We start from the raw sequence: 72,089 nt of genomic DNA, 5'->3' as shown, positions 1-72,089 counted from the left end.
TTTTCCATGATATGAGTTTCTTCATCTGTAAAAGGAAGATGATGATGTTGCTGGTAGAAATATGAAATGGTGCAGTCACTTTGGAAAACAGTGTGACCATTCCTAAAAAAAGTTAAAACATAGAGTTACCATTTGACCCAGCATTTCTACTTCCAGGTATATACCCAAGATAATTTTTTAAAATACATGTTAACACAAAAACTTGTATACAGTTATTCATAGCAACATGATTTATAACAGCCAAAGAGTGGAAACAAATGTCCATCAACAGATGATGGATAAACAAAGTGTGATGTATACACACAATGGAATATTAGTCATACAAAGAAATGAAGTGCTGAAACATACTACAGCATGAATAAACCTTGAAAACATGCTACAGCACATGAATGAAGCCAGTCACAAAAGACTACATTCTGTATGATTCTGTTTATATGAAATGTCTAGAGTTGGAAAATGTATAGTGATAGAAAGTGGATTACTAGTAGTCTAGTGACAGGGGAAATGATGAGGGATTAGGGATAATAGCTCTCTTAGTCCAATTATGCTGCTATAACAAAATACCACAGACTGGGTAATTTATAAAGAACAAAAATTTACTTCTTATGGTTCTGAAGCCACCAATTTTGGTGTCTGGCGAGGGCTGTTCTCTGCTTCCAAGATGGCACCTTGCTGCTGTGTCCTCATATAGCAGCAGGTGGAAGGCAAGAGGGGCAAACTCTCTCTGAAGCCTCTTTTATACAGGTAGTAATCCATTCATAAGGGTGGAGTCCTCATGACTTAATCACTTCCCAAAAGGCCCTCCTCTTATTACCACCTTAATGAGTATTAAGTTTCAACATACTCATAACTTTTTAAGAGACACCACATTCAAAGCAAAGCAATAGCTAAAGGTTACAGAGGGGGTTTTTTTGGCAGTGATTAAAAATATTCTAAAATAGTGTTGATAATTGCACAACTCTGTGAATGTGCAAAAAAACCACTGAATTGTACACTTTAAATGGATGAATTGTTTGGTATGTAAATTATATCTCAATAAAGCTGTTACAAAAACAAACAAGCAAAAAATGTTAAGAAAACAAAACACAAAGAGGAAGAGGATGATACAACTACCTCATCAAAGATTTGGGGCAGATTGATAAAATGAGGCATGAGCATCCCGCAGCACAGTAACTAGCTTATAAGGAGGGCTCAAAAACTGCTAGATATTGATATTGTTATTCCACTTTCTTTAGTTACATCTTATGTTCACAGCTCCTTTCATTGCAAGAAACAGAAAACTCCATAAACAGAGAGCAGAGTGTGATTCAAAGAACTCACAAAATGCAGGGGCTGGAAGCAAAGTTTCATGCATTCTTTTACAGGTATCTCATGCTAATTCATAATAAAAATACTTTCAAAGAGTCATTAATGGGTCTAGTTGAGCTTGGTTCTTATTAAATATTTATAGAGCTGGCAACCAGCTTATCCATACAGGGAATTAGACAATAGAAGCTGCTCCTTTTGTATCTGGGTGTTTATATTGTTTTGTTTGGCAGAGTACCAGGAAAGTTAGGTTTGAAATAGAATCTTTGGAGGAGAGGTGGTTAGGATTCCCAACGCTCCTTTTTGTCCCTTTTTTAGTAAGTTTTAAGTAACCTTCCTGTACTTGGTGCATACTGTCCCTAGGAGGATAGTGATGATATCTCATGATCTGAGTAGTAAACTTCCTTTAGGAATACTTAACTGTGGAGTCATTGAGATCATTGTCCCCTTAAATATGCATTTAAATACCAAATGCTAATCTTTTATTGAAACTAGAAAAACATAAAAGTTTACATAGTGAAGGTGTAGGCCCTACACCTAAGGGATACATTTTTCATGTATAAAATTACTATGATGTATCTCTTCCTTTTCATAAGTTTTATCAGTTATTTATGACTGCTTTATTTGTCTATAGGACTTAGTTGTTTTGTAAAATGTGATGACATAAGCTCTGGGTAGAGATCGTATTTGTCTTGTTCACTGTTTAATACCCAGCCAGAACTTAAATCATAGACGGTACTTTTAAAATATTTGTGAATGAACAAATGAATAGTGTATATACGTAAAATATATTAATAGTATGTATAAAATATATGATACTACAGAGACCTACACACATATGCGTCCACACATGTGCATCTACAGTCTGGGGCTCAAGTTCAGCTTGGGTGAAATCTGTGATGGTGAATTTTATGTGTCAACTTAACTGAAATGTGGGGTACCCAGATATTTGGCTAAATACTATTTCTGGGCATGTATGTGAGGGAGGATATTAGCACTTGAACTGGTAAACTCTAAAGCAGATTACCCTCCCCAAAGTGGGTGGCATCATCCAAGTCATGAGGGCCTGAATAGAACAAAAGGTGGGGAAGGGAAAATAGGTTCCTTTTTCCTGATTGACTGATCTGGAACATTGTTCTTTTCCTGCCCTTGGACTGAGATGTACACCATTGAGTCCCCTGGTTCTTAGGGCTTTGGACTTGGACTTAACTATACCACCATCTTTTCTGGGTCTCCAGCTTACAGATGGCAGACTATGGGTCTTCTTCCTCCTCCATAATCATGTGAGCTAATTTCTCATACTAAACCTATCTGTCTCTCTATCTATCTACCCATCAGTATGTATATATTTACCAACATCTATCTCTCTATCTATCCATCATTATCTATATATTTACCAATATCTATCTATCTATCTATCTATCTATCTATCTATCTATCTATCTATCTATCCATCCATCCACCCATCCTATTGGCTCTGTTTCTCTGGAGAACCTTGACTAGTATGAAACCCTTATAGCTGCTCCATGTAGTTGTGCCCAGACTTGGACTGTGATTCTTGAGCCTGCTCTTTCTATAATGTTCTTTTTTTTTTTTTTTTTTCAAAATACTCGAATCCATGTTGAAATACCAGAAAATGAGGATGCCGATAAGGGAAATGGGACTATGGTCATGTAGGAACCACCACCTGAACAGCTCGACCCCCTATCACTTTCTTTTCTCCTGTGAGAATTCACCCTCTTCACTAATTGGACCCATACCTCTCCCCAGCGATCGTACGATGTGCTTGTAATCTCAATATAGAGATGCATTAACTAATAAAAGGCTTCCACCATAACATCTCCAATGAATAAATGAGTTTCAGATTTTTTTTGGCAATTGTAATGATTCTTTTGTAAAGGAGGTTTCATTCTTTTCCATGGGCAGTGGCATTTTATCAATACAGTTAAACCTTTAATATGCCTTTAATATGGCTTTTAAGAGAGACATACAATGGTTTTAGCCAAGGATGATTTTGATGACTGTGAGCATCAAAGTTGTTGGTGGTCCTCAGCTGGATGCTCACCTGGGACTATCATCCAGGGGCTTTGGCTTTTCTTCACATGGCTTCTTGGACTTACATGGAACATGGCATCTGGGTTCCAAGAAAGAGCACTCCAAGTGGACAAACCCAGTATACAAGCACTGGTCCAGCGTCTGCTGTCTTCATCCTTGCCAATATTCCAGTGGCCAAAGCTAACATGGCCAAGACCAGAGGCAATGTTGGGAAGGCTGGCACAAGAGTTGGAACGCTAGGAGTCATGGTTTATTGAGGACCACCAAAGTAACAGTCTTCATGATGAGAGAAACCGTAAATATTGGGCAAGTTTTTAGAAGACCAATTTTTCCTCCTGTCAGTTTTTCTTTGGTAGCTCCTCTATAACACTTACAAGCCTTAGAAGGTAAATGTACTCACCAAACATCAGACTAAATGCCTAATCCTTTGCTAGGTGCTAGAAGTTTTTCATAGGATAAAACTACATGTGGCTTCAAGGAGATTATGGTCATGTTAGGGAGATGGGCACGTGAATATACAATTACAAAACAGTGTGATGATAAAACAAAAGTATATGCCTTTCAAGGTAAAATGAGAGCCCAGGGGAAGGAGTACCTAAATCTGCTTGAGGGAGGAGAAGGAGGCATTTTCCAACTGAATAAGAGTGGGGAAAGAATAGTCTAGCAGGGTGAAATAGGATATACCTTCTTTGTAGTCCTTGTATTGCTCTAGGGTATAAAGGATGTATGTGTGTGTATGTGAGACTGAGAAGAGGTGCTTACAAGATACAGTTGGACAGATATGTATAGACTAGATCAGGAAGTATCTGGTATTCTATGCTAAAATGTTTCAGGCCCCCACTCCCACTTATCGAGGATGGGAATCCATATGAGACTTTGTCAGAGGAGCAGGGATTGGATGTGTGCATTACACAGATTGGTCAACTCTGTATCCTCTCTTGGTGTTGGTTTGCTTCCCACCATTCTTGTAGCGTGACATGGTGCTTCCACTCATTTCCCCAAAAGAACAATCTCCTCAACAATACATTAGTGAAAAATGAAGATTTTTCTCTACATTTGTACAATGTAGAGATTTCTACGTCACTACAGAAACTGGAAGTTTCATGTGTCAGATTGGGGAGGAAGTCAGATTTCAGGGTGTACAGAATGACACTCCTCAAATCCTCGTTCCTCATTCCCTCCTTTGGCTCCTAGCTGAGTCCCCATCTTTCTCTGCATCCTCTCCCTTCCAAGCCTGTAATTTCCTCTGACTCTAGGTCTTTATTCAGGAATCATGCTTCCTCGCTCCCCATCCCTCTATCTCTTCCTCTTTCTCATGCAGAACAATTGAGCACTATTCTAGCACTTCCATTCCCATCACTTTACTCAGCAAAGAAAGACCTGCCAAAGAAAGATCTTCCTACACTTTAAGAGGCATCAGCGTTTATTAATTATATAAATAAAATATTAGTATGTATTTCTGATGTATCTGTAAAATGTCACTTTGTATGCAAGATGAAGAATGCATTGGGTTGAGGACAGCAGTGAGGCTAACCACAGAGAAGACTAATAAGGAAAAGATTGCATTAGCATAGAAAAAAAATCTGTGGAGAGCCTGAGATAGGAGCTAAGATGGTGATGGAAAGGGTAGATATGATAGTAATTAGGAGGCAGAATTAAGTGGACTTTGCCATGAACCCAGGCCATAACGGTGATTAAGAAATACAAGTGTTGCTCCTTCAAGAAGAATAAAATTAGTTAAGAATTGGGACCATTTGTTGAGCCAGTCCTAGGAAGATAAATAACAGAATGATAGAGAATTAAGCAATATGTTGCTATGGTGCTCCTAGGATTCAACTCCCCCATCAACCATATTGGAAGCATCAGGTACATCAATAAATAATGAAACTGATGTTTTAAAACACCAGATCTCACACATCCAAATAGGTGTTGGCCCCTAAGTCATCATGGCAACTGTCACTTATTCCAACAATACTGCCTGTGTTGAAATCTTTCCTGAACTCTTTGGCATCTGCATTTGCAGCCAGGATATGAGACACCCAATAGTCTGGTCTCATTACTCGATGGTGACTTATGTTTCCACTGGATAGCTTTAGCCACCATGAACATCCAAATTGCTTTCCAGACACCAAGACCAAGCCTCCAACTTAGGAAAATAAATTGACACCTGAGGATGGAAGATTCTCAGCTGAAGCTCATGGTTGGAAAAATGGCCACAGCAGCAGGCAACAGGCTTGTGAGGAAGTCATTCCGCCCTGCTCTTCATTTCCAGCTTTCTGAGCCCCACACATCATCAGAATGTAATCTGGGCAACTTCACCGGCTATGACACTTCATTCCTAGGATAGGAGAGGCAAAACTGGCTCAAAGAGAAGAGGAAAGGACACAGGAGCCTGGAAATAAGCTTTCCTCAAAAAGTGCTACTGTTGGATTACGACAGAATGAAGCTGAAAACACATTTTTCCCTTGGTAGCCTCATGGTTCAGCTGCAGGATGTGCTTGAACTAGGGAAGGATGGGCATTTTGGAGCAGTCCAGTTTCAGTGGGCAGTCCAGGTAGTTTCAGTATGGGCTGAATAGACATTCCCAGTTGTTAAAAAAGGAAAATAAATGAAAGTATCAGAAAATGGGAGCTTTGTGTGTATTTAACAAAATGCATTAAATACATGCAAAATGATTAGTACAATGTCAGACAAATAAAATTTTCTCACTCGGTAGTAAATAAATCTTCAGGAAAAATTTAAGCTGGGTGTGGTGTTATATGCCTGTAGGCCCAGCTACATGGGATGCTGAGGTAAAAGGACCACTTGAGCCTGGGAATTGAGGCCAGCCTGGACAACATAGCAAGACTCAATTTCAAAACAAATATTAAAGGCCAGGTGCGGTGGCTCACGCCTGTAATCCAGCACTTTGGGAGGCCAAGGTGGGCGGATCACAAGGTTAGGAGATCGAGACTACCTTGGCTAACACGGTGAAACCCTGTCTCTACTAAAAATACAAAAAAAAAAAATTAGCCGGAGTGGTGGTGGTGGGCGCCTGTAATCCCAGCTGCTCAGGAGGCTGAGGCAGGAGAATGGCGTGAACCTGGGAGGCGGAGCTTGCAGTCAACCGAGATCATGCCACTGCACTCCAGCCTGGGTGATAGAGCGAGACTCTGTCTCAAAAACAAACAAACAAAAAAATTTAAAAAAGAAAGTCATGGGGATTTGTCTGTGCTTTTTGTTTTTTTCTTAATGGAAATACAGATAGTACAATAACTACCATATTCTGGCCACAGACCCTACAGCTTCCACATAGACTGCTAATTTCAGATAATTACCTTTTGTTTATTCCACATTTTTATATATATATATATATAAAATATTATATTATAGTACTTTGCATGTCCCAAGAGACTGTTGTAACCATCATACATTGTATCATTTAATCCTGATAATGGATTAAATGTTATCATTTAACAAGATACTCTTGTTATTATCACCATTTTACAGATGAGAAAACTGAGGCCTAGAGGGGTTGAATAACTTGCCTAAGGTCACTCAGCTAATCAGTAGTAGAGACTGTGCTCTTAAGCATCACAATTTTCTGTCTTTTGAAAATCAATTTTGGCAGCCTTTTCATTCTTGTTCACATCCTGCTCACATCTTTTTGCTCACATCTTGCTCACATCCTTGCCCACATCTTTTTTCACCCAGGATTTTCAATTTTTTGTATTTATACAGTGGACCAAGGAATAAGTTGGGCCTCTGGGTTCCCTAGATGGAACAGTTAAAACAAAACCAAAAAAACCCTTAGTTTATTAGCGCTACAGACACCTTGATGATGAATAGCCCAGGTGCTGCAAAACATTTTTTTTCTTTGAAGAGATCTCATTTTTAGAACAGTTTTAGATTTACAGAAAAATTGTAAAGACAGTACAGAGAGTACCCATATACCCCACACCAATTCTCCCTATTTTTAACATCTTATATTATTATGGTGCATTTGTTACAATTAATCAATCACTGTTCATAAACTATTATTAACTTAGTTTATTCAGATTGTTATTCAGATTGCCTTAGTTTTTACCTAATGTATTTTTTCTGTTCCAGGATTCCATCTAGGATGTCACATTAATTTAATAGTCACATCTCCTTAGGTTCCTCTTGATAGAGATTCTTAGACTTTTCTTGTTTTTGGTGACTTTGACAGTTTTGAAGAGTACCGGGCAGGTATTGTGGAGGACATCCCTTAGTATGGTTATAGATGATGTTTTCCTCAGATTAGACTGGAGCGATCTGTTCTTGGGATAAGGACCACAGAGGTAAAGTATCATTTTCATCACATCATATCAAGGGTACCTACTATTGATACGGACAGGAAGCAGGGAAATACTGGATAGGAGAGAACGGTTCCTCAGCAAAGGCCCCACCCACGAGCCTCGGCCTGCCGTCCTAAATGAGAACTTCACACCCATGTTTTCCTGCCCAAATGTTGCTTTTTCCAAAACCACCCTGGCCCACCATGCCCCCATCCTGTACCCATAAAAAACCTAAACTCCACTGGCAGAGGAGCAGAGCAGCACAGTAGAGAAGGAGAGAAAATAAGTGCCTGAACATTGAAGAGACAGCTAAATGGTCAGAAAGGAGTTCGGCTAGGGATGGCCTAACTCCAGGGGAAGATTGACTTCCCACTCCATCCCTTTTCCAGTGCCCCATTCAGCTGAGAGCCACCTCCATCACTCAAAAAAACCTCCACATTCACCATCCTTCAAGTCTTTGTGACCTGATTCTTCCTGGACACCGGACAAGGAACTGGTACCAAAAGGGCAGAGTGTAAAAGGCTGTCACCCTGACTCTCCACTGAGCTGGTTAATACTTAGCTATCTGTGGACAGCAACTGCTAAAAGAGCATTAATTGTAACACACCCCTAGGTGCTACCATGGGGCCAGAGGCCAAAAGTTACTTGCCCCGGCCCCGGCCCCCACCACCTACTTGCTCCCGCTCCTGCAAGGAGTTTGAGCACAGTGGCCGAGTAAGAAAGCCCCACCCCTGTCACAAGTCCCACGAAGGGGTCCAGGGAACTCTCTGTCTCAACATCACTGTTGACGTTGGCCTTGATCATGTGGCTGATAGTTCCAAAATCTGTGTTATGGCTGAGTCTGGTGTTGCTGCTCAGATTGACTCTTCAGACTGTTTCCCCTTGACTTTTAGAATGCCTTGCAATTTTTTGTAGAAAGCTGAATATGTTGTATCCGGTAATAGGAACAAAGGTAAATAGGCCTCTAATGTGAGGATGTATGTTAACCTGGCTACATGTTGGACTGAGTTTAATGTTTGCTGTATCTGTGGGTGCCACAGGCTTCAAATTCATCTCTCTTGTCCTTGTTTTGGGTTTTCTATTGTCTTTGGGCTTCCTAAGAACCCTCCAGATTTCAGGGTGGTGGTTTCCTCTGTAATCTCAGATCTCTGATGGGTCTAAGAAAAATGATTGCTTTTCAGTTTTTTCATCTTTTTTCTCATTGTGAGGATGGGAGTGACAACTTCTAAGCTCTTTACATGTTGAAGCTGAAACCAGAATCTTCCTAAACACTTTTAAGATCAAAAATATTTTCTCAAATAAAATCTCTTGTATCTGAGGTGAGTCTCAACATTGTCCAACTCAATCCAGGTGCTACTGCTGGAGAATTTCTCATCTATATCTCCTGGTCCCACTGGGTATCAAGAGCACCACCTTCTCACCCATGCTGTTTCAGGGGATTTACAAGTGTCCTGAGTCATTAAAAAGCAGTGTGTCCAATTGGGTAGTGAGGATCAGAGCTGCAAAATTTTAAGAGCCTGAGCAGGAATCTTTTCAGCTGGAAAATCCAACAAAAATGGTAAGATAGGTGGTGGTAAAAGCTCATCAGACAGCAATGGGAAGAGCAGCTATGTGGTTCCTCCCAGGTGATGGTGGTATGTGTTGCTAATGCAATTGAAACAGATGAGTTGCAGGCTACAGCTTGGCTCCCACAAAGCTCCCTGGTGCCTGCCAGCCTCTGGATTCTGAGCTCCGGTTCCCTCTGTGTGCTTTTCTGTGTACCCTATCTTACCAGCAAGGTTTCCTCTTATTTAACACCCCAAAGGCATCAGATATGGTTTGGCTGTGTCCCCCGACAAATCTTATCTTGATTGTAGCTCCTATAATCCCCACGTGTCATGGACGGGACCCAGGTGGAGGTCATTGAATCACGGGGGCGGCTTTTTCCCATGCTGTTCTCGTGATAGCGAATAAGTCTCACGAGATCTGATGGTTTTATAAAGGGCAGTTCCCCCTACACACGCTCTCTTGCCTGCCGCTACGTAAGATGTGCCTTTGCTCCTCCTTTGCCTTCAGCCATGATTGTGAGGCCTTCTTAGTCATGCGGAATGGTGAGTCCGTTAAACCTTTTTCTTTATAAATTACCCAGTCTTATGTATGTCTTTATTAGCAGTGTGAGAGCAGACTAATACAGCATCCTTCAAGATCCCACCCTGACCTCTTCCTTCAGCCTACCCTAGCCCAGCTGCCTGTCATCTAGTCTCCTAAGGATAGTGGACCAGGTGGTCTGAAGGTCTGGAGGACTGAAACTTCCTCTCTCCTCTACAACTCACATTGAGGTAGAAAAGTCTCCATTCTTCTCTTGGTGTCCAGATTATTGAGGATCTATTTTCTTTTGATAAAACTTGGCCAGGCATGGTGTCTCACACCTGTAATCCTAGCACTTTGGGAGGCTGAGGCAGGCAGATTGCCTGAGCTCAGGAGTTCGAGACCAGCCTGGGCAACATGGTGAAACCCCGTCTCTATTAAAATACACACACACACACACACACACACACACACACACAAAATAGCCAAGTGTGGTGCCATGCACCTGTAGTCCCAGCTACTCAGGAGGCTGAGGCAGGAGAATCGCTCTAACCCAGAAGCGGAGGTTGCAGTGAGCCAAGATTTCGCCACTGGCTGGAGGGGACCAAGGAAGGGGTCAGAGCTCTGCACACTTAGCCTTCTTCACAACTTTCCAGTTCACTGAAATCACACTTAAAAGGCAATCAATGGCCCTCATGATACCAAATACAGTAGTCACTTCTCAGTCCTCCTCCGTCTTGCCCTGTTAGCAGCATTGGCTACGGCTCATCACATCCTCTTCTTTGAAGACTTGTCCCCTTAGTTTAGGATGCCCCTTTCTCAATCCTCTTTCTATCTTGCAGGTTGTTCCTCCTCAGCCTCTTTTACTGGGTTCTCCCTTCTTCCCTGTCATTAAATGCTGTTGTGCTCCATAGCCCAGTCTGCTATGCATACTTATTCCCTACTTAAGCTCAGTCAGTGTCACCACTTAAACACCATCCCTAATGCTGATGAGCCACTAATTTCTTTCTCCAGTTCAGACAGATTCTCAGCATGCTAGACTTATAAAGCAAATGTCTACTAGCTACACATGTCTACTAGCTTACATCACATGTCTACTAGCTACACATGTCTACTATTACATCACATGTCTACTAGCTATTGAACTTAAAGTGTTCAAAACCAAACTCCTTACCGCCCCCCAAACCTGCTCCTCCTCCCAGAATTTCGCATCTCTGTAAATGGCAATTAATTTTTCTAGCTTTGCAGGCCATAAGCCTTGCCTCCCTTTTCTCTCCACATTCCATTTATCAGCAAATCCTGCCAGTGTGACTCCACATTTGAGCATTTCTCTTTCACAGTTCTTATGCTGGTCAGGTCACCACCAGCTCTGATCTGGATTTTGCAAAATTTTCTAACTGATCTCCCTAATTCCCTCTTGATAATCTACATTCTATTGCTACATTCTTAAATGTTAAGTTGGGTCTTGTCATTCCTTTCCTTTGAACCCTCTGGTGAGTTCCAACAGTCCTACAGGGTTTCCAAGCTCTCTATGACCATGTGCCTCATCAAGTCTCTAACAGTATTCCCTGCCATGCTGTAAGTGACTCCACTTCCCTCACTGGTCCCTTTCTTGTTACTTTTTTTTTTTTTTTTTCTGAGACAGAGTTTTGCTCTTGTTGCCCAGGCTGGAGTGCAACGGCACAATCTTGGCTCACTGCAACCTCTGCCTCCGGCGTTCAAGTGATTCTCCTGCCTCAGCCTTCATGAGTAGCTGGGATTATAGGCATGCACCACTATGCCCGGCTAATTTTGTATTTTTAGTAGAGACAGGGTTTCTCCATGTTGGTCAGGCTCGTCTTGAACTCCTGACTTCAAGTGATCCACCTGCCTCGGCCTCCCAAAGAGCTGGGATTACAGGCGTGAGCCACCACGCCTGGCCCCTTTCTTGTTACTTACATATGCCATGCTCACACCCATGATGGCCTTTGCATAGGCTGTTCCTTCTACCTGGAGAATTCCACCCTACCCACCTGCATGACTCTGCCCCTCACCGCCTTCAGGCCCGGCTTTGTCACACCACCATAAGTCCTTCCCTGGCCAGCTAGTTAGCATAGCACCCTGTCTCCCTGTGTCCTTATCCAGTTTGTTATTCTTCTCAGCACTGACAATTACCTGAAATAGATTATGTGTTACTGTTGGTCTCCTTTATCTATCTATCTATCTATCTATCTATCATTCTGTCTATTTTTGAGACAGAATCTTACAATGTTACCCAGGCTGGAGGGCAGTGGCATGATCACGACTCACTGCAGCCTTGACCTCCTGGACTCAGGTGATCCTTCCATCTGAGCCTTCCAAGTAGCTGGGACCATGGGCATGCACCACTATACCTGGCTAATTTTTCTATTTTTGTACCAGCCAGACCAGGCTGGTCTCAGATTCCTGGTCTTAAGTGATCCATCTGCCTCAGCCTCCCCAAGTGCTGGGATTCCAGGTGTGAGCCACCACCCTGGCTGGTCTCCCTGATTAGAAAGTAAGTAAGCTTAGCAAAAGCAGGTGCTTTTTCTGTTTTTATTCACTGCTCAATCCCTGTTGCTAAGAACAATCCTTGGCACATATTGGGGGCTTAATGAATAATGAATGAATAAACCCTGTAAAGAGGCCCATAAAACACTCCCAGGAAATTCCAAACCCCTAAATCCCATTCTTCCATTTTACAGATGAAAACCTGAGGCCCCAAAAGAGAAGTGACTTGGTCAAAGTCACCCAGCAGTTAATGGCAGAGCAAGGCCAGATTCTGAGCCACTCATTTCCCAATCCTGTCCTCTCTCCCTATGTGTCCCAATGATAGCAGAGGGAATAGATGTCAGCTTCTGCCTATCAGGTGGCATTGCAGAGGTTATGGTTCAAAAGGTTATCCCAATAAACTGAAAGCAGAAAGGTCACCACGTGGTTGAGGCCATGACACTCCCAGAGGAGACGTGATGAGGACCCATCACCTGGTGACTCGGGAAGTCAAAAGGAAGGTCAAAGTCTGGATGACTTTGTGAAAGAAGCTTGTTGGATAATTGAATGTGGTGATAAAAGGCACAGAAAGAAAAAAATCAAAGTGATAATAAGGAAGGAGGGCCCATTTTTATTTATCTTTGTATCTTCCATGCTAGTACTTAACAGGGGGTACATTTACCCCCAAATGTCTATTGCCAGACCTGGTAATGAGGATCAGAAGGGTCACAATTCATGGTTTTCTAATGAGTCAGGCTTTCTAAGTGCCATGGATAAGAGCACAAACTTAGGGTAAGTTACACCTAGGTCAAACTTCATTTCTCTTTTTTACCCTCTTTTTGTGCAAGTGATCTTGGGCAAAAAAACTATTCCTTCTAAATCTCAATTTTCCCATCTCTAAACTTGGATAATATATGCAAAAGAGAAAGACAGAAGGAGAGAGAGAAAGAGAGAGAGAGCGAGTCAGAAAGAGAGAAAGGGAGAGAGACTAACTACAATCATGTATATGATGTGCTTACTTAGTGCAAGGCTCAGCACATGTGAGGCCCTCAATAAATGCTCACTTTTCTTTACTACCTCAATGGCTTCTGTCTTCTCTTGAAATCCATGCCCTTTCATTTCTAGTTCTGCAATGTTGAGATCCTGGCTCCTCCCTGCTCCTTCTCAAGGGGGTCTATTGAGAAGAGGAGGGCTGCTATGATTAAATCTCCTTCCCACCTCTGAATTTGAGATGAATTTGGTGCTTTCCATCTGCTCAGCTGGCAGACTTTTCACGAGGGCCTGGGCATCATGATAAACGCATGAATCACATCAGCTCTGCTGTATAGTCATGAGAGTAACGTGGGAGCCAGATGTGAATGACCCCAGGGTGGACCTGCTATTAGTGTTTCCAAGTGGTGACGACTTGCTCCCATTCCCGTACACATCTCCAACTCTGTGTTGATATCTCACCTTTGATAGTGGCGTTGATTCCAGAGAACTGTTTGAGCCTCATCTCTGGACTCAGAGCAGATGGGAGGGCCTTGGTGTTTCATTTTGAGAACAAGAGAAAAGCTGCATTTCTATCCTGTGCTTGCTCACAGGAGCAGCCCACATTTCGCCCTTCGCAGAATCCTGTGTTGTTCCCATCTGAGGCCTGCCAGCTTCGGAGGTTAAGTCTCTGAGACGAAAGGAAAGCGGGGGCTGGAAGAATTTTGGAGGGAGTCCAGGACTGCCTGGCCAAGCCAACCCAAATAACTCAAGCAAGCAAAAATCTGCTTGGGCCTGAACTGGCTGTCTAGACAGTTGTGATTATATGCAGGTAGCTATATGACCTTGCACTTCATTTGGCCCGTGTTGAACTTGTTTAGAGGCACATGCCAGTGAGTGTCTTGGTTTGGGTTCTCCCAGAAACAGACCCATAATGAAGGATTTCAGTGCAGTTATTTACTTAGGAGGTGATCCTAGAGTATACTAGTGGAGGAATGGGAGCCCAAGATAGAGAAGGGACAGAAGGTAATAAGGAGTGTGTTGTTCAGCTAGTTACCACTGTGGGCAACTGGAACTGAATCTTGCAGGGTGACTAGCAAGGTCATTGTAGAAATGCCTCAGAATCACACCCCAGCAAGAGGGCAAGGAAGCTGGGGTGCTCATCCATCAGCTTTCTTCTGTCATTGTGTCTAAGGGCACAATCAGCCTGCCGGGTGTGCAGACCAAGTTTGCATCCTCTTAGGCAGGGAGTCACAGGTGTGTCCAGTACAGAGCCTTCAGCCTATGGAGAAGAAAGTCTAGGGTACCTGAGTCAGGCATTGCCAATATCTGCAGCCAGTGAGTCAAAACACAAAGCCCCCTAAATCTAAAGTGTCGAACATTTGGACCCAATCCTAGATTGTTGAATGATAGTCATCCACATGTAGAGGATAGGAACCTTGTCGCATAATTTTTCCCTCTACCAGGAGTTCCTTCTAAATAATAATGACATCTACTGAGTGCTTACTGTGCACCAGGCACTTAAATTATCTCATTTCATTCTTATAACAATACCAAGAGGTGAGAACTATTAATATTATCCCTCACGCTGCATGGATGAAGTTACTGAAGCTCAAAGAGTTCAGGAACTTGCCCAAGGTCACATAATCAATAAGGAATAAAGCCAAGATTTGGATTGAAGCCATCTGAGTCCAGAGCCTGACTCCTTCTTGTCTGTGCCCTCCTGCTCATGTCCTCATGCAGCCTGTGCCAGGGCTCCCTCAGGCCTGGGTGATCCTCATATTGAGAAGTAGTTTTCTTAGCTGCATCTTGCATGGAAAATGGCATTTGCAGAGGTGCTGCTCAGTACTTTCCCACACCTGCTCTTCTGCAATGCTCAGAGCTGCCCTGTGAGTTTGGAGTGAGGATCCCCATGTCACAGGTGAAGAACCTGAGTGAGGTTCAGAGAAATGAAGTGACTTGCCCATGCCCCAGCACTGGGGATGCAATGGAGTGAAGTAGGCTGGAGGGTCAGCCGCCTGTCAAAATTCAGATCAAGAGTTCCCTCTTCCTGACCCTCCTCCCCTTCCTCCCAGGGCAGAAGGAGCCATTCTCTTGTTTCTGACCCACACGTATGTTCTCCCAAAGCACTTAGGATATTTTATTGTACACCATTGGTTTATAAATACTTGCTCTTCCACTGGGAATCCTCTGATAACCTTTGAAACTCCAACTCAAAAAAAAATATTGAACAAATCTATGAAAACGCTAAATGAATAAATGAATGAGTGCGACCTATGTTCAAATCTCAGCACTGCCACTTTTCTATTGAGGGCTTTGGACTCAGAGAAGCCTGGATTTGCCTGCTCTAGACTGTGCCTTGGCACTCAGGCAACCTGGAGCCCCAGGATGGTTCTTGCCTACCAGGAGATCCCAGGAACTGATCCCAGGGCTCATGTCAGTCAGCTCTTGCTCCTTCCCCAACCACCTTTAAAGCTTACTTTGCCTTTTGACTCATTCCTTCAAAGTCTAGCACAGTGATGAAGGCTTCTTGACAAATCTACTCCTCTTAAAGCTTTAATGGCCACTAAGAGCTTAATGCACTACCTTTGCATAGAAATTTCTATTTTAACAAGAGAACTAGTAAACACCCAATGCCTTAGCTCATCAGAATAATGAATATAATAACTAATAATTTCTTAGTTGCTGCTATATGCCAAACACTCTTTTAAGAGTTTTATAAGTTTAAGCCTCATACAAATTCTATGAAGTAAGTTGTTAGAATAAATTCTCAAACTTCCATCAAACATCTTCCCACCAGCCTGTCACTGGTGTCTGAAATCTCATCATCTGCTGTATCCTCAATCAGTGAATCCCTGGCACACAGTAGGTGTTTGGGTTCCCCAGGAGTAGACTCTGAGCGAGGATGCAAGTAGAAAGAGTGGACTCGGGAGGTGTAGAAAACACTGGGAGGGGATGGGGAGCTACACAGGGAAGGAAAGCAGATGGTAAAGGATGTGCCATCAGACCAGCTAATGTCACAGGCCACAGAAGCTCAGTCCCATGGGGACACTGGGATATGGTAGAGAAATGCACCTCAGCATTAGGAGTAAGGGAGCTGAGGTATTTATAAGGAAACTCTTGCCAATCATTGGTGGGGGACTGCTCCAGGTGGCACCAATTCCTCACCTCTTCATCTAGAAGTGGGTGTGGCAGAATGGCTTTGGAGAATCCCTCAAACAAAGAGATACAGATACTGGCAGAAGAAGTTGGCTGGAGTCCACACAAGTGGCAAGGCCCAAAGGAGATGGACAATAACCAACAGCATCTGCCACAGTGTTTTACTAAGTTTTTGTTGAATGAATGAATGAGATGGTAGTGGTGACAGGAGGCTAGGATACCCTGAGTTTCACTGGTTTGGTATGACTCTGAATCTTTCTTATCATCTTAGTGGCTTTCCATTATTTAGGACAACTCTACTATAGAACCTCCAGATTCTCTGATCTTGTTGGTGGCAAGGGGAAAATCCTTCACAAGAGTCCCAGAAACACAGACAGCCTTCTGGTTTCCAATTGTTCAACCCCCATGATTACATTTTCACCAGTCCTCTGAAGAGTTTATCACAAAATGCCAAGGCCTCTGAAGTAGCTATCAGGAAAGCAAAAAAGACCTAAGAGGACAGATGCCATCAATTTTTCGTGCTTCCTTCCTAGCGAACTCAACCACGACACTAACCTCGGTAACACAAGCCCAGTAGAAACTATGTGCAGTGCATGTTTGGATTAAATTATCTGTTGATTTTTCTTGATTTATAAGTTAAAACTCAGCCAATGCAAATCTTTCTCCCTACTCTACCAATTTCTGTCTTGAACTAAGTGTTCAATATTTTGTCAACCTATAATTTTTGTTATTTTTAACCTCATAAAATTATTATTATTTTTAAAAGAAGCCCTGTGCAAGATTGGAGGATAGTTTTCCTGGTTTTGTTTCCAGAATTATTTCACATTTCTGAATTAATATAGCACCAGGTCCCAAGAATCACATGATCTCATTGCTCTTCCATGTAGGTTTCTCATGTTAGTTTTTTCATGACACATCACACCAGAAAATAGAGCTTTAGATCCACAAACAACAATGGTGATGGTGCTAGGGCCAAGGACAAGGAACGACTGTGATATAATCCCCTCTGGAAGAACTCACCTTCCCTGAAAAGGAATGTTCTCCTCCTCCACCTCCCTCTTCTTACACGTTCTTTGTTTCCAAATGGAACTTGAGTGTGAAAGACTTAATATGCCTTGAATTCCAAGGTCATGTTTCAGAGGAAATTGGAAAGTTGCTCCAAAGGAGAGCCCAAGAAGACATCTGTAGCTTTGAGAAAACAGGAGCAGGTTTTGTGTGCTTTTCACAGGGGGTTGTCCACAGGGACAAACAACAGCTGTTAACTGTAAACTAACACTGCCACCTGACTACTTTGAGGTCTGCACGCTAGGAGATCGATAAGCAAAGAAAGGGGTTACTGTAGCACCTCGGGGGCAGTTGACCCTCTCAAGGGGTAACTGAGTTACTACCACATACTGAGGGTAGAGTATATGTATGTGGTTTTATATATATAATTATATATAACATATAAATGTATAATGATATATAAATATATAATGAATAATTATATATTATATAATAAAGTAAATATATAATATATAATTATTATATATTTCCTGCCCAGGAAATGGTGATCCTTCCAAGGTGGGTGAACAGCACACTCAAGAGAAAATCCTTTTGTTAGGAAGGGAGGGCAAAAAGAGGGCGAGAAGGGGGAAAGAAGGAAGCCTTAGCACATGAATGGATGTGATGGACTTTCAAGTACCCAGAGGTTTCAGCTCACAGGAGACAAATGTCAGTAGTGAGCCTGGAGTACTGAAAGATCTAAGAAAAGAAGGCCAGAAGTTCAGCCGTCAGCCTCCAGGCTGTTCCCTTGCCAATCCCCTTCTTTTTTCTCCCCTTCTTCATCACCTCTTCTCTTTCCTCTTCCAAAATAAAAATAGGAAGCATGAAGGTTTTCAGGCTGTTTTTTCTTGGAGTGGCTAAGACTGTTTTCTATTGGCTTGGCAGGATGTTTTGAGATTGTGTGGAGAGGACTCCTCTGTGTGTGTGCCCATGTGTGCATATGTGTGCCTGCCTGTGTGTGTGTGTGTGTGTGTTTTTCTGAGTACTAGGCTTTGGAATGCAAAGTAGCACATACATGCTTCCTTTTTGGTATTGCTATACATATTTATATGTTATATATTATTATATATTATATATTATGTATTATATACATTTTTATTATATATTATATAATATAATATTATATATTTTATATAATATATAATTATATATTTGTAATATTTAATATATAATTATTAATTATATATTCATATATCATATAATTTTTCTTTCTTTGCCCCCTCTCCTATTAATTTACTATGTAATACAAAATGTAATGAAAGTGGTAAGCCTTATATGTTGGTATTTAAGTTACAGGATATTAAAGGGGAGTGTAATTCAGCTAGTAGTGCAGGTAAACATAACCCAGCAATGAATAAAATGACACAGTGTCTACTATCTCGGAGAGCGCTAATCTGTTTTCATTTGTATGAAAGACAGTTGCATCATGTCAGGCAGGTGAAAGCATGATTTTGCTTTATTTGGACAATAAATGTAGGAAAAAAGATATATACCTAGTTGATAAGGGTTGTATTCTTCTGAATCATTCCGTTATCAACTTGACCAAGCTAAAATCTTTCTCACAATCCGCTTCTCTTTCTCTTCCTAATCTGCATGGTTCCAGGTTAGAGTTGGCCAAAAGAGGAGCTTGTTCAGGATTTTGAAGACAGAAGTAAAGCAGTGGCCATTACTCTCAGCAGGTCGTTTACTCTGCATCCAGCCCATACTCTTGAATGCTGACCTACTGCCCATGCAAATTCTCATCCATGGCCCCAGAGATTCAATAGCTACACAGAGGCATCCCAGAGCCCCCCTAGAGGAGCTCCTCCTTTGCTTCCCATTCAATCCCAGAGCTGTGGGATTCTCCTGCATTTCTTTTTTACTTCTCTAGTAAAATGTAATCAGCCTTTTCTGTAGCATATTCCACCAATCACTGTTAAAGAACATGAACTTCACATCAAAGACATAAAAAGTGCCCTCCTTTTTTTAGCAAAAAAGAACAGGTTTCCAGGCATTCCACTATTGTATTGATCAGTTACTGCAACTTTTCGGGATGTAAATATCATAATAGTGACATTAGGAATACATTTTGCTGTTCCGGTTTTTAACATAAGGAAAATAGAAATAGAAATTCCATGTTTAGCCAGAAATCATCTTGAGCATCCAGCTTATAAACTTACTGATTATACTTAAACCAGCCTTGTAATTAATGCCGCACTTGCAAATGGACATAGACATCAAGGGCCGTCCTCTGATAAAGCATTTCATCGCAGCTGGTGTCCAGCAGTCCTTGTTTTTAACATGCTGACTGCTGTGCTTGACATAAAATGGGAAGGCTATTATTGATTACTAATCAACTGCTTATTAGTAATTTTTCTGACATAGAGGCCTACATCATATCTCTGATTGCTCTAAATTCCTGGTGTTCCACACTCTGCTGTGTTCCACTGTGAACCACCATGGTTCACAGGACAGGCTCTCATCCTCCAAGGGGGCTTCTGATGCAAGTGGGTTGAAAGATGGACAGAAGCAGGCATATTCCAAGCACTTAAAAGTATGTTTATGATTTCACCTGTTCATCCTTTTGGGTTATTTGATTGCAGGCAACAGAAACAATCTTTGTCCAACCAGCAAAAGAGGGATTTGGAGAAAGAAAATGAAGCAGCTTATGGAACAGAAGGTAAAGCTGGAGAAGTAGGATTGGAGCATCTGGGGAGCAGACACTCATGGGTGTGGGCGGAGGGGAGCCTCTTCAGAGAACCACTGTCTGCTTGCTGGAATTTCAGCCATCTTCAGTCCCGTCAGGCACTCTGCTCAAGATTTCCATCCAGGGATAAGGGATGGGCCCTGTTTGAGTTTCAGGCTGCCCTTGGCCAGAGGCAAGGCGGACTTGGCTGCTAGACTATACACACTGGGGGAGGGATGGCTTCTCAAAGAGAAATCAAGATGTCCATAACAGAGGTCACTGTGTCGTGAAAAGATGAGCCTTATGGTGTCTTCCCAGTGACATTTTCTGCACGAGTCATGTGACTGTGTCCAGGACACGAGACAGGGTGGCCCAAGGACAAGCCCCTGGTCTCGGTATTATGTTTCCAGCTCCTCATTTCCTACTGAGTAGCCTAGGTTTCTGGGAATTATCCAGACCCAGATGGTATTTGTATTTCCAAGAGACCCAGCATTTCAAAGTCTGACATATGCCACACTCAGTTATGAAAGCAAAACCAAGCGACAATTGGGACCAGTTTTTTTCCAGACGTCTCTTTTTATCTAGATCTCAGTTACAGGGAGTCTGAAAAGTCCCATTATCTCAGCAGAGAAATCACGGCAGGCAAGTTTGCTATGGCTGTTTCATTTCTGTGTTGTCCAACAACTGCTCAAATCTCAATCCCTTCTCTCCAATTAAATGCATCTTTTGGCCCAAATCCGGGGCTCCACATACATAGCTCCTAATATCTGGAACAGCCTCCACAGCCAAGTGAATGAGTCAGTCTTCTGAGTTGATTCAAATCCCCAGAGACTTAGTTCCAGAAGCTTCCAACAATGCCCTTAGGATGTATTACTAGGTCTGAACATTCAGTAAAGTGTGAGCTTGTGGCAGTCTCTGTATATAGACTCAGTTATCTGCATTCATCTGTCTCTTTTCCTAGGTCAGGAGAGTCCCAAGGAGAAGGATCATATCTGGTTTCCTCTTCTGCCTCTCCCCATGGTGTCTAGGAGAGTGCACACTCAGTCAGCATTGATAACTAACTCTGGTAAATAAAGAAAAGGCAAACATTAGGAAACCGAAAACCAGATACTAATCTCACTTTTACAAATAAGGGCAAGCCATCCAACCTCGGTGAGCCTCAGTCCTCTCATCTTTGTGATGGTGACCATAATTCATTCCACTTTCATGCCACACAGTGGTTATAATGCTTAAATGAGGAAGGTGACGTGAAAGTGGCTTATCATCTCAGCTATAGACATGCCACATTGCTGTTAGGTCACCAAGGCACGCTAGAGACAATCAGAATAAAACCTGGGCAAGCTCAGTCAACCCTGGCAACCCTGGCATTCTGGTACTCCTAGAACAGTGTCTTATGTTTATTCTTTTGGGGTAACATTTAAGCTTTGAGGCCACAGAGCAGAAGCCTTGCCATTTTATATTGAGCACAGCAGTCAGCATATTAAAAACAAGGACTTCTGAACACCAGCTGCGATGAAATGCTTTATCAGAGGATGTTAAGAAGTCAGGCTCTTCCTTTCTCAGCAGTATTTTCTCTAAAGTCTCTTTTTCCATCTGTCCCTACCACGAAGACACTTGTTCACACTCAGACTGCTTCCTGCCTGGACCCCTGCCACCTTCTCCTGCCTGACTTTCTATCTCTTGCCTCCTCATCCTGTCTCAGTGCCAGACAGCTCATGATGCCACTTCACAATGCAACTTGGAACAGCTTCTGGGTTTCTGCACCAGCTGCCTTTTCTGTGTTGGGGGATAGAGATCTTAAAAATTGCCTTCTATATCGCTGCTTTGTTTCCTTCCATCCTTTCTTCCCCCTGTTTTGGATTTTGTTTTCTTTTTTCTTAAAATTGCCTGCTAAAAGCAAAAGCCAGAAGTGACTTCTTTACCTCCCTTTTTTTTTTTTCCTTTTTGTTGTGTTTAACATAAATCAATGTTCTCTGAAAACTAAAAGTCCCATATAACCAAAACTCCAGCACAGCAAAATCATTTTGAAGTTTTGGCAGAAAGTCCTAGGAGAGTAACACCAAAAGGAACTCCTACATTGCAAACCTTTGCTGGGGTCCCCCAGCATTCAACAATGTACCCCCAGTGCTGAGTGTTTTGATCTTTAGGTCAAAAACTATGCAGGAGTTTTGCCCCCAGCTTTTCTCCTCCTAAACCTGGACCAAAATTCCTTTCTTTCTGACCATCTGGTCTCCTCATTTAACTTGGCCAAGCACAGCTTGACAATTCTCCCCTACTGCGATGGCACAAAGGGAAGCAAAAGAGACCTGAAATCAGCCTGATACAGTCTCAGACTTCAATTCCATGCTACTTAAGGTGAAATAAACCATCAAAGTGATATATTAGGAAACTATGAGCAGCAAAGCCATGTTCATTCAAAACTGAAGGCAGGGAAGAAACGGATTTAAAATAAACAGTTCTGGCCCTTTGGGAAGAAATGACTGGAAATTCTATCCCACTGAGCCTTACTTCAAAACAATAATGGCCAATCGCATTTGCATTATTCTTCAGAGTTAACAGGACGTTTACAAATGGGGGGACATCAAAAGACAGCTAATAATAATTTATATTTGACTCCTCCTGTTTTCAAGGCTCTTTGAAATTGGAAACTTCCATTCATCCTCTCCCAAATTTTGGAAGTTGGAGAAAGCAAGAATTTATTCAATCATTTATTCATCTATTCAACTCTTGTCTATTGGATGTCTACGGTGTGCCTGCCACTGTTCTAGGCCCTGTGATATAAAGCAGTGAAAAAAACAGATGAGGTTGTAGATCTCACTGAGCTTCTATTCTAGTAGGAAAATAGACAATAAGCAAATTGAACAAATATAGACTATGTCAGATGGGATAAGGTGGGGATAAAAGTAGAAAACAAAAATAAAGCCAGGTAAAGGGTACAGAGAGTCATAGGGGAGTGGATACTGTTTTCCGTAGGGTGGTCCCGATGAAGTGGTGTTTGAGCAGAGACTTAAGGAACAAAGGGTCCAGATGAGAGGAAGGGCCCAGCTAGAAAGGAAGCAATGACTCTTGAGAAAAGGGAAGGAAGGCCTTGTTGGACACTGCAAAGACGTTGGCTTTCAGCCTGAGCGAGTGGGAAGGCTTTACCCAGTTTTCAGCAGAGTAACATGATCTGACTTACATTTTGAAAGGGTTCCTCTTGCAGACAGACACTGTGCACTATCCCTAGTAACCAGTCCTCCCTTCCTTCATGATAGAAAACCCACAATTTTAGCTGGATGCATGGCATCACAGAATAAAGACTATATTTCCCAGCCTTCCCTGCAGGCAGGTATAGCCGTAACACTAAGTCTGGCCAATGGACCAGTGGAAGTGTGATGGGGTAATTCAAAAGTCATGCTTAAAAGATAGGTGGTTTTGACCTTTTCCTTCTTTACTTTGTTCTTCATCCTCTGCCTAGAATGCAGATGTGACGGTTGATAGACCAGCCGCTATATTGGACTATGAAGACAAGGGTCACCCCTCTGGATCGGACAGTGTGGAGTTAGAAGAAGCTCAGCTCCCTGAGGATTCTGTGGAGTAGATCCATACCAGCCCATACAGGCTGACTGCAGACATTAATTTTATGTCATGCCCCTGGAAGCTGAGCCCAGTTCAAATGGCTGCTATCTTTCTATCTACTGTGTAGAGAATATTGGAGGGACAAGAGTGAAAATAGGGATAATCTCTATTTCATACATAGGAACCCTGAAGCCTGAAGAAGTTAAATGAAGTACATTAGGATTGTGGGTAAAAGTATTGGCTTTAAAGTTAGTAAACGTGTCTGTATTTAAATCCTGCCTCCAATACTTCCTAACCTTGTAACCTTGAGCAATTCCTTAGCCTGGGTAAGCCTGATTTCCTCATCTGTAGAATGGGATGATAACAGTGCCTATCTTAGACTATGATTGTGTGTATTAAATAAAATAAACCATGAAAAGACCTAACACAGCCTGATAGAATTGGCATTCCTCGCCTGCCAGTTCCCTGTCCCTCCTTCGCCGGACCCTTTCCCACCTCTTGCATCTGTCCAGGAAATGGTGATCCTCCAAGGTGGGTGAACAGCACAATCAGTTAAGAGAAGTGCCTTTTGTTACGAAGAGAGGGCAAAAAGAGGGAGAGAAGGGAGAAAGAAGGAAGCCTTAGCACATGAATGGATGTGATGGACTTTCAAGTACCCAGAGGTTTCAGCTCACAAGAGACAAATGTCAGTAGTGAGCCTGGAGTACTGAGAGATCTAAGAAAAGGCCAGAAGTTCAGCCGTCAGCCTCCAAGCTGTTCCCTTGCCAATCCCCTTCTTTTTTCTCCCTTTCTCTATCACCTCTTCTCTTTCCTCTTCCAAAATAAAAGTAGGAAGCGTGAAAAGCTTGGTAAATCATCTGGTTTTCAGGCTGTTTTTCCTTGGAGTGGCTAAGACTGCTTTTTATTGGCTTGGCAGGATGTTTTGAGATTGTGTGGAGAGGACTCCTCTGTGTGTGTGCCCGTGTGTGTGTGCGCGTGTGAGTGTTTATCTGAGTACTGGGCTTTGGAATGCAAAGTAGCACATACGTGTTTCCTTTCTGGTAGCAGATTCTCTTCCTAATTATGTTTTGCTCAGGCTAATATTAAAACGAATTGGTTTCCTCTGACAACAATAAGTGTAATAATAACAGGAAATTGCCCAGAATCACACAATAACAAAAATAGAGCCAGAGAGGAAGCAACAAGACTCTTGAGAACATTTTGCTGATCTACTTTTCCATTCCATTTTGTCTATGTATTCCATCTCTTCATTGATTCAGAAAACTATGCTTATTACTGGTGAGACTAATGGGAAGCCTGAAAAAAATTCAACTTACTCTCTTTAATCAGAAATTTGTGAACCACTAAATATCAAAAATTAGAAAAAAAAGATGCATGTCAGCTTTTGTATAAAGATTGACCTGTATTCTACCCAAAACCACTCTTTTGTAAGAAGGGTTAAGTCAAAATAACACTTCCATTAATTATCTTACATATCAAAGGTTCTGATAAATTCTGCAGTAAAACAACCTGGCTCAATGTGTCAAACCTAGCAAGGCCCAAATTTATTTGACCATGCAACTATCTTTTCCTTTTTTATTGACTACTTGTGAACTTTGAAATTAGGATTACAGAATACAAACCTTTCAACGTTTTCATTCTCAGGGAAATGCTCTACTTGTGTTCTGAATGCTGTCTCTGGGCATTTATTCTTAATATCATGCACATTAATTCTGCTATTTGGTTGCTTAAGCCTCTGTAAAGAGACTATTCTCTTAACAATAGCATATTCTATTCACCAACATAATTGATTCAAGCAGAAGTTTGGAAGATAAAATGCCTTTGCAAGCTGATAACCATCATCTTGACCTTACCTGATACATTCAGGAGGAGGAAAAGGGGTATTTCCATTCCAAAGCACTTTCTTCTTTGCCCTCCCTGCATGGGAAGTCTTTGGGGTCATTTCTACCAGTGGATGGAACCTCAGGCCAGTTTGCTTCCCACCACACACAGACCCTGTTTGTTAAGGAGAGAGATAAGCACCAGTAACAACCTCTGTACTTACTTAAATCTATGCGATGAAGGGTCCATAGTAATCCACCAGGGATTCACAGGGTGAATGGGTGGGTGAAGAATCTGGCTACAATAGCTATTTATAATTGATGCCAATAAAGCCCTTGAGTCTAGCCTGTGCGTGTATTAAATGAGATGACAGAAGACAAGGCCGTGGTCAGAGTTCAGGGAACCTGGTCTAAGTACACTCCATGGGTCCAGGTTTGACCCGCAGACTTGGTACACACAGCAATCAACAATCAACCAGTTTGTCTGATTAATGACAACTGCCAAAAGGGGTCACACACAAAGTACCAAAGCCCAGCTAAGCCCAAAAGGGGTCAGCTTGCTGGCCACAAAGCCTTTTTATTAGGTGAGACATCTGTTCAGATCTCTGTTGCCAATTAGGTCGTTATTGGATTCTGCTAACACATATTGATAGCTGATAGCGGGAGATGCCATTGAGAGGACACATTAGCACCTTCACCGCTAACTGTAAATCAGCCTGCTCTGTCTGCCTGAGAGCATCTGAATAAGCACCTCCCTCTGGCTTTCCCAGCTGGGGGTTCTCCCCTGTTCCTGGAATGAGGCACAGCCAGAGTGGCTGTCTAAACACCCAGCAACCAATCAGAGCATCCAGGGCAAAGGTATTGAGCTCCACAGAAACTTTTGTATAAAAACGTTCATTATTTTTATCTTTCTAAAGTAATACACACGTGGCAGAAAATTTAGAATATTGTAGGCAATCAAAAGAAAGGAAATCAAGATGACCTATAGTGTCATAATCTTGCTATCTCTCCTTAGAATTTTTTTTCTCTACACTTATTGTATTTCCACAGGGCCGAAATCATGCTGTTCCTGGCACACAAGCCTTTGTTTTACTCCATTCCAACCACACTGGCCCCCTTGAGATTCTCCCAACACGCCAGGCATATTTCCACCTCATGATCTTTGCATCTGCGGTTTTCCCCTCATGGAATGTTCTTCCCCCGGACCCTCCAATGACCAGCATTCACACCTGCGTCAGGTCACTGTTCAAATGTCGTTCCCTCCAAGAAACCTTCCTGACCAAATGAGCAAAAACAATTGTTTCTCTTTGCCATTCTTCGATTTCTTGTTCTGCTTTATTTTCCTTCAATGCACTACATGAGCTGATAGCATGTTTTATAGTCATTTGTTTGTTATCAGTATTTCCTACTGCAGTTTAAGCTCCACACAGGCAGATACTTTGCTTTGTTCACCATCAAATCCCTACAACCTAAAACATCGCCTGCCTGACCATAGCTAGTGTTCAATAAATATTTATTAAATAAGTGAATACATTTTGTTTTGTGGCTTGATTTTTTTCCCTTTAACAATACTGTACAGAGCCTTCAGGATCACTAAATATTCTTTAGTAAACTTTAAAAAAGACTACATCACATCCCATCCCATACTATGGCTGTATTATAATGAGTCTAATCAATTTCCAATGGTTGAACAGTTAGGTTAAATAGTCCCCCATCTTTTTTTTTTTTTTTTTTTTTTTTTTTTTTTTTTTTTTTTTAAGAGAGAGAGGAACTTGCTCTGTTGCCCAGGATGGAGTGCGGCAGTGTGATCACCATTCACCGCAGCCTCGAACTCCAGGCTCAAGTGATCCTCCCACCTCAGCCTCCAGATTTGCTGGGACTACATTGGATGTCAACATGCTTACCCCTACCATCTTTTTTTCTCCCATTTTGAAACATATGTAGTACCTTGAAAGTATTTATGTGATTTGTCTGTACAGGGCAAACCTTGACCTTGAAGACTTGGTTGAAAGTTTAACTGGAGGAACAGTCATTGGTAAACCCTTGACCCAGAAGAAATTTGAATTCCTTTGATAGAGAAGGTAGTGAGGAGTGCACATCCCCAGCTGGCAGGATTGGCCACATTATTTTCAGTGGTCAGTGATGTGATAGTCACCTCACATGTGATTTCATGCAAGTACTCAAGCCTTGTGTAAAAGCAGAAAGCATACAGAGATATGTAGGTGTCGTGGGCTAAATTGTGCCCTCCCATTAACGTGTTGAAGCCCTAACCCCCTGTACCTCAGAGTGTGACTGCATTTGGAGATATGGTCTTTAAAGAGGTGATTAAATTATAAGGAGGGTGTGAGAGTGGCCTTGATCTAATCTGACTGATGTCTTTAAAGAAGATGACATTTGGACACAGAGAGAGATACCAGGGATGTACAGGCACAGAGGAAAGACCATGTGAAGACACAGGCAGAAGACAGCCATCTCTAAGTCAAGGAAAGGGGCTTCAGAAGAAGCCATCCCCATCAACACCTTGATCTTGTACTCCCAGATTCCAGAACTACGAGAAAATAAATTTCTGTTGTTTAAGCCACCTGGTCTGTGGTATTTTATTATAACAGTCAGAGTAAACTAGTACAGTAGGTAAGTGCAATGATGTTAAGATGTCTCTGAGCTGAGCGCAGTGGCTCATGTCTATAATCCCAGCACTTTGGGAGGCTGAGGTGGGCGGATCACCTGAGGTCAGGAGTTCGAGACTAGCCTGGCCAACATGGCAGAACCCCGTCTCTACTAAAATACAAAAATTAGCCAGGCGTGGTGGCGGGCGCCTGTAATCCCAGCTACTCAGGAGGCTGAGGCAGGAGAATTGCTTGAACCAGGAGGTGGAGGTTGCAGTGAGCCGAGATTGCTCCATTGTGCTCCAGCCTGGGCGACAAGAGCGAAACTCCGTCTCAAAAAAAAAAAAAAAGATGTCTCTGAAAGGGGATTTGGGACTTGGTAAGTATATATTTTATTTCATCTCCAAGGTCACAATTTTCTATACAAACATTTCTAAAATTAAAATGAAAGTTGTTAGGTGCATATAAATCAATAGTTGAACATTTACTTAACATGTAACTTTTCTGGAGCTCTTGGTGGTAAAAAAATTAAACAACAAAAGTGAATGTATCTGATCTCAAGAAATCAATGTAGATTTCAAATTACTGGTAATTTCTGTGCCTCTCAAGGGGATATTTTATTTCCACTCTAATTTGTCCAACTTTTTAACTGTTAATTAATTAATTTGACTAATATGTAGTAAGCACTTACTATGCAACCGTTCCTGGGGATACAGCAGTGTGCAAGATAGATGCTTCCCAACCATCATGGAATTTAAACTTATTGTGAGAGTTAAAATGACAGGCAATTGCAATAGGGCACCTCTAACTGGCAGAGGGAAGCTTCATTTCCTAAGTCAGGGGTTGGCAAGCTTTCTGTAAAGGGCCAGAAAAGAAATACTTAACAGCTTTGTGGGCCATGCAGTCTCTATCTCAACTACTCAACTCTGCTGTTGTAGAGTGAAAGCAGCCATAGGCAGTAGGTAAACAATGAGCATAGCTGCGTTCCAATAAAACTCTATTTACAAAAACAGGATGTAGGCCAGATTTGACTCAGGGGCATAGTTTGCTGACACCTGTCCTAAACTCTAAACTGGAGGATTGTATCACCGTTTTTTTTTTCCCCCCCTCAGGCCAATAGAAGACATCTCTGCATAAATAGCCTGTCAAGTGAGATGTGTCCAATAAAGCATGGATAGATTATTGGGCTCTGTAGCTTATGCAAGGGAACAGATGATTCTTGCAAGATCTGTCTGAGACCCCTAACTACACAAAACATGAAATTGCATATCCAGCTGGTTCTACCAGAAATATGAGGTGTGGTCACCTGAGCTTATGACACCAGTCCCTCCCTTCTCTAACTTTTTGGAACATTGAACACCACCCTTTCATATAATTCAAGGCAGCAATGCTGGTGGGTGATTGTGCCTAAAGTTTGGGGCTGGGCTGGCAGCCTCTGAGCATTGCTGTCCTCCATTAGGGCTTATTCGTGCTTCCTATCCAAGTTTCCAGTGCCTTTGCTCTCAAAACAGTACTTCTCACAAACCATGATTTGTGGCCTAAACTGCGTGTACCACACCCTGAAGTAAAACTTCCAGACCACATTAAAACATGGGTGTGCACAATTTCCAAAAATTTCTATGTAGAGTTGATCCACCTGGATATAGAAGTGGTATAAAGTCTTCAGTCCTGCAATTACAGGCTCTCTGAAGCCCTCACTTTCCAGTATAAAAAAGCACAACTAAAGTCCCAAATCATTGGGAACTGCATCATAATTATGACTGAACTTTCAAACATCATTCCACACGAAACAGTCGCTCAACAACAAGCAGGGACAAGGTGTGAGGCACGGAGGACAAACAACTTTTCATCACTGAGGAGCTCATTCATGCATTCAACAAACATTTATTCTCTGCTTGCTATGAGCCAGGCACTGTTCTAGGTGCTGGGTAAGACAAAAATCACTGCCCCGTGGAGATTACAGTCTGCACCCAGAAAAGCTTCCTGGTAGAAGAGACAATTGAACTGGGAAGGGTTTTATATTGCACAACTCCAGTGGGGTGCCCTTCACATCACAGACTATTTGAATAGCATTCTCTGGTCTACAGGCATACCACTCTGAATGCAGCCAATCTCGTCTGAATAGCATTCCCTGGAATTGTGAGATGTACAACCCATGTGGTCTTATGCAGTCACCATGACTGGAGTCTTGAAGAAGGATGAGGATTTTAGTAGGTCCAGAAATGAAGGAAGTCAGTCCAAGGAGAGGGAAATAATATGTGCCAAGGTATTAATAATCATTTATTTAGTGCCTACTATTACATGGCTCTGGGACCCAGGGCTACCAAGAGGTAAACTCTTTTGACTTGCATTATAACACCACATCACTCCTTCAGTGATAGAATTTTTAAAATTGATATTAGGCACCCACTGTGTTCTGGGCCCTCTTATAAAACACAGGGATGCAGCAGTGAAGAAATCAGAAGTGGTCCCTAACCTCACAGAATTCACAATCCAATGGGAAAGACATTTTCGCTAATCACAAGAATAATGAGCAATTCAAAAGTAAAGGCTGGGACTTAGGAAACTTGTAACTGGGTAGTTAAGACACTTCTCTGTTGGATGAGGGTGGAAAGAAGGGAATAAAACTTGACAGAGGGGAATAGATTTGGATTATCTAAGAAATCAAAAGTTCACAGCAGTAGCAAACCAGGACCACCCTTGAGGAAAGTGGGCAGCTCAACTAGCAGAGATTTAACACACCATCTTCTTGCTAATCCTGGATATTAGGTCTCCCCGAGAATGAAGGAAAGGGAAGGTTGACCTCAGTGTGCAGTCTGTGGACACATGACCTTGTTTCTTTAAATGACAGTGTAGGCATCAGTATAAACTTGCTGAATACTAGGGGAACAGATTTAGGAAGAGCAGTGGTCCATGACTCCACACCCAAATATTTCTGAGAGTTTGGCTTTTCTTCCCTTGGAAATGTTGAAGCAGAGGAATCCCAGAAACAATCTCTATAAGGAGGGGAAATTTGGGAACTCGAGAGAGAATAGGATGTGCTAATGTGGAAATTATGGACTGGGGCTAATTTTTGAGGTCAGACTTCTCTGAAGATGTCTGACATATGATCCAGAAGCCAGCGGGATGCACCACGTTTTATTTATCTGGGCAAATTAACCTCAAAGTACAGCAGCCCTAAGGAGATTTGGAAAAGATGTTCTATAGTAAACACAGACACAGCAATGGCAGGTTGGGTTAAGAAGGAAAAGTCTCAATACTTTCGAAGAGTAGTTCTCAAGCTATGGTGTGCATTAGAATTGAACTGCATTTTTTACAAATTCCCAGATGATGCTCATACTGTGGAACCACCTGTTTATAACCACCATTTCTGCGTATATTTTGAGGCCTTCCAGAATCTGGCCCCAAATCTCCTGTTCACACTTCTTTGCCACATTTATGTTTCTCATCATGCACCTGACCATCCCAGAAAACTGAGATTCTTTTCATATGTCCAGAACATGCCATAAATGAGGTCGTCTTTATGTATTTGTTTATTCTGTTTTCTCCATTCTTAACTCCTCACTCTGCCTCATGAAACCCTTAAAGACCAGCTCAAATACTGCCTTCTCCAGCCAGCTTTGTCTAAACAACTCAGAATTACATTTTTAAGTTCAACCAGTGTTCAGTGCACTAATGTTTTGTGCAGATTATTATCTCCCTAAAGATAGGAACCTTGTTATTTAGGCATTTATTCAGCAAATACATATGAGGTACCATTGGGTTCATGTGCCTGGGCCCAGCTGGGAGCTGAAGTTATAAAGGAGAAAGATACAATCTCTAGACTTTCCAGGAGCATATTTCATGGGAGAAAGAGAAGGAAACTGGTCACTGCAACATAAGGTGATGAGAACTAAAAGCTGGTTACAGGAGCACTTGGGAAAGTCACCCAACAGTACTGACTAATTCAGGAAAGACTTTCCAGAAGAAATGATTGCTTTCTGACATGTTGAGGATAAGTGGGATTTACTGATGAAAGTGTAGGAAGAACAAAGTAGGGTAAGAGAAAGGGTGACCCAGGCCAGAGATGAGAGGGAAGGTATGACTGAAGAGTCAAATCTGAGAGAGGAAGGATGAGAGATGAAGCTGGAGGGCAAAGCTAGGAATGGTTCATGGGATCCCTAGATCCATATGTGTCAGCCTTGGTCCAAGCAGGAGACGAAAACCACATGGTATGTTAAACAGGGAAAATTAGAGGCAATAAATCGATACCTGACATACCATGTCAGAAAATTTAGACTTCATCTATAAGGATTTTCAACAGGGGAGTGACAAGAACAATTACAAGTAGTATTAAATAGATGCTCAATAAATCTGACCTGAACTGTCTCTTTCTCTTCTCAATACATGCCTAAGACGGAAAAATAGCTCTTTCCACAGATAATTTTCTATGGAGTCCACCACACACTAACACCACCACCACCATCCAGTCCTGAGCTTTAGAGCATATCTTCTACCTAAAGCCATATACCAGATGCAGGATTTTCCAAGAGCAACTGAGAGTTCCTCAGGCCAAGCCTCAAGAAAATTCATCCAAAATTCCCAATTGCAATGAAACCCCAAATCTAAAAAAGGCAATTTGTGCAGTGCCCATTGTGGTTTTATTATGGAAGCTTTTGCACAGTTGTGGTTAGGATCCTCCCAGTGCTTATGAAGTGATGAGTCACAGCAAATGAATAAAAGTGTGCATTATTCCATGAGGCTGACCATACAACATATTTAATATGTGATATTTAAGATCCTTCATAGTAAACATATACTAAATTGAGATATATGTGTATGTGTTTGTATATAGAAGCTTTGTGGACTAGTGAATAACCCTCTTTGTGTATGTTTTAAAGGCTTAACAGAGAGCCAAAATTAACTCTATCTGCTCCTTTATAATACTTGTTTTGCTATAATAAGAATCAAGTGGTAAGAAAATGGGATCAGAGACTTCAGCAGATACTTCAGTTCTCTTATCTGGCTGAGAAAAAAAGTAGAGGGTTGATAGTAGAGGGAAAAAATCATGAAATGCTTATCATTAGACCAATTAAAATTTCTTGTAAAGCCTTGGATTGTTTCTTCTGACAAAACTCCCTTTTACACTTTTGATTCCACCCTCCTAGTGTTCTTCTCATACTCCTTATCCTGCACTTACTTCCTAAATGAGGCATATCCTAAGGTTCCAGCGCCAGTCTTATCATTCAATACCCTCCCTTCTGTGTGCTGACAAATATGCCTAAGGCTTCCACTATCAACTATGAATTCCTCACTTTTGAACTCCAGTCCCACCTTTCAACCGCCTATTTATGGTACACTGAATTATTCCTCCCAATTATTTAAACCCCTCAGTTAAAGGATAATACAACCATATCCTGTGCCAGTAATTCAGCAAGATCTCTCACTAGAGTGGGTGAAGTTCATTTCCCCACCACTTTGATGTTGAGCTTTGCCATTTGACTTGTTTTGGCCAATGGAATGTTAATGGTCATGAAACAAGGAAAAGTTTTAAATGTCCTTGCATGATGTGGCTTGGCCTCATGTGCTTCTGCCATCAGCAAGGGAAGAATATATCGTATGAGCTGCTGGTCCCAGATTGAGACACCTGGAGCAGACTCCAACCTCACCTGCAGCCTGGAGCCAACCAGCCAAATTCAACCACGACCAGACAATGTCAGCTAAACTTCAGCTGATCCATAAACTATACATGAGAGAAATAAATATTTGTTGTTATATGCCATGATATTTTGGTATTATTTATACTGCTGCATTATTAAAGTAGCAATAGCTGACTAGCACTTATTGAATTCCTCAATCTGGAACTAATGTAAGTATTTCAAATTCAACACTGAATTCATCTCCTTTCCTCCAATCCTAATGCTTCTTTGCTTTTCTCTACATTTCATTCCTTTCATACTCTGTTTCTTCCTTCATTCACTAATGTATACAATGGTTATTAAGCTGTAGATCATGGTGAAGGAGAATAAAAGAAAATAAATTTACTATTGAGACCAGACTCTAATCCCACAAACAAGAAATCAAAGAAACAGCCAAATTTTCATTTTAACTCTTCTTCACTTCTTATATGCAGGCCTTCATATGCTTATCAATTGTACTTCTAACAAAGGAAAAAAATCTATTATTTCTTTTTCTAGGGATGCCAGATTCCAGCAATGGGAGAAGCTTTTGTTTTCATCCTCAGTGTAATGGCTTTTACATTCTGAAAGCAGTATTAAGGATTCAGTAGAGATATACAGTCTTGGAGACAGATGCCAGAAAAGAGTAGCTAAATTATATTGCCTAAAAATAAGGGAGAGATGAAAGGGCCCTAGGGTAGATCTGGCATTAACAGAATATGAGCTTTGGGAAAAGGAGGGCAGTTGAAGAGTGGAGAGGAGAAGCAGCAACTACTTGGAAGGTGAGAAGAATCAGGAAATACATGTTGCACAGAGAACTTTCTAATAAAATGTTGAGTGCTTGCTACACACTGTAAACTCCCACCTCTATTATTTCTACAAAATCTTCAGAAAACCCTGTATTTCTTATTAAGCAGTGTGAAGTGGGTTTTCTTTTCAGAGAATAAAAATAAGAAGCTGCCTTTAAAATTCATATGGTGCAAAATGGGTAAGTTGTCCTGTGTGCCAAAGCAAAGTACAACCAAAAAAAGAGTTACATGCTTCCTATGTAGATCCCAATATTGAGCCTTTCCTTTGACACTCATTTTTGGTAATGCAATCATTTTAAGTTTCCTGAAGTTCCTTAACATGGCATGCCTTTCAGGTCACTTTGTCTTTGTAATTTCTGCCAGAATGACTGTCCTCCCTTTCTTTGTTTTATCTGTCTAATGTATATCCTGAAATTATATTAATTCCCTAAGCCTCAGTTCAAAAGACAAGCTTCCAAAAATGTTGACATCCCCTGCCAAGGTAATGGGAATTCAGAACCAATGCAGACAAATAGTTTTTGTTATATTATTTCTAAAATGATAAATCTGAACTTCTAATTCCAACTGAGATGGTGCTAGGATATTTGCAACAAGGAAGAGGAGGAAGATGAAGGAAACTGAGTCATAATTTGTAACATATACAAATATTTCATATGAGAAAATTTTTGTGACTTGGATTAGGCAAAGATGTCCTAGATATGATACCAGTAGCTTAATCCATAAAAGAAGAATTAATAAATTGAACTTTTAAGTAGAACTTCTTTTTAAGAAAAACACTGTAAAGAGAACAAAAAGACAAGGCACAGACTGAAAAAAGTATTTGGTAACCACATATCTGGTAACAAACTTAGCTCAAGAATATAGAAAACATTCTTAAAACTCAATAAGAAAAGAACCCACTAAGGATAGAAAAAAGATTTGAAATGATATTTTATAAAAGAAGAGATACAGATGGTAAATAAGCATATGTAAAGATGATTAAAATTATTAAGAGGGAAATTCAAATTAAAACTACAGTGAGATACCATTATGCCCCAATTAGAATTGCTAATATTAGAAAGATTGATCATGCGAGAATATGAAGGAACTCTCATACACTGTAAGTGAGAGTGTAAAATCGTACAACCACTTTGGAAAACAATCTACAGCAGTTTGATTTACAATTGCCCCAAACTGGAAGTAACTCAAATGTCCATCAGTAACTGGGTATATACATTGTAATACAGTAGTCCCTCAGTATCTATGAGGGATTGGTTGCAGGACCTCCCTTGGATACCAAAATCTGCGGATGCTCAGGTCCCTTACATGAAATGGTCTAGTATTTGCACATAACGAGAGGCATCCTCTCGTATACTTTAAGTCCTGTCTACTTACAATACTTAATATAATATAAATCCTACATAAATAGTTGTTTTACGGTATTTTTAATTTGCATTATTTTTCATTGCTGTATTGTTATTTTCTATTGTTCTTTTTTTCCTGAATATTTTTTATCGCAGTTGGTTTAATCCAAGGATGCAGAAGCTGCCAATATCGAGGGGGCTGACTGTATATACATATAAAAGGACACTCCTTAACAATAAAAAAGGACACATACAATACAAAATAGTTACACTGGAGAAAATCCAAACCAAAAAAGAGTACATGCTATGATTCTATTTACATAAAAATCTAGAAAATGCAAAGTAATCACTCTGCCATGTAAGCATGGCCATCTATGAACCAGGAAGCAGGCCCTCACCAGACACTGATTCTCCCACATGTCGTGATCTTGGACTTCCCAGAACGGAAGTGAGGAGCGCCTCTTCCCGGCCGCCATCCCATCTAGGAAGTGAGGAGCGTCTCTGCCCGGCCGCCCATCGTCTGAGATGTGGGGAGCGCCTCTGCCCCGCCGCCCCGTCTGGGATGTGAGGAGCGCCTCTACCCGGCCACGACCCCGTCTGGGAGGTGAGGAGCGTCTCTGCCCGGCCGCCCCGTCTGAGAAGTGAGGAGACCCTCCGCCTGGCAACTGCCCCATATGAGAAGTGAGGAGCCCCTCCGCCCGGCAGCTGCACCGTCTGAGAAGTGAGGAGCCCCTCTGACCGGCAGCCACCCCGTCTGGGAAGTGAGGAGCGTCTCTGCCCAGCAGCCACCCCATCCGGGAGGGAGGTGGGGGTCAGCCCCCGCCAGGCCAGCCGCCCCGTCCGGGAGGGAGGTGGGGGTGTCAGCCCCCCGCCCGGCCAGCCGCCCCGTCCGGGAGGTGAGGGGCGCCTCTGCCCGGCCGCCCCTACTGGGAAGTGAGGCGCCCCTCTGCCCGGCCAGCCACCCCGTCCGGGAGGGAGGTGGGGGGGTCAGCCCCCCGCCCGGCCAGCCGCCCAGTCCGGGAGGTGAGGGGCGCCTCTGCCCGGCGGCCCCTACTGGGAAGTGAGGATCCCCTCTGCCCAGCCACCACCCCGTCTGGGAGGTGTACCCAACAGCTCATTGAGAAGGGGCCATGATGACAATGGCGGTCTTGTGGAATGGAAAGGGGGGAAAGGCGGGGAAAAGATTGAGAAATCGGATGGTTGCCGTGTCTGTGTAGAAAGAGGTAGACACGGGAGACTTTTCATTTTGTTCTGTACCAAGAAAAATTCTTCTGCCTTGTGATCCTGTTGATCGGTGACCTTACCCCCAACCCTGTGCTCTCTGAAACATGTGCTGTGTCCACTTAGGGTTAAATGGATTAAGGGCGGTGCAAGATGTGCTTTGTTAAACAGATGCTTGAAGGCAGCATGCTCGTTAAGAGTCATCACCACTCCCTAATCTCAAGTACCCAGGGACACAAACACTGCGGAAGGCCGCAGGGTCCTCTGCATAGGAAAACCAGAGACCTTCGTTCACTTGTTTATCTGCTGACCTTCCCTCCACTATTGTCCTATGACCCTGCCAAATCCCCCTCTGTGAGAAACACCCAAGAATGATCAATAAAAAAAAAAAAAAAAAAAGAAAATGCAAAGTAATCTATAATGACAGAAAGAAAATCAGTAGCTTGCTAGAGATGAGAAACCAAGTGGGGCTGGAGAAAGAACTTATACATGAACGATTACACATGAGCAAATTTTTTGGGTTGATAGATATGTTCGTTATCTTGATTGTAGCAATGGCTACACAGGTATATTTCTATGCCCAAACTTATCAGATTATATACTTTAAATATTTGCAGTTTATTATATGTCAATTATGCCTCAATAACTGTTCAAAAGACATACTGTAGTTTTGGTTTGTTTTTTTTTTTTTTTGAGACGGAGTCTCACTCTGTCGCCAAGGCTGGAGTGTAGTGGCGCAATCTCGGCTCACTGCCAGCTCCACCTCCCGAGTTCACGCCATTCTCCCGTCTCAGCCTCCCAAGTAGCTGGGACTACAGGTGCCCGCCACCATGCCCAGCTAATTTTGTTTCTGTATTTTTAGCAGAGACGGGGTTTCACCGTGTTAGCCAGGATGGTCTTGATCTCCTGACCTTGTGATCCTCCCGCCTCAGCCTCCCAAAGTGCTGGGATTACAGGCGTGAGCCACTGCGCCCGGCCGACATATCGTAGTTTTTAAATGATGAGCTGTTAACATAAAATTTCAGGCTTGATAATAGGGTTTTGTGATATTAATGAGGGATTCATTTGCAATTGTTCTCCATTTGAGATAACTCCCACATTCAGTTGGTTTCTTTTTGATTGTATTTTTTCATTTACAACATTAGATTGTTCTAAATACATGTTTTAATCTATTGGTGTGGGGAGTTACCCATGCTATAATTTGGAGTGATTAAAAAAGCAAGTTGCAGAGTAAAATGCATGGTATAATATCTTCTTTTGTTAAGAAAAAAATGAGCAAAGCAAGAACATATGTACCTGTATTTATACATGTTTAACATGTTTGAGCATAGAGGAAAGTGGTTGGGGATGGCAACAGGCACATAATAGTTTGGATATCTAGTTGTTAAACAAATCTTATCCAAAAGCTAGAAACTATACTTTTCAACTTGGGAGATGATGGTCAGTGAATTCCTAATAGACCCATTTGTTGCCTTCTGTTCTCAAAAGTATTTCTTCATGGCACGTTGGAGCATTTGGATGTGGTTTTAAAACACGGCCAATAATATAGCATCAGTGATTATTTTCAACAAGCAAAGAAAATTAGCAAGCATTGGAAATGAATCAAATTCCCAGTAATGGAAGTGTTTGTTCCACTTTGGTTTTCTTAAGTAATCCTAATATCTTATCTAATTCTTGACATTTATAGTCATAGCATTTTGAAACTGGAGTATGTATATTGAGACAGTCTGCTTGAGCAAACCACTTAAAATGAATTTTTTAAAAGGTATTATAATGTCATAGAAAAATGTGGGTTTTTTTCCCTCATCCTTCATTTGAAAAAAAAAAAAAAAAAACGTAAGAACACATTCTCCCTCAAAAGCTAGCATACTCTAGTGCCAGAAAGCAAAATGTTATTTATTACTCGCTGCTTAGTTAATAACAAAGAGCTAGAAAAGACATATACTCATTAGATGGAGTTGTGTGGACTTGTGATTTTCACCAATTCTTTCAACCCTGAATCAAGAGCAGGAGGCAGAGTCGGGGCCACCTTGTTGTATAACTTTGAGTGGTCATACAGACGTTGTATTTCCCTGGAGCACAAAGCCAATAGTGTTCCTTGGAGTTGTGTCTGCCAGTTCTCTTTGGATCAAGCAGTGTGTGACCTGGCATTCAGTGCAGCTCTTTTATTTGTGTAGATATGCTTCACTACTGAGTCTAGCCACCTCTTGCAGCCAGCGCATGAATCACAGAATAACTGTTAACTGCATGGAAATGCCCTCTCCTGTGACAGGGGCTTTAAGTAATTAAATGAAACAAGATGTTCTCTTGCACTTTCCCCTCATACGTGTCCTGCATAAAGGCTAGGAGCTGGTTCACACTCTGCATATCAATAGATTCATCTAACAATGAAGCCATAGCAACTTCTTTCCCTTGTGCACTACCAGTAATAAATCCAAAAGTGTCACTGAATAAAGGAGTCTTGTCAAAGGCTCCGATTTCTCTCAGGGCATAGTATTTTTCATTAACTTGAGGGCATAGTATTTTTTATTATAATCATCTTAACCACAGTATGGCTAAATATGAATTTGGATGATACTTCAAGAACTTTTGTCTCTTCACTGACTTAACTAATTCGCCAATTTTGTATCGAAAAGCATTATTCTGACCTTGTTTTAGAGATATTCAAGTGCTAAACAATCATATCATCAAGATTTGTTTAAAAATTAAGTGAAAATGCTGTCGGTTTATGTTTCTATTCTAAAAATTTCAAAACACATAATAGCCTAGGTGTTGACAAGTAATATAACTGACCTTCAGATGTTCATTCATTCATTCATTCATTTCTCAGGTCAGGATTACTTGGGTGTAATTTGCTTACAGTAAAATGTACCCTCAGGAATTCGTTCTGATTATTCTTATGCATACATTTGTGGGGGGGGGGAGCTGTCAGAAACTTGTCACATTAGCACGCATACTCACTTGTTCCAAGACATACATATTCACATTTACATTCAAATTCTATTTCCTGTTATGTATAGGACATTATTTTGAGCTATAGTAACTATGTACCTATTGTCATCATTAACATTATGTTCTGCCAATCACTTCTGAGACACTTGTCTATTTATGAGAATTGTAAAGACACACAATAATGATGGGAAATGAGAACTCAGCAAATTCTCATTTCAGCAAATACACAAATGAGGTAAAAACACACTAGTCAAGTTAAATGGATATTAGCAAGACAACCTGTAAAAATATGATGGAATCTGTGACAACAACAATTATTTTACGTTTCGAATTTGCAAATAAATATGAATAAGCCTCAGTCATCAATTTTTCCTTGGAAACTATCAAGCCATTTCTGACTGCCAACAAGGCAGCATTCCAAGAAACACAGCTCTTAAGTGTCTCTCATGATGTTGAATGAATGAAGGAACTGAACTGAATGATTTGGAGAAACAAATTGCCAGATTAATTTATGCCATAGTTCAGAATAAACATAATCTCTCTCTCCTAAAGGCCAAGAATGTCCTATCCAGACAGAGGAGATCATTCTAAATTGACAGAAGAGCCACATGTACCAGTAGAGAGCTACCAGCAGGCTCACCAATATGGGACATGAGAAACTCCTTAATCTGAGATTACCACTTAGGCAGTTTTAAGAAATTTTTTCTTTTACTGTAATAAAGAGCAAAATGAATGGCAGGAATTTACACAACCTCTTAAGTGACTGATCACAGTCCCTATGAGTTCTCCACGTCAGGCCACAAAAGCTCTTTGGGCTTTTTGAGCAACGATGCAGGGTCCTTTTAAATGTATGGATATCCATGCAAGGATTATCAGGTTTCCTCTTTGTCTCTGGATTTCTTTTTCTTTTAATCTGATTACAATTTGCAAAGCATTGACTTAATACATTTTTATAGCAACACTTGCTGCCTAGGATTATTTTGGAAAGACAATGGCAAATATAGATATTTATACCTTATTTCACAATCTAGTGCATTCTATCTGACTTGAGATTTCAATATCCCCACTCTGCAAGATTCAACATCAAGACAAGTGAGATTACTTTTTGTTTCATGGCCAAAAGCCAGTTTCCTCCCATTGCCCCTGAAGCAGCTTCCTAAGTCTCAGCCTTAACTTTAGAAGATGCATGTTGGCATCTGCCGTAATGATTTTAACTACAAATCGTGCAAGCTAGATTCACCACGGCTGAAACAAATCGGGGTTTGTTTACCTGACATAGTAAGACATCAGCATGTAAAGTGTGACTGGGGTTGGTGCAGCCAGCACACTATGCTGGGGCTGACTGTCCTGTGATTCTCTCAGTCTCATTGTTACAAAAGGGCTTCTGCACACCCTGACAGACAAATATCACATTCAAGAATGAATGAAGCAGATGGGAAATGGGGGAATGCTAGCTACCTTGTCCCTTTTTTTGAGAAATCAAGAGCTTTTCCAAGTCTTCAGTCACAGGCTCTCTCTGCTGACTTCCACTTCTAACTCTTTGCCCCAAACTGTGTCACATGGCCAGCTGTTGTGCAGAGGATGCTGGGAAATAAAGTGTGTAGCTTTCTAGTTTCATAGGTTAGGAAAGTCAGGGAGAAGGGACCTGGGATAGATGCTTAAAGAGCCAAACTGCAATGTCTACCATCAATATGCTATTCTAAGAAAACGAAAGGGAACGGAAAAGGAAAGGGAAAATGGGGAAAATAGGCTACAGATGGGATAAAGTTTAGTTCAAAATCTGCTACTTCCTACCTATGTGATCCTGGAACTTTGAAAAAGTTATTTATGTGTCCATGCCTCAGTCTTCTCATCTGTGAAATTGGGATAATATAAATTACTACCCTACAGAGAACTGTGAATATAAAATGTGATTCATGCAAAGAGCTAAGCCCAACACCCGGCATATAATAATCACTCAAGGCTACTACCACACCCTATGACTCTTACTATTACTAATAATAACTCTACTGCTACCGATAATCACCATTATTATTACTATGTGTGAAAATATTTCCACTTACATAAGGCATTCTATAAACAATAACATTTATAAAATTTTATACATTCCCTTCCTTCTGTCTCTTCCCTTCTGGCCATCTGGCAACAGAATATTATTATAGCAAACACTTAAAGAATTATCTATAGCCTCGGGATTTCATTCATTCATGAAATCAATAATATTTATTGAACACCTGCTATGCTACAGGCACTCTGCTGAATACTGATAAGGTGGTGAATAAAAATAGACAAAGTTTCTGTCCACATGACATGTACAATCTGGCTAGACAGATGTTAAACAAATAGTCACAAACATGAAAGTGTAATTCAAACCTTGGTCAATTATAAAAACCGGGGTTTGCCTCTTTTAAGAACATTAATGCTTTTTAAAAGTCCAGAAGTTGAGTGATTTTCAGACATCTGTAAAAGTCATTCTGAAACTCTGAAACAACTTGAAACTCTTTGCCTGCTTTTGCATTAAGGCCATTTTGAAAATTAATTCCTGTACCTTGTTAGGAATGTATTTCTTTGTATGAGAACTATAGTTCCTGCAACTGAAAATTAATGTAAGATGTTGGCTGCCCTGGAATGGAACAATCGACCGTATGAAATCATTTTGTGGTTTGATACTTCATTATTAGCCAGTGAAGTCTCCACTCCCTCCCCGTCCCCCAACCTCATGCCACTGGAAATCGCAATTAGTTGAAGTAGAAAAGATTATAGCCAGGTGCACTGTTTGAAGTGGGATTTTTTTTCTCTTTCACTTGTGGTGGGAGTGAGAGTGTTGAGGGCGAGGGTGAGGGGGGTGTCAAGGAGGAGAAACTCCTTTTGTTAAGTATTTGCAGTCTATGAGCATCCTGGTAATTCAACAGGCATCTGTGGAATCTTAGGGCATTGGGACTCTTTGTGTTTAACCATGAAGCTCTAACCTCAAGGGTGTTTGCTGTGAGTAGAAACAGGAGATGTGAGGCTATTCACTGATGTGCAAAATGACATGATCCTCTTAAGAGCTAGAGTGAGTTTCACTAGATGAAAGGGAACGACATGGCTAAGCTAAATATCTTATAAAGGAATCCAGGAGATATTTATTAGAAATTAAATTATCTCTTTACAAATGCATAAGATGTGGCAGTTGAAGTCCAGATAAAGTAAGTTTGCATCATGGCCCTTTTACAACCCCAACAAACAGGTAAAAAATTACCTGTAATCTTATCCTTTTTGATTATTTTAGAGTTCTTTAAAATTCTTGGTATAAATATTTTATATAAGTTTTGATAATTAGAATTGAATTAAAAGAAATATATTGAGAGAGTGATATTAGAGAGGTTCTCCTGAGTTCTAAAATTCTTCCAGTGTATTACTGACTACATTGGTCTCCAAAACTCCCCAGACAGGACAGAGTGACTTCAGGTATTGGACCCTGCGTACACAATGAAAAGTGGTCAACATCCTTAGACTGGCCCAGTCTTCTCATTCATTAAATAACAGAAACATCAGTCATTCTGTCTTGCTCTCAGAGCATCATGAAGATGAAGCAGGACAAAGGAAGTGTCAGTGTCTCTCTAAAACAAACCCCAACTATACAGATGCTGGGAGAGTAATAGAATATGCCCTTTGGTTGAGCCACATGTTATTGGCCTCATTCTTTGGGCCAAAAACTTTAAAAACAAAGTCCTTCTGGTTTCCTGTCCAACCATAAATTCTGATCACATGAAAACACGTGAAAGAAGATAAAAAGAAGAGTGATCTAAAGAAATGTATAGGAAAGTATAAAGTCAACAATTCCATATAGGTGGAGATGCTTAAATCACTCAAAACGGAGGCCCATTCTCATATAATAACAGGATCTAGAGTCAAGCAGTCATGGTTCAAACTCAACTCTGCTATCTCAATTTCCTCAACTGAAAAGTGGGGACAATAACCCCTAACTCACAGGGGTATGGTAAAGATTAACTGAAATATTCTCTGTAAAACACCTAAGCTCATTAGGAATAAGCATAGCTGCCTGATATAGAAAATTCAAAATAACAACAGCTTAACTGCACAAGGCTTCATTTCCACATGCAAAGACACCTGCAGGCTGGGAGTAGTGACTCATGCCTGTAATCCTTGTGCGTTGGGAGGCCAAGGCAGGAGGATTGCTTGAGGCCAGGAGTTCAAGACCAGCCTGGGCAACATGGTGAGATCCCATCTCTAAAAAAAACTTTTTTTTAATTAGCCCAGTGTGGTGGCATGCACCTGTAGTCCCAGCTACTTGGGAGGTTGAAGTGGGAGGATCTCTTGAGCCCAGGAGTTTGAGGTTACAGTGAGCTATGATTGCACAACTGTACTCCAGCCTGGGTGAAAAAGCAACATACTGTCTCAAAAAAAATTTTTTTTAATGTTTGGAGATAGCAGATTGCCACTAAGATGTTGGTTCCATGACATCACAGGGATTCAGAATTTGTTCTTTTGGCTCTGGCATCTTAGAGACAGACTGCTCCTTCTAGGTAATCTTATGATCCAAAATGGCTCAGTGCAAGTACCAATGTGACTGACCAAATGCTTATGTCCCCCCACAAATTCACGTTGCAACATATGAATGTTGAACCATTAACCCCAAGGTGATGGTATTAGGAAGGGGTGCCTTTGAGAGGTAATTAGGTCATGAGGATGGTGGCCTCATGAATAGGATTAGTGCCCTTATAAGAGTTTCCCAAGAGCTCCCTTGCCCCTTCCATGTGAGGACACATGAAGAAGTCACTGTCTATGAACCAGGAAATAGGACCCCACCAGACACCAAATCTGCCAGCACCTTGATCTTGGGCTTCCCAGCCTCTAGACTGTGAGAAACAAATTTATTATTTATAAACCACTGAGTTTATAGCATCTTGTTATAGCAGCCCAAATGGACTAAGACAATTGAGAATGGGGAAAAGAGCTTTCCTAGAATGTCTGTCTACCTTTTAGGAAGCCCTCTGGAAGTCCTTCTCAACATCTTTGTTCCAGCTCACTGGCTGGAACTTGGTCACAAGGCCATAGCCAACTCATAAGAGCATGTAGACATGTGCATCATTACTGTCAACGAAATGGGGGTTCTGTTAGTAAGGAATAACTGGTGGTTTCTGCCATAGGAGCTGGTGCAAAGCCAGTTGCCTAATATTAGTCACTGCTGCTATTGTGGTTAGAGATATGCCAATTAAAAATGTATCTTTAAAATGGACTCCTATTATTCTATATGACCAATAAAATAATTCAGACACCCAGATGTCAGAGTATGCATGTACCTCCAAACGAGTACTCCCTGGCTAAAGTTGTTACCAAGAGAGTTTAGATTAACTGTTTTTAGGTTGCTTTTTTTTAAAAAAAGGAAAAACATTGTTTTAATCCTTAGAGCTAGCCATTATTCAGTTATTAAGCATATATATTGATTTAGCACTTAGGCCCTATGCTAAGTGCTAAAGGCTATGAAGAGATCAATTCCAATTCTCTAAGAGATCACAGATAAGTGGTGAGAGCAGCCGATAGAATATTACAATATGGTGGGGACAGAGGTAAACATTGGAGGCCCAGGAGTGCACAGGACAAACAATACGGCCTTGGAGGTCTGAGGAAGAATTCTAGGGACACAGAGCTCAACTGATTCTGAAAGACAAGTTGTGAAAATAAAGGTGGGAGGGAGGAAGAGCCCTGAAGTCAGAAGAAGCCCAAAGGCCCAGATACCAGAAAGAACCCCCATGACTTAGAGGAAACTTTGATACCGTGGTTCCACACAGCTTTAAGAACCTGCAGCACAGCATCTTACATAACCTCAGTAAAGAAAATTTTCATCTTTTGTACACTGACATGACTTTTTGAAACAGTCAAGTTGTGTGAACAAAGTGGACAATGGAGATGAGTGTTTCTATTTTTTTTTTTTTTTTTGAGACCTCACTCTGTTGCCCAGGCTGGAGTACAGTGGCGTGATCTTGGCTCACTGCAACCTCTGCCTCCTGGGTTCAAAAGATTCTCCTGCCTCAGCCTCCCAAGTAGCTGGAATTATAGGCGCATGCCACCATACCTGGCTATATTTTGTATTTTTGTAATTTTTAGTAGTAATTTTGTATTTTTAGTAGTAATTTTGTATTTTTGTAATTTTAGGGTTTTGTCATGTTGGCCAGGCTAGTTTCAAACTCCTGGCCTCAAGTGACTCACCTGTCTCAGCCTCCCAAAGTGTTGGGATTACAGGCATGAGCCACAGCACCTGGCCAGGGTGTTTCTATTTTAAAGTAAAAATTAGGTTGGTGGCCAAAGTAGTGGGAATTCTTTCTAATGCAATGCCCAGCTGACTTTAAAAATAACCTCTTTTAAAAAGGGTAGAAAATTTGCAGAAATGATGGGCAGCATCATTACAGTCAGACTGTAAACTTCCAAGGCAACCTCTTGAGACAGACAACACGTTAGAGTGTTAAAGTGCCACCCTATATAATGGCTACACTTATTTATGGTATACAGAGTCAACAGAATGATCACTACAATTCAAACTCTTGGTACACATTTAAATTCTGGACCCGATATAAAAAAATGTCCAATACAAAAAGAAATATCTTGCCTCTGCTCTCTCTTTTAAAAACTCTTTATATTTCTTTGAAGATTTTTTAAAAACTGTTCATTAATTTACATTTACTGGCCCTTTAAGAAAATCTGGGATTTGCTGAGATTCTTGAACCTCCCAGACTTCAGAACGTTCAGGAAAGGGAGACTATTTTAATTTTCTCCTTCTCTTCTCACATCTAATAAGCCACTGTTTTTTAATTAACTCCCTTGCCCCATAAATATTTCAAATGTAGCCTCTCTTCCTTATCCCCACGGCCATTGTCTCAGTCCAAGCCTTCATAATCCCCTACCTAACTCAGCATTTAATTTCCCAGCTGCTTTCACTGCTTCTCCTCTCCTCCTTTCTCTAATCCATTCCAAACACTGCCACCAGAGTGATCTCTCCAAAAGGAAAATGGAATGATTCTCCTCCTTTACTTCAAACTCCCCAAAGGTTCCCTGAACATCTGAAACCCTTCCATTTGAAGAGAACTTCAAAATGACGTCCCGCCTGCCTGCCCAGCCTCCTGCTCCTGTTCCCAATCTGCATTCATGGTTCCACTAACAGGAGTTCCTTGGTGCCTCTCTGGCGCCCAAGGCCAGCATCTAACCTATTAGCAAATCCTTTCCCATGGCCTTGGGAGTACACCCTCTCTGTATCCACTTCTCACCACCTCCACTGCTAATTCTCTCACCTAACACCATTATCTCTAGCATTTGTGAAGACCGTGGGAGCCTCTTCACAGGTCTTTCTGCTGCTTCTTTTGGCCCCTGCAGTCCAGGCTTCCCACTGCTATAAATAACATCGTGACATTTTCCTGATTTCTTGTTCTACTTGGAATGTGAAGTCTTTACCTGGGCCTACAGGGCCCCACAAACTCTCTTCTGTGGTTCTCTCTCCAGCCTTCTCTGTCTCACTTCTCTACAGCTGGATTAGTATCTGGATCATCTTTTCACAACCTTTGCATGTGCTGTTCCTTCTGCCAGTAATGATCTTCCCACCTCGCACACTAGAATATAAGTGTCAGGGCACTGTTTTAGGCTCATCTCTGTCTCCCTAGTACGTAGGACAATGTCTGATAAAAGGTAGGCACTCAATAAACATTGAGGTGCTAATGAATGAGTCTATGTTTTGCCATTTTTTGTTTGATACCTTTGTCCTAGGCAATACGGGAAGAGTAAAACATGGTGAGTTTGAATCCACGTCTGTGTTTAATGGGGTTATCTTGGGCAGGTAATCTCTGATCCTCTGTTTCGATATTTGTAAAAATGAAGCAGCCAATTTATGAAACACTCAGAATATTTACGAGATTAAATAATATGTTAGTTTTTTCCTCTAGGAAACCTGAGATGATGCAAAGACAGTCAAGAGATCCTTGTGGCAACATCCTGAAGTGTCCTGAACACAGAAATGTGACTTCTTCTTTGGGGCCAGATGGAAACTTCTGATTGTTAGAGCTACGAAGCTGGTTTCAAAACTATGATTGGGATTTCTTACTCTTTAAGAATTGCATTCTTGTCTAGTAATGTAAAAATTCATTTTAAGTGAATTTTTTCTTCAGTTCACCCTACCTTGAAACAAAAATAGATTATAAACAACAGATTGGTTTTTAAACACTACTTATTGTTAACATTCTTCCTCATGTCTTTATCTTACCTTTGCCTCATGCCTATTGCCCTGAAGAAGAAGGAAGGCAGTGTTCATAGACTTCGTGCCCCTGTCAAATATATTTTCTTTATTTACTGCCTTCTGATTCACAAACACTCAGAAGTTTCTGCAAGGGGTAGGACCATGGCTAGGGTGTCATCTGTCCTGGCTTACACCTGTTGTCCCAGTGCAATTATTAATAATGCCCCTTTCACTCTCAAACATGTCCTGGTTTGGGCAATAACTTTTGTTGTCACCCTAATTATAGTTCATGTATAAAAGCACATTTTGACTGGAATAAACTTCTGGGGTCTGTTGCATTCCTTTTCTTTTCTTTCTTTATTTTTTCTATTGCTGTCTTACTTAGATCTAGCCATAGTCTTGACATACCTTAAAAAACTGCTACTCTCCAGTTATAAGCATATTGCAAACTGAACTTGAGGGTCATTTTATTCCTACAATATGTGATGTGTCCATCCTGTTCCCTCCAAATACTTTCCTCAATTTAGAGGACTTTTCTGATTACCTTTTCATGTACCTCTAGTAGCATCAGATAGAAATAAGCCTTATTCAGACAAATGGATGTGTTTGCAGAGAGAAGGGGTTTACTTACCCGATTTTTCCCACTCTGGGTTACAGAGGCTTGACTCTACTTGTCCAGTATGGTTCACCTGGCTCATGACATGACAATTCACAGAGAGATTCTTTAATTCTGGACTTTGAAGAACTGATAAAACAAGGTAGCATATCTGGAGGCATAACATTGTGTCTCAATTTTTAGTTTTGGTATCTTTATCACAATAAAAATACATAAGGTCAGCTTGAGAATGATAGATACCCAGAATGTCCAAGCTCAAAGAAGCATTGGATTCAGTGAGTCCCACCTCACTGTCTTTAAGATGGAGGGAAAAAATGGGTAGTTCAACATAAACAAGTATGATTTAATGATAGGGAGGGGGTCAGAATAGTCATAGAGTTGGGAGGGCAAAGGGTGTTCTACTTGAGTACAACGCTATTCCATTGGTGTTGGCTTCTTAGAGTGGTGTGTTAAAAGGGGCATGAGGCTGAGTCTACGCTCAGAAAGAGGGATATGATTGATTAGTGATGTCAACCCTGGGCACAGGGATGGAAAGTAGCTGCAACAAGGTCCATGCATGAGTGAACTCTTTTCTAGCGTAAGAGGTTCAGCAGAGAAACTAACAGCACATTAATTGGTGTTAGATCAACAGGTCCAACTCTTCGTTTTATTGATGGCATAGCAGTGGCCTCCAAAGGGAAAGTAGCTTTCCTTAAGTTCTCCAGCTCAATCGGTTAGTAGCCTAGCCATTATCAGCCAAGGATCTGGCTCATTGAATATTGTTACCTCAAAAGGCTAAAGAAAGGTACAGAGAGAAAGAGTGGTGAAGACATACTTCCAATATTTTCCAATGTTGCTTCAAGTTATCCCTACATATAAGAAAGCAAAGCAAAATGAGGCAACGCAACAAACAAACAAATGAATGAGGCTGATTTTTAATGGGCCATATAGATATTTCTAAGTTCAAAAGTCATGGGCCACAGATAGTTCCCTTTTCCTTAACAAGGAAAGTTTAATTTAAAAACAGCTTGATGCTAGCTTTGTCATTGAATCCAATCAAGTTTTCCCCTGGGGATTAACATCAGGACACACAGGGCAGGCAGTGTCTAGGGCATATGTCCTCTGTTTGGAATTTTCCGGGAGGGGCTGGAATGAACTGTAGCAGCTGTGAGTAGCTTTCAGAGAACTCTCTGCACTTTTGCTGAGGGTTTCAATTGTGTGGTCTGAGTGACTGAATTTATGTTTAAAAACAGCTTGGTGCTAGCCTTGTCATTGAACATAATTAGCCTTATTCATGAATTTATTTTTGCTATGTCCCCTGCTTCCTGAAAATGAACCAGCTTGGGTCATGTGCAAATGATGGGGGAAGGGTACAGGAATGAACACCTTCATTGTCACTCCTGCCTACCTGCAAGTCTGAGGTTTTCGAAAACCAACTCTGAAAAACGTGAGCTAGCTTGAGAAGAAAAGAACTGTTGTGACAAAGCACCATGGCCATCGCCTGATTCACAGTAAAGAGGCCCAGCCCACTGATAAAAGAAAAACTTCAGCTGAACTAAATTTAAAGGAGTTTAATTGAGCAATGAACGATTTGCAAATTGGGCAGAATCACAGCAGATTCACAGAGTCTCTAAGGGTGCCCTATGGTCAGAACAAATCTATAGACAAAAAGGGTAAAGTGACGTACAGGAATAGGAAGTGAGGTACAGAAACAGTGAGGTTAGTTATAGCTTGGCGTTTGCCTTATTTAAACACAGTTTGAAAACTCAGCAGTCTATGAGTGGTTGAAGTATGGCCTCTGGGATTGGCCAACACTCAGCTATTGTTAAAGGTGAGTACTACTAAGTTAGGTTTTCAGTTTTGTCTGACTATTAAGCTAGGTTACATTTCATCACAAGGATTCAAATATAGAACTATGGAGTCCTTCTCAGGCCATATTTAGTTTGCTTTAACACCACTGAGGGTTCATTTGAGGGCCACACTTAGTTGGAATAAAGACTCATCCTCCACCTGGTTCAGACAACACTGCAATATTTTGCCTGGGTCAGAAATTCACAGGGGCTTTATCTCTGGACCTCAAGGTGCTACTTATATCTGAAACTGACCTTACTAGTCCCTGCTTCCCTGAATATCCCCAACCCCATGGCACTTCATCCAAAGGAATTATTCTTTTTGTTTTTGTTTTTGTTTTTTTTTTGAGGTGAGGTCTTATTCTGTCACCCAGGTTGGAGAGCAGTGGCACAATCACAGCTCACTGCAGCCTCAACCTCCCGGGCTCAAGCAATCCTCCTGCCTCAGCCTCCTGAGCAGCTGGGACTATGGGTTCTCATGCCACCATGCCTAGCTAATTGTTTAAAATTGTTTTTTGTAGAGACAGGGTCTCACTATGTTGCCCAAGCTGGTCTCAAACTCCTGGGCTCAAGTGATCCTTTAGCCTTGGATTACAGGTGTGAGCCACTGCGCCCAGCCAAGAATTATTCTTAAATTGTGGAGTTTCAAAATCACTGAGAATTGATTAGCCTCTTCCAACCACACAAATGTTTATCCTGCTGCCATATAGGCAGATTGTTCTTAGTTTTAAAGACTAGAAGAAACTGTCCTCCCTCCCATCATTAGGCCACAATATGAAGCGCTTTCTAAAATTGGGCTGCATTGGGGTCTGTAGACTCAAAAATATATAAGAGCCAGTAGATTAAGAAAAATGTGCAAATGGGAAGAGTATCAAAGCCATGGAGATTAGCGGGGCCTGAGGAACTGGATGGTAACTGCTCCTCTAAAGGTGTTTAAATTTGTTTTTTAAGACACTGATTATCAAGAAAAATACTCCAGTTTGCAATTCCTGAACTTCAAGATCCAGTAATGAAGCACTTCCTAAGAGGCAGGCTTTCCCCTAAAGGGATCACAAATCATCACAAAAGACAAACAAACAAACAAAACACCTGAAATCGCTATCATTACTAGTCTGACTTACAGAAAATGAAACTGAGGCACACAAATAAAGTTAATCACGTAGTCAATAAGTACCCGAGCCAAGATTCGCACTCAAAGCTCTCTGGCTCTAGAGACCATGCATTTAATCAAGAGCGAAGACCAAAGCTGGTATCCTCACATCCTCCCAAGAGATTTAGAACCTAGATGCTGCAACTATTACATGGATGAAGAAATCAGTGAGTGGTTTAAAATAAGAGGGAACCCAGGGGAGATAGCTACCCATCCCCCAACCCCAGCCATGCCAAACCCCAGAACACTGAGTGGCCTCTGTAGATGAAGATGGTACAATTGAATGTAACGATCGTTTGTAGGTGTTTTCTGTGCCCTATTACAGTAATATTAAATCTTAATAGAGTTCTATTCTACTCACTTGGCTAGCCAGCATCCACCTGTTGTTAGTTAATGCCAAGTTAAAGCTCCACTTGAATGCTGGAGGTGCCTTTTCAATTATTCAGACAGCATGTGACTCTCCTTCAATGAAACTATTGTCTGAATGGTCCATTGCTATGGTGATGATGTACCTGGCTCCAGGCAGGTGACAGATACTGCTTATTGTCTTTTTAAAGACACACAAGTGTGATGTATTCTTATAAGTTGCCACCAATGTCAGAGAACAAAAGTCACAGGTAGTCATAGGAAGCCCCTTGCCTTTAGCCTTGTGATTGTCCAACCTCCTCCTGAAAATTTCTAACTAGATGTTTCCTAGGCACCTAAAACTCAGCAAGCTCAAAACTGAGCTGTTCATCTCTTCCCTCATTCCCAAATCTGTTCTCCTGGAGAATTTTTTTATGATGGTTAGCAATTCCACCATCTTACTAGTCTACTTAACTTGAATGACCTTATACTTCTTCCTCTCTCTCAAGGCTCACATCAAGCTGGTCACCCAGTCTTTCTGATTCTTCCTCTGAAACATCTCTCAAAGTTACCTTTCCTCCTACTTTGCTATGACTGCCTTTGCACAAGCCCCCATTTTTTTCTCATCTGAAATAGTGAAGTTGCTTTATTTTTCTCTCTAGCTCCCCATCATTCCTCACTCCAGTCTGAGTGACCTAACACATAAGCATCCTTGAATTTATTTTATTTGTACTTCTATTGGCTCTGTTTCTTATAGTCCAATACTCTTAGCAAGTTCTTTTACCTCAATCTGCCACCCATTCCTTATCCATGCCCCATCACCCCAACCCAACACCTTCCAGAACTTTATCCTATGGCCCACCTTCAGCCATTCGCATATGCTTTCCATCCATTTTGGTGTTTCTCCATTTTGAATGCTCATATTTATCTTTCAAGACACATCTCAAATATTACATTCTCCATGACATCTCCATAGATTCCTTTGGGCATATTTCATTGCTCTCTTCTTTGTATTCCAAGATATATGGTCATCCTTATATTACTACATTCCTGAAATTAACAGCTTTAAAGTCTGTTTTCTGCACTAGATGATGAGATTCTAAATATAAAGGGCAATATCTAATAATATATTCACATCCCCAGAGAATGTCACATTTAGTGTTGTTGAATAAATCTATCCAACTTTCGTCATTTAACAACTATTTATCAAGTGCCTGTCATTTCACAAGGATTGAACTAAATACTTGAGACAGATCATATCTGGTGAGCAAAACCAGATATGATCCCTGTCCTCAGGAAGCTCCTAGTCAATTGCAGAAACAGATATCAATCAAGCAAAAACAAAGATACCTGTAAATTCAAAACTGTGCTAAACTGCTTTAAGTGTTCTGAAGGAAGATCTATGTTATTATGGGACTAGGTTATGACCTAGCCAGGGAAATCAGAGAAGGATTTGAGCTGATTTATGCCCTATGAATAGCAGCTACTTCAATGAAGAGATGAGGGAAGACCAAACACAAGCATCAGTGTATGCAAAGTCTCTGTGGTAGAAGGGAGTCGAGAAAGTATGAGAAACTGAAAGAAGGCCATGGTGTTTGGAGCAGAGAAAACAAAATGAGCTTGTTGGAAGATGAAGTTGGAGAAGTAGGCAGGGTTCACACCAGGCAGGGCCTTGTAGTTCATGTTGAGAAGCGTCATCTATCTTAAAAGAGGAATGGGAAACCATGCAGCATTTAAGCCAGGAAGAGATGATAAGATCATTTTGCATTTTGAGATCACTCTGGCTACTAGGTGGAGAAAAACTGGAATGTGTAAATAACAAGCGAAGAATTAGGACGAAAGCCTGAGTAAGACAGGCAGGTAACTTGGACTAGCAAGAGAAGTGGTGGTGGAGATGAAGAAAGGTGGATGGATTTGTGAGATTTTCAAGAAAGTAATAGGATTTGGGGTGGGTTCAATATATATGAAAAGATAAATAAGATTTTAAGGTAGGAGATGTTTGAGCTGCTTATTGAGCAGTACATACTACAGATTTTCAACAATATACTGGACTTAGAAACCATTTACATTTTCTACTGCAGATCTCAGGAATGTGGGAAGAAGAGGGGATTAGGACTCTAGCTTTAACCGGTATCTCTAAGGTGGGTGATAGGGAGAGCAAAGGCAATAAAGATTTGGTGGGTCAGAGTGAGGACTGGTTCAGATGAGCTGCTAGATGTACAAGTGCCATGGAAGATCAGAAGGGGAGGTGAGAATGGTCAGGGCAGGCTTCCCAGTGAGACCTCCGCTGTGCCTCAGATGATGGGTAGGTTTCAGACAGTTACAGAGATGGGGAAAGTGTCTCTGGCAGGAGACCATGGGGCCTGCGTGATGACAGGGGAAGGATGAGCTATTGGGTACCTCTTCTAATTCTCCTTCATTTCCTTTAAACTGGGAAACAAGATAAGCAAGCTTGTTATAGATTCTGCTCATGCGAGAAGTGTCTATGTCTGAGGGCATGAATTAGTGCAAAGATGCACCATTGGCCTTTTTAGAGGTCAGAGAGTGTTTATGTTTTGTCCTTCAGAGTTTAAGGCTGAGTGATCAAGATCTGAGATTGCAGCTACTTTAAATCACAGCTGCACCCTTGGCTCAGTGAGATTCATGAACAGATTTTGAGAGTCTACTGTGTCACAGGCAGTGCACTAAGTTCTGAGACTAGAAGGATGAATAAGATGTGGCCTCTAACCAGCATGTCTTGCAATCTATACAATGCCATTGAATAAAGTTAAACTATAATAGTAATAGTACATGTAAGCCTTTGAGTATATAAAATAGTTAAAACAAAAATAGAAAAATTCTATCTGGACAAAACTGAGTATGTATTAGACAAATGTTTCTTAAATTACAATCTCCCCGGACTAGAGGCACATCAATCATCATGAAATGCCTGTTAAAATACAGATTTTTGCACCCAATATAGCTTACAGAATCAACATTCTGAGAGATGAGGCCTGAGAATCAACATTTTAAACAAGTTCCCCCAGAGATTCTAATGCCCACTAAAAGTGCCACCCTATTAAACCAGAAGTGAATCTGGATATTACAAAATTAAAACCCCATTTTCTACTCTGCTGCCCTTTTTAAAAAAATGAATAAATATTAAATGTGACGAGGACAAAATTCCTTGTATATCCAGCTTCAAGATTAGGATCCAGGCTGAATGTGGTGGTTGGCACCTGTAATCCCAGCATTTTGGGAAGCCGAGGCGGGCAGATCACCTGAGGTCAGGAGTTTGAGACCAGCCGGGCCAATACGGTGAAACTCCCTCTCTGCTAAAAATACAAAAATTAGCCAGCATGGTGGTGCATGCCTGTAGTCCCAGCGAATTGGGAGGCTGAGGTAGGAGAATCACTCAAACCTAGGTGGTGGAGGTTGCAGTGAGCCGAGATCACGTCACTGCACTCCTACCTGGGCAACAGAGTGAGATTCCACCTCCAAAAAAAAAAAAAGACTAGGATCCTAAATAGTCAATAGACAAGGAGTTTCAAGGTTAAAATTCTTTCCACTCTCTTTCACCCATACATAAATAGTCTGTGTTCTTATTTGCCAATGCTAAACAGAGGCCTTCCTATGTGATTATTTATGTTGTCAAGTATATCACATAAAATACAAGACATAAATTACTCTATGTGTGGCTTCTTATCAGCTTTGAGTATACACATTTTCAGCCTCAATGTGAAATCAGAGTTTGCTTCTAAATGGTATCTGGACATACAGAATTTGTAAAGAAATCTATCCTCTTTGTTTAAGAGAAGATATCAATGTAATTTTGCCTCGTGCAGATTCTGTCCTTATTTTTTTTTTTTTACTTTAACTACTTTAAAAACCTTTTTTTTTTTTCCCAGTACAAAAGGTGAATCCATTTCACGAGGAGGAGCTCAGTCAAATTTTATATGAGGGGAGACCAAGTTTGATCTTGCCGAGAGATCCTCGTTCTGTAAACCCCGTAAGTAGGAGTGTGAAGGGAGAAAGCCAGAAACGGGTTTTAATATGGATGTGCAAAAAAGTTCAAGGAAAGACAAAGAGGAAAAGAAAGCAAACCTTCCGTGTTTATCTGCTCCATCTATTTCCTGCCTGTAATTTATGCCATAGGTTAATTCCCAGGAAGTAGGAAAAAGACTCACCTTGTACTACAGTTAAATCTTGTGGAGAATAAGTAAAATTCCAAACATATCCCAAAGTAATGTAAGAGCAGAGGCCTCTTACTTTGCAGAGGAAAGAGGCCTCCTAAAAACGCTGCACACAGATGTTTAAGCATCAGAGAGACATGGACTAGTAGATCCTTGGAGCGAAAAGGTGCAGAGAGAGAAATCGCCCAGTCCAGAGGAAGAACATGAACCCCGGAGTGGAGAGGAGTCCCTCCCAAATTTACAGGGCAAGTCAGCGGCAGAGCTGGTCTAGAAACTGCACCCCTGACTTCTAGCCCCTGCCTGATTCTGTGCGCCCATGTAAGCTCTAAAGGACGCCATTCACTATGTGGTCCCAGTCAAATCTTTTATGTGCTATGTACAATGGTTGACCCAAAAAGAATTGTCTCATCATTGCCCTTCCCCTCCCCTCTGCAAAAAAAAACAAAACAAAACAAAAAACAACCTTGTGGCTTTGTCCTTACTAGGCAACAATTTCATCACACTTTGTCATTTAGTAAGTATAAAACAGCCAGCCAACTTCTAAGGACAGAAATACACATCCCCGGTCTAATTCTTGCCTCCAGCCTTTCAAAGCTCAAGGCCTGGCTTTGGGGCAAGAGGGTCCACATGTATATGTGTGTGTGCACGTGTGTGCATGTGTGTGGGTGTGTGTGGCAGGGGATAGAAAGCCCATCACATGTACCTGGAACACAGCTTTGATCCACATCTTTCTCAGCCCAGTAAAAAACTTGTAGCCACTAAAGCATCTGAGCACTGAAGCATCTTAACCACTAAAGCATGTGGGGCATTGTCATCTGACCCCACTGCCATAGGTCCCTTTTTACAGATGGCTGAATACTTTCTCAATGAGGCCATTGCACTTGCCCTGAGGGGGAGGACCTCTCATCACTCACCTGCTGCCATTCTTTTCCAGGGCCCAGAACAATCCCAGGGGCCTTAACTACAGGCTCTAATTGGGCGCATCAGCATCACGAGTAGGACTCAAGTAAGAAAGGGGCATATTTATGTTTCTTGTCGTGCGTCTACAGGGAGGGGCTGAAAAGGACTCAAAAGCCTATGAAAACTTGTATTGCAGATGGGGAGGAGGGATGAGGGGAGAAACAAAAAATAATATACAGCACTTTATCCAACCATTTTATAACAAGTTGAAATCAGGCTCCTTCCAGATTGAAATGGATCCTCCAGTCCCATAATTAAATTGGGAAAATAAAGCCATTTCATGCCTTTGGCTCCCTTTGATCATTGTGATTTCTGTGACTAATGTGTAACTGGAGCTGCTTTTTCTGGGGCATGAGCCTCGCCTGGGCAGCTGCTAGGAGAGTGTGGCCTGGTCTCCTGTTGTCAGCGCAGGCTGACGGCAAGGCCAGGGCTCAGCAAGGTCAGGTTAGTCTCAGCCAAAGTGGACTGGAAGAGATGCACCTGCGCTGACAAGCAGCTATCTGTTCCCATTTGCCTCTGACTGCATTTCTCCAAGGCCTCCCTTGTCCTGGAGAACTCTTGGGTGGGAACTGGTGTTTTTTCCCTCGAAAGGAAGAGATAGAGACATTTCAAGAGATAGGAGCAGAACACTGCCTCTCAAATTGTAAAGAAGGTGACTTCTGAAGCTCATCATTTTAATTTTCCCTCCCCTTTGTCCCTCATCAACTTCTATTCCTGCATCCTCCCTAACCCCTCCATGCGTGCATCACACACACACATACACACACACATACACTCACACTCACACGCTGGGCACAGCAGGCATGCAAGCACAGTTGGGAACTCTGTGAGTCCTTCTAGACTAAGGAAACTCAAACTAAAAAGTAAAATCTATTAATAACAACTCCCTCCTCCCCATTTCCTATGGAATTTGCTCTTGCGGATTCTCTAGAGCGCCCTCATGTGACGCCCTGTTGTAATAGCATTCAAGACTTTGGAAGGATATAAGGATCTGTTGAAACACTGTATCACCACAATTCAAAATATCACTTTTCTGGATGAATAACGCCTAGTATTTGATAGCACAAAACGAGGACTGTAGTCAATAATAATTTAATTGTACATTTTTGAAAATGCCCAAATTATTTAAATTTCAGAAAGAGATGGGCCCTTCAGGGAGAGGAAGGCTTGGCTGTCTTAATCTCTGGGAGCCCTGTAGAAGAATGAGAAGACAAACAGCTGACTTTTTTCAAATTTTTAACAGCTACTTGTGGACCAAGGTGACACTTAGGAATCCCAAGAAGCTCCAGCCATAAAGGGAGTCGGTATCCTTCCTCCAATTGTAAACCCCAGCACTCCCACTGAACACACTGGCCATGCCAAAAGTTCACACATCGGCCACGCAAAGAGCTCAAAGAGATCCATTCAGTACCTGGGAAGGCACGATCACTATGGGGAGAATCAGAAACCACGCGATCGCCAGGTGGCCTTCAAAGAAGCCTCCTCCCAGAAGGTCCGGAATCCCATCTAGAGACATTTCTGTCACTCTTCTCAAGCCACCTCATCATCTCTCTCTGCAGTTGAACTGCTGATGTTTCTGAGATTGTGGGTTTGTTCAAAATGAAGCTTGGCAGAATCATAATTTATAGGCTAGTATTTTATAAGTAGAGACAATTCATGACTTAGAATCTTATGAATAAATTGCTCCTGTTTTATTGCTGTGTGTGTGTGTGTGTGTGTGTGTGGGTGGGTGTGGGTGTGTGTGCATATAACTTCTTTTTCCACGTTTACCTCTTGAGTGGGCCCATTAAACTGAGAAGTACTGCGTGAGGTCTTGAGATAGCACAAGCCTTCGCCACCCCTGTAAAGGTGTGACGTGTGTCTAGGCAAAACCCTGGCAGGTCTCCAGGCGGTCCTTCTGAGTTAGGGCTCTGAACACTCTCTCTTAAAGCCCTGAGCTATGAACACAGCTTTGAACGGACAGAGAAAGACCAAGTCAGAGGGGGAGCAGCTGTGTCTTTCTCCTCTCTGCTTCATTATAGACAAAATTGACCTCTGGGCCAAGTCTCATTAACTAATTGAAGAGTTCATAGTCACACAGTGTTTTTCAAAACGAGATTCAGAGAACACGAGCATCAGAAACACCTGAAGTGTTTGTTGGAATTGCAGCTACCTGGGCCCCATTTAGTGCCTGTTGAATCAGAATCTGTGGTATAAGAACCTAAGATCTGCATTTCCAATACACATAAGTTGAGAGTCAAGCACAGTAAAGTTTGGGCAGCCCGTCCCTTAATCTTTTCACATCCCGTCAGATTACAGATTTATATTTTAACAAAAGCCTTTATTTCCATAAGCCAACAGGGGAACTTCAGATACTGCTGTGGGGCAGCAGGGGAGATGTTGTTAAGCAAAGGGAGAAGGGCTTCCAGCGCCTCTTGATTTTTTCTGCAGAGGTAGCTGCACATGCAGCTGGTCAGAGTTTACCTTCTATGTCCTACCCCTGTGAATGCACCCCAGAGCTGGGGCACGCATTGAGGTCAGGGGGGCGCCTACCTGGAAGGACCTACCTGGAAACTGGATATCCAGTGAGGAGAGGAGAAGGGGCTGTCAGAGTCAGCTCACCTCCAGACGGCGGCAACTCAGATAAGAGGAGCTTGTACTTCCGGTCTCTCCTCCCTCATCCCTTTCCGGTTGGGAAATTTTGTTCAAGCTACCGCTGTATGCTTCTGTTTTCTCTGAAGAAAATGGAGATTAATATTTGTACCTGCCTCAATAAATACATTTTTATTATAATTAATTTCGAAAGGTCCTGAGATTGGTAGGAAGATCACGTCCTCAGAGGCAGGTGTTGTGAACAGTGGATATGAAGTTGCATGGAAAATCTTCTACATGCTCAGTCCATCCCCAAGGGAAAAGGAATGTCTGGTGGGAAGTGAGGAGCTCTGAGCCCCCGCCTTCTCTGCTGCAGCACCCACCATCCTCCTCTTCTATTCCAGCCATGCGAGGCTTTTTTCTATTCCTTGAACCCAACAAACATTGCTCGTCTTCAGCCAGGATTGGGAAGCACTGCTCAATCCACTGCTGTATATAAATCTAGCTCATGGGTTGGGACTTTTCAGGCAGGGAAAGGCTCATTAGGAAACTGAGGCTGATTTTGGATGTTTCCACGTCAGGAAGGTTGTATGTAGGTTTTCTTCTGCATTGGGCACAGAACATTGGATGGTCATTCTCATTCCCATCTTTGGCAAGGGCTGGGATGAAGTATGTGCTGGTGGTTCCTGAGCTGCCTAGCAGAGACGTGGGCTTGGGGAGGAGGACATTTTCTTTCCAGCAGGTGCTCGAGAGGACTCAAAGAGGTGATGAATGGAGCAAACAGAGCCTGGACTCCATCCAGGTAGACAGGGCTTATACCCAAATCTGTCACTTACTAGTTGTATGATCTTGGTTAAGCCTTGGTTTCCTCCTCTATAAAATGACTCTAAATAGTAACACCTACCTCAGAGTTGTTATGAAGATTAACAGACATAAGGTGTGTAAACCAATTACACTGTGTCTAGTACACATGACTGCCCTGTTCATACTAACTATGGTGATTTGATGTTTGGGAGCCACGCTTTTTAGTCTTTAAGGTCTGTGTAATCTCGCTGTCTTGTTTTATTTTATATTTCCCCATTTATTCTCTATTCTCGCTCCTGTTTCCTCCCATTTCCCTCTCCTGTCTTCCTTCCTGGGATTTCTTATATGTCCTTAGATTATCTCCAAAAACCACAGAACTTGGTTTTGTGTGTATATTAAAGTTTAATATCCTTAAGTAGTAATGTGCTATAAATCGTTTACCACCTTTTGCACTCAACACTAAGATTTTTAGAGGTATCCATATTATGGTTTGCCAGTGGTTCTCAACTTCACTATGAAACAGAATCACTCGGGAGCTTTTGAAAAATTTCAATACCTGGACCTCCATTCCAGTTATTCTGATTTAATTTGTCTAGGGTGTGGGCCAAGCCTCAGGTCATTCTAAAGTGCAGCCAGGATTGAGAAGCACTGCTCAATCCACTGCTGTATATAAATCTAGCTCACAGGTTGGGACTTCTCAGGCAGGGAAAGGCCCGGGGTTCACCTTTTTCTGCCTCATCAAGTCTCTGCAGCAAAATCAGGTGATGACGACCCTAAGGACAGCGTTAAAAGGAAAAAGAAGAGAGGAGAAGGCAACTTGCAGCCTAAGGCATATGTAAGAAAGAGCAGAAATCAGAACTCCTACTCTGCCCTATTTGTCAGAGTCATGTTATTGATTCATCTGTTCGTCCATTTAACCACCCAGGATTTACTGAGCTCCTCAGACATTCTGCTAGGTGCAGGGAATACAGCAGTGAACAGGGTAGACAGTCTCAACACTCAATGGCTTTCATACCTGTTAAAATAAAGCTTCTCAGGCCTCATTTCGAGAGCTTCTGACCCAGTAGGTACAGGGCTTGGCTCAGGAGTCTGCATCTTGAAAAAGTGCAGCAGGTGATACCAATGCCTATGATCCTGGGAATCTTTTGTAGAAAATTGGTCTAGCCAATTTATGAGTCAGGTTGTTTTAAGCATGCTTGATAAATTTAGCCCATTTCTCCCTTTTAGAATTTTTTTTGAAACAGCAGAACCCCTATTTACTATGTGTCTTCAGCAGCAACTACAGCCTTAGAACTCTCTTCCTCTGACTAGACATTCCTATACATGATACCACCAATTAATTCATTGTTGCTGGTGCACCCACATTATACAGTGGCTACAGAGTCATGGTCACATTTAAGCCCTACCAAAACTCTGCGAGGTAGGTCTCATCCTTCATATGAGAAAACTGAGGCTCATGTTGGTTAAGTGATTTTCCCAAGATTATACCTCCAGGAGTTAACCACATGTCCCTCTGCTTCAAGACCTGGGCTTCTCGCCACCATATTGCATGAGGCTCCCTAGAAGGCCAGGACAGTCTTTACTCATCCTGTTATCTCTTGGAATAGCCAACTACACTAACAAATGGCTATTCCAATCACAATCACTGAACCAGTTATCAGCTGGATGCTACATTCTTTCCATATGCAAAGTATACAGAGGAATCCCTCTCATCTGGAGTTAACTGGCACTAGTAGCTGGTTGGCTTATTGGAAAAACGTAGCTCAATCTGGGAATCATTAAAAGGTGATATATATATACAGTAAGTATTTTATTTTAACCTGAAATGTATAAATGTATATTCATGAACCAGACTTCTAATGTGGAGCCAAAGGGTTTTTTAATTTTTTTCCACTTTAAGTTCTCTGATTGGAGTTTCAGTACTCTAACATAACCTATACCCATAATATATATTCTAGAATTTCTAATGTTTATTTTCTTAAAGTAGAGTAAAACATATTTGTACCTTCTAAATAAGCTAAGTACAAAATCCTATTAAAATACATAATTCAGGAATATATTAAAATTTTAAATATACAGATAAGTTGATAAAATGGAAAAATAAACACCAAATACCCACTGCCTAAATTAAACAACTGTTAACATTTTGTCATATTTACCTTATTTCTCATGCTATTTTTAGAGCTGCATCTACATCCATTCATCTATCATCCATCTATATTTTTTTTTTGCTAAATATTTGAAAATAAGTTGCAGATATCATGACACTTCACCCATAAATACGTCAGCAGGTACCTCCTGAGTATAAGAACATGCCTCTATATCATTTTCACACCCTGAAAAATAACGGTAACTTTAAAATAACATCTGATATTGAGCATTCAAATTTCCCCAACCATCACAAGACTGTCTTTTAGAGGTCATTTTTTTCTCAATCAAGATTCAGTCTTGGTTCATGCATTGCATTTGATGTTATATTTTTTTGGCCCACCATTTTTTTTTTTGATAGTGACTTTTGGAAGAGTTCAGACCATTTTGTAATATTCTGGATTGAACTGTTTTCTCATGGTACATGTTTCTCTTTACCCTGTGATATAGTTTGGATATCTGTCCCTTCAAAATCTCATGTCAACATTTGATCACCAACACTGGAGGTGGAAGCTAGTAAGAGGTGTTTGTGTCATGGTAGTGGATCCCTTATGTATGACTTGGTGCTGTCCTTGCAGTAATGAGTGAGTTCTCACTATATTAGTTCTCATGAGATCCGATTGTTAAAAAGAGTCTGTCACCTCTTCCCTCTTCTAATCTTGGCAGAAGGTGCAGAGGGAGCTTGTCACATGGCTCCCTCTCTTGTTATGTGACATGCCTGCTCCCTCTGCACCTTCTGCCATGATTAGAAGATTCCTGAAGCCCTCACCAGAATCAGTTGCTGGCACCATGCTTCTTATATAGCCTGCAGAACTGTGAGCCAAATAAACCTCTTTTCTTTATAAATTACCCAGCCTCGGGTATTCCTTTATAGCAACACAATGGTCTAAGACACCCTGAATTCACTGTAAACTGGATTAAGGTTATAAGCTTCAGTAGATTCAGCTTGAATATTTAGGACAGAATTCTTCACTGGGAATGCTGTGTACTTCATATGGCATTACATCTTCTGCAGGTATTTCTGGCAAATAAATATAAGCATTTATCTTAAATACGTACTTGGAAATGAAATTTCTGGGTCATAGCATATACAAATGTACAGTTTTTTCAAGTGGTCATATCAGTTTTCACCCTTGAAATTCATCCTACAAACAGAGTTCCAGTGGCTCCACATCTTCACCAACATTTGAAATTGTCAGTCTAATAAGTTTGTAATGGTATTGGATTATGATTTCAATTTGTCTTTCCCTGATGACCTCGAGCTTATTGTGTGCTTATGGTTTAATTAGATGTAAAGTGCTTAATTATTTTGCCCAGTTTTAAACTGGCATGTCTATCTTTTTAAATAAGTGATTTGTAAGATTAAACATGAGTCTGATTGTTGGTTATATATACTTAAAACATCTCCAACTAGGTGGTTTGCATTTTCACACGCCAAATAGTGCCCTTTAATGAACATAATTCCTAATTTTAATATACCCAAATTTATAAGTGAATTCCATTTTGTTTAGTGGTTTCATATCCTCTTTCAGAAATCTTTGCCCACCCCAGTTATCATGAAGATATGTTATCTTATAAAAACTATTTTTTTCTTACACATTGAGATTCAAAATCCATCTAGAATTAGTTTTTTTGAATATGATGTAGACAGGAGTCAATATTATTTTTTCCATGTGACCAAAACATTTTATTAAGGAGAGTACCCACTTTCCAGGGCTTTACTATATTCCCTTTGTCATAAATCATGTGTTCATATATGTGTGAGTCTCTATCTGTATTTTATTTTGCTCCATTGGTTTGTCTATTTTTATGTCAAGAATGTCATGCTGTTTTAATTACTGTAGCTATAAAACTCTTAACATCCAGCAGTATATGAGGTCTAAACTTGTTCTTTCTCCTCAAGATTGCCTTGGTTGTTGGGGGAGGAGTTTGCATTTCTGTATAAATTTTCTAAAGCAACTTGATAATTTCCAATAAAAGCTACTGGATTTTTATTAAGATTGCATTGAAACTAGCTCATTTTGAGGAGAAGCCATAGTATCTCTCTGTATTTATTTAGGTCTTGTTTAATTTCTCTTTATAATGTTTTGTAGTTTTGCTTAATTCACTATTGATTTTAATATGTCAGATTACTTGAGATTTTCTAGGTACACAATCATTACATATATGAATAACAATAATTGCTTCTTTTTGTATTTTTATGCATTTTATTCCTTTTTCTTGCCTTTATTGCACATGCTGGGCCCTCCAATACAATGCTGAATAGTGAATAGATCAGTAGTATTTCTTCTTCAACCCCAATCTTGGGAAGAAACTGTTCAATATTTTACCATTGAATATAGAGTTTTCAGTAGATTTCTTTTATAGGTATTTATCAAATTAAGGAAGTTCCCTCTATTTTAGTTTGCTATGAATCTTCTTAAGTTCTGGACTGGTATTAAATGTTATCAAATATTTTTCTACATCTGTCAGTACAATTATGTGATTTCCCTTCTCTTTTCTATTAACGTACTGAACTTTATTAGTAATTTTCTAATGCCAAATCAACCATGTTTTTTGAGAGAGAAAAAGCAACCTGGTCTTGTTGTATACTTTTTTCTATATCATTTATTTATATATTTGGTTTAAAATACTATCATGGAACTTTAGATTAAGATGGCAGATAGGAGGCAGGACTAGCTTGCAGCTCCCGCTTGGAGAGGCAGAGCAGTGTGTGGAGACTCACATCACGAACTTTTGCACCAAGAACTACTGCAGGAACATACCAAGAATGCTGAGAGAATCCACAGACCTTTTGAAGGAACTGGATCACCACAGCAGGCTCCCTGAGACACCAGAAAACTGTGAGTTGGCTTGCTTTCTCAACAGGGAGGCTCATGATCTGGGGCAAGTTCTCAGCCCTGGTCACCAGCTGTCTGGAAGTAAACTTGGTGCAATTGGTGGGGTGGGGGTGGCGGGGACACAGTGAGAGTGAGACTGGCTTTTAGGACTGTGGGCTGCATGTCCCTGGGGACCTGTATGACTCAGCAGAGGGAGCCATAATCCCCCTGGGAATACAATACCATTAGACTGGGAACCACACCCCCACCCCCCACAGCAGCACAGCAAGCCCTACCCAAGGAGAGACTGAGCCCAGACATGCCTATCTCCACCCTGACCTGGTGGTCTTTCTCTACCCACCCTGGTAGCCCAAGACAAAGGTCATAATCTCTTGACGGTTCTATGGCCCTGCCCACCACCTGAGAAACCTGAATACCTAACTAGGTGTCCCTAGGGCAAGTTTGCATCCTCCCTATAGGATCACAGCTAATGTTCTCTTGAAAGCACCACCTCCTGGGCGGAGGCCAACCAACACAAAACCAGTGCGTTAAACAAAAACATAGCCAATGACCCTCACAGAGTCCACTTTACTCCCCTGCTACCTCCACTGGAGCAGATGCTGGTATCCGTGGCTGAAGACCTGAAGATGGATCACATCACAGGACTCTTTGCCGACACTCCCCAGTACCAGCCCGGAGTCTGGTAGCTCCGCTGGGTGGCTAGACCCAGACGTAGAAAGCAATCACTACAGTTTGGATGTCAGGAAGCCCCATTCCTAGGGGAAAGCAGAGAACACCACATCAAGGGATTGCCCTGTGGGATAAAAGAATTTGAATAGCAGCCCTTGAATTCCAGATCTTCTCTCTAACATAGTCTACCCAAATGAGAAGAAACCAGAAAAATAATTCTGGCAATATGACAAAACGAAGTCCTTGAACACCCTCAAAAGATTATACCATCTCACCAGCAATGTATCCAAGCCATGCAAATACATGGAAATTAAATAACCTGCTCCTTAATAATTATTGGGTCAAAAATGAAATCAAGATGGAAATTTAAAAATTCTTGGAACTGAATGACAATAGTGACACAACCTATCAAAACCTCTAGAATACAGCAAAGGCGATGTGAAGAGGAAAAATTCGTAGCCCTAAACACCTACATCAAAAAGCCTGAAAGAGCACAAACAGGCAATGTAAGATCACACCTCAAGGAACTAAAGAAACAAAAACCAACCAAACCCAAACCCAGCAGAAGAAAGGAAATAACCAAGATCAGAGTAGAACTAAATGAAATTGAAACCAAAAAAAAAAAAAAAGATAAATGAAACAAAAAGCTAGCTCTTTGAAAAGGTAAATAAAATTGATATGTCATTAGCAAGATTAACCAAGAAGAGAGAAAATCCAAATAAGCTCAATAATAAATGAAATGGGAGATATTACAACTGACACCACAGAAATACAAAAGATCATTCAGGGCTACTATGAACACCTTTATGCACGTAAACCAGAAAACCTAGATGAGGTGGATAAATTTCTGGAAACATACAACCCTCTAGCATAAATCAGGAAGGAATTAGATATCCTGAACAGACAAAAACAAGCAGTGAGAGTGAAATGGTAATGTAAAAATTACCAACAAAAAAATGTCCAGGTCCAGAGAGACTCACAGCAGAATTCTACCAGACATTTAAAGAGGAATTGGTACCAATCCTATTGACACTATTTCACAAGATAGAGAAAGAGGGAACCCTCCCTAAATCATTCTATGAGGCCAGTATCACCCAAATACCAAAACCAGTAAAGGACATAACCAACAAAGAAAACTACAGACCCTGAGGAAAATAGATGCTAAAATCATTTAACAAAATACTAGTCAACTGAATCCAACAACATATCAAAAAGATAATCCACCATGATCAAGTGGGTTTTATACCAAAGATGCAGGGATGGTTTAACATATGCAAATCAATAAATGTGATATAACACATAAACAGAATTAAAAACAAAAATCACATGATCATCTCAATAGATGCAGAAAAAGCATTTGACAAAATCCAGCATCCCTTTATGATTAAAACTCTCAGCAAAATCACCATACAAGGGACATATCTCAATGTAATAAAAGCCATCTATGGCAAACCCACAGCCAACATAATACTGAATGAGGAAAAGTTGAAACCCTTCCCTCTGAGAGCTGGAACAAGACAGGGGTGCACACTCTCACCACTCCTCTTCAACATAGTACTTGAAGTCCTAGCCAGAGCAATCAGACAAGACAAAGAAATAAAAGAGATCCAAATTGGTAAAGAGGAAGTCAAACTGTCACTGTTTGCTGATGATATAATTGTTTACCTAGAAAACCCTAAAGCTCCTCCAGAAAGCTCCTAGAACTGATGAAAGAGTTCAGCATAGTTTCTGGGTACAAAATTAATGTGCACAAATCAATAGCTCTTCTATACACCACCAGTGACCAAGCTGAGAATCATATGAAGAACACAACCCCTTTTACAATAGCTGCAAAAATAAAAATATATATACTTAGGAATATACCTAAACAAGGAGGTGAAAGACCTGTACAAGAAAAACTACAAAACACTGCTGAGAGAAATCATAGATGACACAAGCTAATGAAAAAACATCCCATGCTCATGGAGGGGTAGAATCAATATTGTGAAAATGACCATACTGCCAAAAGCAATCCACAAATTCAATGCAATTCCCATCAAAATTCCACCGTCGTTCTTCACACAATTAGAAAAACAATTCTAAAATTCATATGGAACCAACAAAGAGCCCACCTAGCCAAAGCAAGACTAAACAAAAAGAACAAATCTGGAGGCATTACATTACCTGATTTTAAACTATGCTATAAGGCCATAGTCACCAAAACAGCATGGTACTGGTAAAAAAAAAAAAAAAAAAAAAAAAAAAAAAGGCACATAGAACAATGGAACAGAATACAGAACCCAGAAATAAACCCAAATACAGCCAACTGATCTTTGACAAAGCAAACAAAAACATAAAGTGGGGAAAGGACACCCTATTCAACAAATGGTGCTAGGATAATTGGCTAGCCACATGTAGGAGAATGAAATTGGATCCTCATCTCTCACCTTCTAAAAAACATCAGCTAAAGATGGATTAAGGAATCAAATCTAAGACATGAAAGTATTAAAATTCTAGAAAAAAACATTGGAAAAACCCTTCTAGATTTTGGCTTAGGCAAGGATTTCATGACCAAGAGCCCAAAAGCGAATGCAATATAAGCAAAGATAAATAGCTGGGACTTAATTAAACTAAAGAGCTTTTGCACAGCAAAAGGAACAGTCAGCAGAGTAAATAGACAACCCACAGAGTCTGAGAAATTCTCCACAATCTATACATCTGACAAAGGACTAATATCCAGATCCACAGTGAACTCAAACAAATCAGCAAGAGAAAAACAAAGAATCTCATCAGAAAGTGGGCTAAGGCCATGAATTGATGATTCTCAAAAGAAAATATACAAATGACCAACAAACATATGAAAAAATGCTCAACATCGCTAATGATAAGGGAAATACAAATCAAAACCACAATGTGATACCACCTTAGTCCTGCAAGAATGGACATAATCAAAAAATCAAAAAATATTAGATGTTGGCATGGATGCGGTGAACAGGGAACACTTCTACACTGCTGGTGGGAATGTAAACTAGTACAGCTAATATGATAACAGTGTGGAGATTCCTTAAAGAACTAAAAGTAGAACTACCATTTGATCCAGCAATCCGACTACTGGGTATCTACCCTGAGGAAAAGAAGTCATTATATGAAAAAGATACTTGCACATGTATGTTTATAACAGCACAATTCACAATTGCAAAAACGTGGAACCAACCCAAATGCTCATCAACCAACGAGTGGATAAAGAAACTGTGATATATATACATATATATGTGTGTGTGTGTGTGTATATATATATATATATACGTGTATATATATCATTATCAGAGACTATTATTCTAAGTGAAGTAACTCAGGAATGGAAAACCAAATATCGTATGTTCCCACTCATAAGTGATAGCTAAGCTATGAGGATGCAAAGACATGACAATGACACAATGGACTTTGGGGACCCAGGGGGAAGGGTGAGAAGTGGGTGAGGGATAAAAGACTCCAAATAGGATGCAGTGTATACTGCTCAGGTGATGGGTGCACCAAAATCTCACAAGTCACCACTAAAGAACTTACTCATGTAACCAAACACCACCCCTTCCCCAATAACCTATGGAAATAAATATTTTTAAGGAAATATCTTCACTGGACTATTGCATGAGTGAGTAAAATTCTCTTTTTTAAGGCATTGAGATTTGGAGGTTTGTTTGTTATAATACCTAGCATTATTTTAACTAGAACATATATGTAAATGATGTGGACTGGGTGAATTTCTACAGTAGTGCTGTCATAGTGTTTGTTGGTAGCATAGATAAAAATTTCTTGGATTTAAAAACATTAGTTATTATGTATTTCATTATAAGATTGCCACAAGCACAAGAAATTGTTTTTCTGGTAAGGATCCTATCAAAGGTAAAAACATTTAACAATGCAATTTAAGAAATTCTTACTTGTTACTTTTAATAAAGAGATAATTGTGTTTGTAAATTAAGTTTGACATTGTGTATGGCTGCAATTTTTAAAGATCACCTTAATATTCTTCATGGCTCTATGATAGAGAACACTAAATATTTTGAATGGAAGTAAAATATTAAGTTGATTCTCAAGCTTTGGGATGACTATAAATCATGTGAGAACTTTACAAAAATGCAAATTTGAGATTGATTTCCTCAGAAATTTGACTTATAATTTGGGGGAGGATCCCAGAAATATGCATTTATATATAATCCCACAGGTTCTTTTCATTCAGTGTTTTACAGATTAGGCTTTGAAAAGTCCTGACATAAGAGTCTGTGAGTTCCACATAAATGCAAAAGTCCTGAACAAAAGACTAGCTAACTAGATCCAATAGCACATCAAAAAGATAATACAACACAATCAAATGGGTTTTATTCCAGGGATGCAAGGTTGGTTCAACATATGCAAATCAATACATGCAATTCACCACATAAACAGAATTAAAACAAAAACCATATAATCTTATGAATAGGTGCAGAAAAAATATTTGATAAAATCTAGCATCACTTAATGATAAAAGGCCTTACCAAACTAGGTGTAGTAGGAACATACCTAAAAATAATAAAAACCACAGATGAGAAATTCACGGCCAACATCATACTCAACAGGGAAAAGTTGAAAGCATTCCCCATAAGAACTGGAACAAGATAAGGATGCTCACTATTACCACTTCTACTTAACAGAGTATGAGAAGTCCTAGCTACAGCAGTCAGTCAAGAGAAAGAAATAAAAGGCATCCAAATTGAAAAAGAGGAAGTCAAATTATCTGCATTCACAGTTGGTATGATCTTATATCTAGAAAACCCTAATCCAAAAGACTTCTAGATTTGATAAATGACTTCAGAAAAGTTTCAGAATACTAAATCAATGTACAAAAATTAGTAGCATTTCTATACACCAACAACAATCAAGCTGAAAAGCAAGTTAAGAACTCAATCCCATTTACAATAGCTACAAAAAAATAAAATACCTAGGAACACGCTTAACCAAGGAGGTGAATGATCTCTTCAAGGAGAACTACAAAACACTGATGAAATAATACATAGATGACACAAATGGAAAAACATCCCATGCTCATGGATCGGAAGAATCAATATTGTTAACATGACTATACGTCCCAAAGCAATCTACAGATTCAACAGTTCCCATTAAGTTATCAATGTCATTCTTTACAGAGTTAGAAAAAAAAACTATCCTAAAATTCATATGGAACTGAAAAAGAGCCCAAATAGCCAAAGCAATCCCAAGCAAAAAGAATAAAGCTGGAGCTATCACATTACTTCACTTCAAATTATAGTATAAAGCTATGGTAATCAAAACAGCATGGTACTAGCATAAAAATAGACACATAGATCAATGGAACAGAATAGAGAACCCAGAAATAAAGCCACATATCTACAACCAACCAATCTTTGAAAAAGTTGACAAAAATATAAAATCGGAAAAAACACCTTATTCAATAAATGGTGCTGGGAAAATTGAAGAACCATATGCTAAAGAATGAAACTGGGCCCCTATCTGTCACCATATGCCAAAAATAAGTCAAGATAGATTAAAGAATTAAACATAAGGCCTGAAACTATAAAAATCCTAGAAGAAAACCCAGGAAAAATTCTTCTGGACACTGGTCCAGGCAAAGAATTTATTACTAAGTCCTCAAAAGGAATGCAACACGATCAAAATGAGACAAATGGGACTTAATTAAACTAAAAAGCTTTTGCAAAGCAAAAGAAATAATCAACAGAGTAAACAGACAACC

General features: G+C 40.8%; 2 long non-coding RNA genes across 2 annotated transcripts; one reads left to right on the top strand and one right to left on the bottom strand.

Moving 5' to 3' along the window:
• Positions 1-18,813: 18,813 nt before the first annotated feature.
• Positions 18,814-60,091, bottom strand: LOC130540682 (uncharacterized). Its single transcript, XR_008954673.2, has 3 exons — positions 59,858-60,091; positions 25,461-25,602; positions 18,814-21,112 (listed from the first exon to the last, which is right to left on the bottom strand). It is a non-coding gene; the product is annotated as an uncharacterized LOC130540682 (long non-coding RNA).
• LOC129393545 (uncharacterized) lies at positions 55,116-59,009 on the top strand. Its single transcript, XR_008620480.2, has 3 exons — positions 55,116-56,167; positions 57,286-57,357; positions 58,555-59,009. It is a non-coding gene; the product is annotated as an uncharacterized LOC129393545 (long non-coding RNA).
• Positions 60,092-72,089: the final 11,998 nt, after the last annotated feature.

Source organism: Pan paniscus, chromosome 10 (assembly GCF_029289425.2).
Source record: "Pan paniscus chromosome 10, NHGRI_mPanPan1-v2.0_pri, whole genome shotgun sequence".
Lineage (NCBI taxonomy): Eukaryota > Metazoa > Chordata > Mammalia > Primates > Hominidae > Pan > Pan paniscus.
The sequence above is the reverse complement of the archived record's forward strand: the minus strand, read 5'-3'. Positions and strand labels throughout refer to the sequence as shown.